Consider the following 72,089-nt stretch of genomic DNA (forward strand, 5'->3'; position numbering starts at 1 on the left):
GGAAGTAGTCACTGATCACAGGAGGGAGAGGCCCACTTTATACAAGGGAGATGGGCGGGAACAGTTGAGAATGAAGGCTTTCCATTGGCTTCTCATGTAAATGATGTGTAAATGACCCTGCATTGTTCTTGCTGATTTGCATATAAACAGGTTTTCTAGAGAATAGGTGATAGGATTAAAACATGCTGAAACCCAAATACTTTAAAAACTTTTACTGAGTTTTAAAACTCTCTCATATTAACTATAAAATTGAAATATTTTTGTTTTCTAATATGTTTTACCTGATTGTAGAGTGAATAACTAATATAAGGGGGAGAAATAAGATTAATAAAACCAACAGCAACTCAGAAAATGTTTAGGGACCTAAATACCAAAGAAATAAATAAATTAATAAAAAAGACCGCTGCCACCCAAGCTTTGATAGAACATTAAATAAAATACTGTTAAAAAAATAAAACATTGAGCAGCGCTGGTCTGTTTTTCTGGTGTCCCATCTCAACCTCCTTGGGGTTATCCTTAAAGTGGAACTTTAGGTAGAGAATCATGTCCTGCTAGATCACTTCAGGTTGGTCCCTTTTGCAGGTATAGCTATGTAAAACATTAAAAATAAGTGTCTATACTGTTTAAAAAACAGTAATACACTGTCTTATCCTGCTCTGCACATGCTCAGTTGCTCTCCATTTTTAGGCATTGCTGAGTTTGTAGAGGCCGACCGGCTGACCACCTTAAAGCAGAATTAAACCCTCCTATCCTTTACATTCAAGAAAGTGCTTCTGTTTCAAATGCAACTGCCATAGTGCTGAACATGTGACGAGTTATGACTCCAGATATTTGATGGTTTGACAGTTTGGTTGAGGACACAATCAAATATGACAGTTTGCATTTCCAGCATTCCAGGAATGTAGCTTTATTTTTTAAACCGGTAAATTGATGGGTTTAGTTCTGTTTTATGATTTTCTGCTGGGGCTTTGAGCTTCAGAAAAATGGCAGCCTCCAGCAAGAAGTAACAGGAGCAATGCTGGAAGCAATTTACTTTATATATTAATGTGGAATGTGTGTTCCTTGCTAAAGAACATTTTTTTTTATCAAGTTGTTATGGGTAAAGTTCCACTTTAATATATAAATTCCGGAGTTTTCACATCTCACCAAATCTTACATTTGTTTTTCCATTAGATGTTTCAACTGGTTTCTAAGTCTATCCCAGTTTTTCCTTGGTGGAACTGAAAACTTCTTCTAAATCTACCATCCTTTTCTCCATATACCCAAAATACATACATGGCAGCTAGATATCGTAACCCAAAAAGATTATCAAAATTTTAAAAAGATGAATAAAACCAACCGGGCCACAGAAAAAACATGTTTAGGGACTTAAACCCCCTCCCCCCACCAAAAAAAAAACCTCTGTCACCCTAACTTTGATAGAGCATCAAATAAAAAACTTTTTAAAAAGAAGCACATAAAAAAAAATCTAAAATGTAGTGGAAAAATATGCAATAGTAACTATTTAACAATTTAAGTAAATATGATAATACGCCTGAGATTGTGTTATTTACTAAAAGTACACTTTGTTTTTTCTTGAACAATGACCATTTAGCTACAGAATATAGAGAGCTGTTACATCCAATAAAGAATTGATAATCTCAATGGTGATGGGCTTGTGAATTGATATGTTAAAGAGGAGGTAAAATACCTGGCTGGGGTGTGACCGCAGATACTGTTTTCATCAAAATGACCATGTTTATGGAAGCCAACCTCCATTGTTGGGAAGAGTGGTGTCCTATTGTGGTCCTCATTGAATACCTGATTTGCATGATTGTCTCAGTATTAGAACACACACAGGGAAGAGTGGTGTCCAGCTGTGGCCCTCATTGAATGTCACAGTTGCATGATTATCTCTGTATTGTAACACATACAGATAGTAACATAAGTAACCTGTACAAGAGTTGCCAAACAAAATAAAAAAAACACTAACACCTGATCCTCGCAAATCATGAATAATTTCCAATGATAGGAACTTTTATGACCTCTCCATGTGTTGAAAACAAGAGTCACAGGTCTTCTTTTTGCTTTATATTAATAAATGTTTTACCTGATTGTAGACTGAATATCTCATACAAGTGGAGTATGGACCAGATAATCAATTGAGAATAAAAAAAAAATATCCATGTAATATGGGTTGTAGGTTCTTGCTGGTTGTTATTCATTGTTCAATAACATTGTTGTCAATAATGTTTTGCTAAATTAAATCCATTGAGGTGTAAAAAGATTTAAATGAACATGAAATGTAATCAACATAAACATATTTGTACAAGAATTAAAAGGACCTGTCAGGACAGGAATATCGGAGCTGCCATGTCTGGGCTTATATCTAGAGATTCATCTCCGGGGTGTGACCGGATGCAGGTGTTGGTGAGAGCGAGTGAGGAGGGAGTTTGGCATCCTCTCGCCCCCCTCTCTCCCACCCCTGGTGAATTGATGATGCCGTGACCCATTCGGCTGCTTGCTTAGCGGTCTCGCTGTGTGTGCGAGGGGAGCCGCGCTGTAGACGGGGCTGCGGGTGAGCCGACGGACGGGCGGTACACAAGAACTGTTCTGGTGCACACAGCACAGCAAGAGCGGAGGACGAGGGATGAGGACCAGACATCGGTCGGGTGTGAGGTAGTAGAGGGGGTAGCGAGAGAAGTTATAGACTGCCTCCCCTCCCTCCCCACTGATGGCTGCTGAGCTGGCCGCTAGGGAAAGCAGCCAGTACTAGAGCAACTCAGCCTCTGATCAGTGCGATTAATCAGAGGGAGATTCGTGAGAGGGTTCCCCTATCCTTATCAGCGGTGATACAGAGGTGCCACAAGTCGAATCACGAGGGGCTGTCTTTTAAATGAAAGAGTCTCAGCGCAAGAGACAGCACTTGACAAGCAACACAACACAGGACATCTGAAGCTGATTGCAGCAACCTATTGAAAAATTCAGCACTTGGATTGGTGAGAAATACCCATAACTTTTGTTGTTTGCTTTTTCTTTTTTTTTGTTCTTTTTTTTTCTCATATTATTTGAGAAAGCAGAAGGGATAAGGACTGTGTTTGGTTGTTCGGGGACATTTCAAGAGGTGGGTTTCACGGCCTGTATTGCTACTTGAACTGATATCTGAACTACCCCCCTCTTTTTCCTCCCTAAGAATCTTTGTGCAGCGGAATCAATTTACACATCAACATTCCCCTTATTAGGGGCAGTCAAATAACGAAAGGACTGTAAGTAGTTGTACATTTGGTACCTGGTATTTAGCCTTGTTAAAAGGCTAAATAGCTCCACAAAGTCTAGTCAAGCAAGTCAAGCAGCAGCAAAGCTTGAAGACCGGGCCACCACTAGTAAAACAGCTAAATTAAGAAAGCGGAGGCCCGTCAAGAAGAATCGAAGAGGGGGACAGGGCCCCCGAAGTCGGAAGAAGACCCCCGGGCGGCGACGAAGAAGAAAGCCGGACTCCTCTGCTATTAAAAGAGCTAGCAGAAGATAGCAGAGGAGTCCGGTGAGAAGACCCCCCCAAGACGGATGAAGACCCCCAGAGCTGTGCAATAAATTATTTTAAACTCTTGTGTGGTGTTTTTTTTTTCCACCAGGTGAATGGGTAGGGGTACATTGTGGGGAGCCAGTATCAGGGGGCTCCCGGATTCCAATAAGCCCCCCGCCCGCAGATCCTGACAATCAATGGCCAGGGTTGTCGGGAAGAGGCCCTTGTCCTCATCAACATGGGGACAAGGTGCCCCCCATCCCCAAAGCACCCCCCATTTTGAGGGCACGCAGCCTGGTATGGCTCAGGGAGGGCACTCGCTCGTCCCCACCCCCTGTTATGACCGGCCGGGCTGTGTGCTCAGATAAGGGTCTGATATGGACCTTGGGGGACCCCCACGCTGTTTTTTTTTCGCCGTAGGGCTTCCCCTTTAAGTCCATACCAGGTGACGGAGTAGCGACGTGTCAATATCGCTGCCAAAGGTTATTACATTGAATTCCTTCGCTAGTCCCGGCTACCTGGAGCCGCATTCAAAATGAACGGACTTTCCTCCATGTGTGGGAAAGTCCGTTAATTTCAAAAGTCCGGCAGACTAACACACAGACGGCCGAATTATCCGCCGGACTCATAGTCCGGCGGACAATTTTTGAGTCAAATCTACTTTCTTAGTCCGCCGGACTTTTGGGGAAAAAAAGTCAGCCGGAGCCCACACACGGGTGGATTGTCCGGTGGACTCTGGTCGGTCGGACCAAATCCGCCGGATAATCTGATCGTGTGTACACAGCATATGATAGCACAAGTTATTACTAGCAATAAAGAAAGTAATAAAGAAAGGAAAGAAGATGCACTAATGAGTAAAGGTATTGCACACTAAAGTCACAGAAGCAATCAAAATTTAGAACTATTATGAACAGAGAAAGACTGGTTAACAAAAAGAGTATTTTTATATGTTCCTGGAACACTAGGGGATTGGGAGACCCAGGGAAAAAAGCTGCAGTATTGTCAATGGCTAAAATTTATGGGGCCACAATTTTATGTTTACAGGAGACTCATCTTACTAGGGTGTCCATCCCTCAATTGGGATGGGGAGAGTTTCCTTAGCAGTTCCATTCGACTCATACGTCTTTCTCTAGAGGAGTGAGTATTCTTGTTAGATCAGGGATTACGTTTAACTGTATTCAAAGCAAGATCGACGACCAGGGGCAGTATGTCTTTTTAGATTGTAAGATATAAAATAAAACATTTTTACTGGCAAACATGTATATTCCCCCCACCCTTTGGCATAGAGATATTTTTTGATCTATTAGAGTTTGTGCTGGACCAGCTGGGACTCCCTGTTTTGGTAGTGGTAGATTTCAACGCAGTTGTTGACCAATCATTAGATAAGCTCCCACAGGGGAGCCATCAGAGAGGGATAACGGAAGGTCGATTACCCCAGTTTATGGGCAAGATGGGACTGAAAGTCATTTGGCGATTAAGAAATCCGGGATCTCTGAGTTATTCCTGCTTTCCCAGTACCCATTCTACATTATCAAGGATCGATATGATGCTTGGTAACGACAAGGTCACCCCCATGATAAATAATCTTAGATATATGCCAAGAGGACTTTTGGACCACTCACCATTAATAGCTTCATTAGAGGTTGGGGCATGTAGTAACTATAGGGAATAGAGAATTAGGCCTGCCTGGCTGGAACTCATGGGTGAACCCCAAGAAGGTATTAAGGGCCTTAAAAGAATGTATCAACTTGAATACGGGCTCAGCCCCCCAGGGGGTAGTGAGGGACACAATTAAGGCCTTTCTCCGTGGACTATTGATCCAGCAAATCTCAAAAATTAAAAAACACTCAAGGGAAAGAGAGGAAATGGCAGCAGGTAAAGTTGCACTCCTAGAAGAAAAATACATAAGTGATCTGACACCTGGGAACTTTAAAGTATGGACGGAGGCACAACAAAATTATTGTTTAATAGTACTAGGTAAAGTGGAGAACAAACAACTTTTCCAGTAGCAAATTGTTTTTGGGAAGGGGAAAGTGTAGGTAGGATGTTGGCTCACCTAGTTAGATCTAATGCACCATCATCAGTTGTACCGACAATCACTATTAGTGAGGGTAGGACATCCTCATATACACCGGAGATAGTGGATAGATTTAAAATATATTATGAAGATCTTTATCGGTCTAACCAGGATGAAAACGAGGAAGAAATGAACACGTTTTTCCATAATTTGGAGGTCCCCTGCCTCTCAGAGGAGGACAGGGCTGCTCTTGACAGCCATGTCACCCTTGAAGAGCTACAGCGGACCATACGTGAGATGGCGGGCTCAAAGTCCCCGGGCCCGGACAGTCTCCCTATCGATATCTACCGTCATTATGGTGAGGTGCTCCTCCCCGAACTGCTAAAGGTGTTTAACTCCTCGGCGGTGAAGGGGGGGGCTCCCCCCATCTATGATGGAGTCTACTATAATAGTTAATAAAGATCCACTTAACCATGCCTCATATAGACCTATCTCTCTACTTAATTCAGATGTTAAGGTATTATCAAAGGTCCTGGCGGCTAGATTAAATGGAGTCATACATAAGTTGGTTCATCGGGTTTTATTCCCGGTAGGTCTACCAGTAACAATATTCAACGGCTGTTTTTGAATCTTGTGAAAAAAGATGTGAAAAAGAGAGTGAAGGGCAAGATACGAAGACTCTCTCTAGTAAATTGATGCATAAATCTTTGACCAAAGTATTGGAGGCAGAAACATTCTTGAGGGGGGCCCCCTACCCTCGAATTGATGGCAAGAGTTTGGGAAGTGGGAAAGAAAACCCTGGGCTATAGAGGATTGTCTGAGTACTCCCCCTTGTGGGATAATAATAAGCTGGGTGAGGTGCAGAAATTGGGTCCAATTAGAGAATGGGAAAGACAAGGTTTAAAGTTTCTTTCACAGATTTTTCCATGAGGGAAAGTAGAGATCTTTTCAAGATCTGTGAGACCAATTCGCACTCCCTAAGCAGTAATTTTTCAGGTATTTACAGGTGAGGCATGCTTTGAGCAGTTTAAATGGAGGGCAATGGAATGGAGCACTATACCTATATTACAGAAGATTATTAAGGCTAACACACGAAAGGGCCTAATATTCAAAATATATCCAAGCATCTACAAAGGGGATCAGGAAGGGCTGCAGTTAAGACCCTATAGGAGGAAATGGGAGAAAGATATTGGAGACATATCGGAATTGCAATGGGAAAGGTTTCTTGAATTAGCTCCATGGGTATCACTCTCCCCACCCCTGAAAATGTCACACCTTTTCTTGCTGTATAGGGTTTACTATACACCACAAAAACTCTTTTGGTTTGGTCGGAGGAAAAACGACACTTGCCCAAGATGCGGAAGAACAGGGGGGATCTTATCCATATGTTTTGAAGATGTCCAAAACGATTTCGATATTGGACGGAGGTAGGGGATACTATTGCTCGAGTTTTTAAAACCCGAATAGATATGGATCCCATACTGTGTGTATTGGGGTGGATAGAGGGAAAGGGTAAACCGAGAGATACACAGCTAGCTGTGTTGAGATGCCTTATCCAGGCTAGTAGACTCATTGCCCAGAGGTGGCAGTCTCCCGCCCCCCCATCATGTAGGGATTGGGAACAAAGTATGGACATGGCAATTCTTGAGGAAAGGAAAGGATGATAAGGAACAACTAAGGAAGTGTCAACATATACGATAAGATCTGGAAATTGTGGAAAGAGAAATGGTCATTTGGAGGAAAAGCGTACTGTGGGTGAGACTAGATATTTGGGATTAAGGACAAGTACCTTGCTGAGGGATGGAGGGACCGCCGTTCTCGCATGCGCACTCGCACCACTAGTCAGCCTGGGCATCGGCGCGGGTGCACACTAACACACCTTCCAGGATCCGCTACTGCCTTCCAGGTTCATCGGGTTGCCAGCCTTGCCTTCACTGCCAGTTCTGCCAAGCCGTCTCCTGCTTCCACCAGCTCCTGTGGTTCCAGCATCTGGAGGTTCGCCGCTTCGCCTGCATCTGCTGCTGCATCCGGCCAGACTCTCCTACCCCGCTGTGCTCTCGTATCACTGTTCTCACTCCAGTGGGACTTGTACCAGAGCCGTAAGAGAGGTCTTCTTCCGTCAAGTCAGGCTCACCACCCAGGTACCTAACAGTACAAACGGTAAAAAGAAAAGGTTGGGACTTTGACAAAGCATGCGATTTTGGAAGCAAAAAACAGAAGAGCAACAAAAATCAATAGTATAAATTTATTAACTATAGATTAAATGTATAGCATAGGGCACAAAGATACACATTGTATAATCCATGATCCATCATAAATAGTAAATATATTGAAGTATTGCACATCAAAAACATCAATCCCACAGTTCATACATCAAAAGCATTGACCTTGTATATAGGCATATTGCACACAGTAAAAATCAATAGAATTAAGTAAAAACATTCCAGAGTCTAGTAAAACTGCATGTTTAAATGTAATTTGTAGTATTTGAAGCTCTACGCGTTTCGTGGCTACATTGCCACTCATCAGGAGATGATAATATGATGAATATCTGTGGGACAAGAAATGGTGTGCCGACAGTTAGTCAGGTTTGTATAATAAATGAGAAAAAAATGGAGGGAACAGAAACAATGTATCCAAAACGAGTACCCATACTCACGGGTCATGGAATGGCAAGAGGCGCAGCCACAGACAACGGAGGTAGCCGGGAGTGTCAACCGATACGGGAGCTGAGGCAGACAGAGCGTGCGGTATCGCGATGAGGCTGTGTACCATAGATATAAACCAAAAGTGATCATCACCCTACGATGAATACTTGAATATGTGAGTGTAAGTTAATAGAATGGGGTGTCTGGAGTGACTGGGACGTGAAGTGAATGGACTTAACAAAAGTGCAGCCCAAGTTTAGGGAATGTGAGATGGTGGAAACATGTTAAGAGCAATGGAAATGCTCCAACAATGGTGAACTCCATCGTGTAAAGATGAATAGGATAATTAATTAAATATAGATATAAACTGGGTCAACAAACAAAAACAAAACAAGTGAGTGTTGAAAACAAAAACCACAAAAAAAGTGTGCTAAAAAACAATACCTGGAAGTGTTGAGCATAATGCTCATTCCATCTAAGTGTCTAGGGCTGTCAGAAACAACAGTCACCATACTAGTGGTGTCCAATGATCTTGTGCCAGAAGTTAGTTAGTGCCTCACCGCGGCCACACGATGCTGCCAACGTCACGCTGACAATCCAGGTAGGGAGGGGGGGACAACCCTGTCCCCGGGGGAGTCAGCCCCCCAGCGAGCGACGCCAAACGCCAGCTCCCTCCCAGGAAGGCGTCAGATAAATACACGGCGCCCACGTGATGACATCAGCCAAGTGACGCCGGATGCGTGACGTCGATGCGCAGCGGGGGAACCGCCCACTCCCCCAGCAGGGAGGAGGGGCGGGAGCCCCGGTGCGCATCGCAGCTCCCATAATCAGAAGAAAAACACCAGCCACGGAAGCAAAGCCGTAGAGCCCGCGCCCCACACCACAGCAGACCCAAATTAAGCAGAGTATAGTAAAAAAGATATAATGTTGCACCCGCATTTATCATAAGAAGAATTTAATCTAGACCATACCCTGCAATATTGCAGTAGAAGGAGCTAGGTCTGGCACGAAGGTATCATGCCAAAGTGCTCCAATGGCCTATCCCAAGTCCCATTCCACAGTTTTACGGGGGCAGGGAGAAAGAGGGAGAAAAAAGCCTAGTACATTAAATTATATGTGTTTGGCTAAAGGGCTGCACCAAAAATCGCATGCTTCCATCCCTGGGTCATATGGACTGCAAGAAAAATGTTGGGACTTTAAATGAGGCTGAAAAGCCTCCATCCCTATTGGCACAGTAAAAAGAAAAGGTTGGGACTTTGACAAAGCATGCGATTTTGGAAGCAAAAAACAGAAGAGCAACAAAAATCAATAGTATAAATTTATTAACTATAGATTAAATGTATAGCATAGGGCACAAAGATACACATTGTATAATCCATGATCCATCATAAATAGTAAATATATTGAAGTATTGCACATCAAAAACATCAATCCCACAGTTCATACATCAAAAGCATTGACCTTGTATATAGGCATATTGCACACAGTAAAAATCAATAGAATTAAGTAAAAACATTCCAGAGTCTAGTAAAACTGCATGTTTAAATGTAATTTGTAGTATTTGAAGCTCTACGCGTTTCGTCGCTACATTGCCACTCATCAGGAGCTGATAATATGATGAATATCTGTGGGACAAGAAATGGTTCCTTCCAGGATCCGCTACTGCCTTCCAGGTTCATCGGGTTGCCAGCCTTGCCTTCACTGCCAGTTCTGCCAAGCCATCTCCGGCTTCCACCAGCTCCTGTGGTTCCAGCATCTGGAGGTTCGCCCCTTCGCCTGCATCTGCTGCTGCATCCGGCCAGACTCTCCTACCCCGCTGTGCTCTCGTATCACTGTTCTCACTCCAGTGGGACTTGAACCAGAGCCGTAAGAGAGGTCTTCTTCCGTCAAGTCAGGCTCACCACCCAGGTACCTAACAGTACAAACAGCCATGACTGAGCCTGCGGAAGGAGCCTCTGCTATGAAGGAGATCTGTTCACGCCTTGCGGCTCTCACCCAGGCCGTGAAGTCTCTTCAGGAGGGGTATACCAGATTGGAGGAACGAGTTCAGCATCTGTCCAGTTCCGGTCCCACGGTCACTGTACCTCCGTCTCCTCCTGCTCAACCCATCTCCCAGCCCGCTGTTATGATGCCTCCACCTGAACCAAGGGTGCCTATTCCTGAGAGGTTCTCAGGGGACCGTTCCAAGTTCTGGGCCTTCCGCAATGCCTGCCAGTTGTACATCGCCCTTCAGCCCAGAACTTTTTCCCTGGAAGCAACCAAGGTGGGATTCGTCATCTCTCTATTACAAGGAGAGCCTCAAACCTGGGCCCATCACCTCCTGGAGAATGACAATACATTAACTCAGACTCTCTCTTCTTTCTTTGAGGGGATGGCCCAGCTATACAATGACCCTCAACGGACTGCCACTGCTGAATCTGCCCTATCTGCGCTCCAGCAAGGCCGCAGAATGGCCGAGGACTATGTTACGGACTTCAGACACCCAGTGGAACGAGTCAGCCCTGAAGCATCAGTTCCGCATGGGCCTTTCTGGAAGTCTCAAAGATGAACTGGCCCGTTTCAGCACCCCGGGCTCTCTGGAGGGCCTAATCGCACTTGCCATCCAGATCGACCGACGGCTTCGAGAACGAAGGGCCGAATGCTCCTCACAACCCAACCAGCCTGCTTGGATGACTGCGAGAGTTCCAACCCCTGCGCCCTTTTTCTCACCTCCCCCACAAGGGGGTCCTGCCAGCTCTGCCCCAGTTGCTGATTAACCAATGCAGCTCGGACTGTTGCGACCCTCCTTGTCACCAGAAGAGCGAGCCCGGCGCCGGCAGTTGAACTTATGCCTTTACTGTGGTGGATCTGGACATTATGTAATTAACTGCCCTGCAAATACACGTAAGTGCCTCTCTTCTGTGTCTGCCAGTCCTGTACCCTTGCCAACCAACACCACCCACATTGCTCTTCCTCTCTCATTGTAGCTTCAGGAAAATACGGTCTCCATCAACGCCATCATTGATTCCGGGGCCTGCAGCTGCTTTATCGATTCCACTTTCACCAGCCTGCATACCATACCTCTTCGGAGGAAGACCCATGGACTATCCATTTTTCTGGCAGATGGTTCTCACATCAAGTCAGGCCAAGTAACCCAGGAGACACTTTTCCTACCAGCTATCTCCCCTTGCCAGCATAAGGAACTATTAACCTTCGATGGGATCTCATCACCCCTGTTTCCGGTGATCCTGGGCATACCTTGGCTACAGGCCCATAATCCCACCATTAACTGGTCCACTGGAGAGGTGAAGTTCCTGTCCCCCTATTGCTTAGACCACTGTTTCCCTGAGGCATCTGACCGGCCTGGAACACTTCTCTGCTTGGACTCTGATCAGAACTTATGTCAATCTGTGCCCGAACCGTATCATGAGTTCCTGGACGTTTTCAGTAAACGGGGGGCAGACTCCCTTCCTCCACACCGTCCGTATGATTGTCCCATCGAGCTCCTTCCAGGGGCTGAGATCCCGTTCGGACGCATCTTGTCCAAAAAGGAACAGGAGGCCCTGAAGGTCTACATTACAGAGAACCTCAAGAAGGCGTTCATTCGCTATTCCACCTCTCCCGCAGGCGCCGGAATATTCTTTGTCACCAAGAAGGATCAGTCACTTTGGCCCTGCGTGGATTACCGTGAGTTGAACAAGATTACGGTCAAGAACCGCTACCCTCTGCCCTTGATACCAGAACTTTTCCAGAAGTTGAGATCGGCCACAATCTTTACTAAATTGGACTTAAGGGGGGCATACAATCTGGTCCGCATACGAGCCGGTGAGGAATGGAAGACAGCTTTCCAAACTCGTTTTGGGCACTACGAATATCTTGTGATCCCTTTTGGGCTCTGCAATGCCCCTGCCACCTTTCATCATCTTATAAACGAAGTGTTCCGGGACTTTTTGGACATCTGTTATAGTTTACTTGGACGACATCTTGATTTTCTCCGGGTCCCTGGAGCAACATCGAGGGCACGTTGGCAGGGTGCTGCTCCGGCTCCAACATGGATTATACGCCAAGGCCGAGAAATGCAGGTTTGAGCAGCGGAACATTCAATTTCTCGGTCTCGAGATTTCCCCAGCAGGCATCAGGATGGATCCACAGAAAGTATCTGCTGTACTCGAATGGCTGGCACCCACAGACAAGAAGGGGATATAGCGCTTTGTGGGTTTTGCGAACTTTTATAGGAAGTTCATTAAGGGGTTTTCTGCCATCATCACCCCCATCACTCAACTCACTAAGCAGAATGTATGCTTCCATTGGGGCTCTGAGGCACAGGAGGCCTTCGAGAGGCTCAAAAGCCTGTTCACTTCTGCCCCTATTCTCAGCCATCCTGACCCATCTCGGCCCTTCATCCTTGAAGTCGATGCTTCCGAAGTGGCTGTGGGGGCGGTGGTATCTCAACGTCAAGGCAGTAATGACCTGATGCACCCCGTAGGGTTCTTTTCCCGGAAACTTTCTCCTGCTGAAAGGAACTACGACGTGGGAGACCGAGAGCTGCTGGCCATCAAGTCAGCATTAGAGGAATGGAGGTATTTGCTTAAAGGTGCTGTCCATCCTGTATTGATTTACACCGATCACAAAAACCTTGAATACCTCCCGAACCGCCAAGCGTCTGAAGCCGCGGCAGGCCCGCTGGGCCCTATTCTTTTCTCGGTTCTGCTTCCACATTACATACCGCCCTGGTTCAAAGAATGTGAAACCGGACGCGCTCTCGCGCATGTATGACGGTTCTAAGGATGCTGCGCCTCCAGACACTATTCTTCCTGCTAGCACCTTTTTGCTCGTTCAGCCTGATCTGCTGTACCAGATAAGAGAAGCATCTCTTAATTCTCCTTGTTCTCTCCTTGTCGGGGACTACATTGACAACCAGAGAAGGTCTGCTGTGGAAGGACAGTCAAATCTTTGTCCCTGAGAACGTCCGGATAAGGGTCCTTACCCTTCTTCATGATCATCCCCTAGCAGGGCACTTTGGGGCTCGTAAGACTCTGGAACTCGTGCTGCGTACTTTCTGGTGGCCCGGCATTAAGGAATTTTGCAAGAAATACATGAACTCCTGCCCCATGTGCTTCCGGGGTAAAGCTACTAGAGACCGGGCCTGGGGGGCTGCTGAAACCGCTCCCTGCACCTGATCGACCCTGGCGAATGATCACCATGGACTTTATAGTCAAACTTCCACCCTCCGAGAACTGTACAGCCATCTTTGTAGTTGCAGACCGTCTGTCCAAGATGGCCCATTTCCTACCTTTGAAAGGAACCCCTTCAGCATCTGAGACGGCCCGTATCTTCATTAAGGAGATCATTAGACTACATGGGGTACCCGCTAATATTGTGTCCGACAGGGGGGTCCAGTTTACTTCCCCGTTTTGGAGAGCTCTGTGTGAGAGTCTGAAGATAGAACTGGCTTTGTCTTCTGCTTACCACCCCCAAACCAACGGACAGACGGAACGTACAAATCAGACTCTTGAACAGTATATCAGGTGTTTCACGTCTTTTGTGCAGGACGATTGGGTATCCCTTTTGCCCTTGGCCTAGTTCGCCTACAATAATGCCAGTTATCATTTCTTCCTGATCTCCTTTCAGAATTCTCCATTCCGGCAGTCCAGGACACCGTGACCTTTCTCCACCGCAACAACCAGATCCTACAGGAAGCTATATCCAAGGCTCAGGCGGATAGTAAGAAGACCTTCGATCAGGGGAGAAGGGGAGATTTGGTTCTTCAAATCAGGGATCAGGTATGGCTTTCAACTTCTAATCTTAAGCTAGCCTGTCCTTCAAAGAAGCTGGCACCCAAGTTTTTGGGGCCTTTTCCGGTTAAAAGGAGGATTAATAAGGTATCTTATGAACTGTCTTTACCTGAATCCATGAAAATACACCCGGTTTTTCATGTGTCCCTGCTTAAACCTTCAGTACTTGACCCCTTTCCTAATAGAGGAACTAGACCGACTGAGCCTGTTCTTGTCGATGGGAATGAGGAATACGAGGTAGAGGCCATTCTGGACTTTAGAAGACGGCAGGGACAAGGTCAGTTCTTGATTAAATGGAAAGGCTATGGCCCAGAGAGTAACTCTTGGGAACCTGATGATAATCTGCACGCTGAGAGATTAATTCTGGCCTTTTTCTCCGCACACCCTGAAAAGAGAGACGTTAGGGGCACCCGGAGGTTGCCCCTTGAGGGATCGCAATGTCAGGGTCCCGCTCACAAACTGCTGTTCGCGCATGTGCACTCGCACCGCTAGTCAGCCTGGGCATCGGCGCGGGTGCGATTGCCGCCACTGGCCCTATTTAAAGGTACAGCTGCAGATGCTCTGTGCTGTTTGTCTGCAGCTAGTACCTGAAGAACCCCGTTTTCTGCCTGTTTGTTCCCGATTGCTTGACTCGGCTCCCGTCTGACTTCGCTGCTCTCTCCCACCCCGACCTCGGCTTGCCTGACCTTATTTCGGACTACTTACTGTTGCTGAATCTCTGCCTGTTTTGACGTTGCGCTATCTGCCACCTGTCTGCTGGTTCCTGCCTGCCTGACCTGTCTTGCCTATATCTCGTTCTGAGACCTTCCAGGATTGGCTACTGCCTTCCAGGTTCATCGGGTTGCCAGCCTTGCCTTCACTGCCAGTTCTGCCAAGCCGTCTCCTGCTTCCACTAGCTCCTGTGGTTCTAGCATCTGGAGGTTCGCCGCTTCGCCTGCATCTGCTGCGGCATCCGGCCAGACTCTCCTACCCCGCTGTGCTCTCGTACCACTGTTCTCACTCCAGTGGGACTTGAACCAGAGCCATAAGAGAGGTCTTCTTCTGTCAAGTCAGGCTCACCACCCAGTTACCTAACACTGAGGGATGGATGTAGTGGTGAGTGAGGGAGGTATTAGAAGCATGGTGGTGTGTGCGTTTTGTAGATTAGGGGTGATTAAATGATAGACTTATGAAGTTGTCTATGAAGGGGGAGTCTAGATGCCCCCCTTTAATATGTTGTTTGAGGAATGTAAAATGTTTGTGAATTTTGTATGTTTTGTATGTTTTGAAAATTGGAAAAGCAAATAAAGATATAAAGTAAAAAAAAAAAAAAAAGATTCATTTCCAAATATCCTTATCATTTTTTAACTACTTGGGGAGTGACTGACCTAGAACAATCCATGTGTATATCATATAATGGAAAATATCATACCAACATGATGTTCTGGGAAAATGATAAACCAAGTATTTGAGACAAGGATGCAAAACCTGTAGCTTGTGCCATCAAAATGTGCAAGCAAATACCTTTCAAAACTATTGCTTCTGAGCACTGTACAATACAACTAGGCTGACATTAATTAAGGAACTCATTAGATTTCGGGCAGGATCAGCAGGTATTTTTCTGTATGGAGAAATTTCAAGAGCCCCACCCAGTGCACAGGAGGCGTAACAACTCATATATGTACAAGTTACATCCACCATGTACTAGGCAGGGGGTCTTGTTCATCCACTGGGGATAGTCCAGACTTCTCATCAAAAAAATGTAAAGAGATATTATTAGAGAAAAACAAAATAAAATGTAAAGAAATATTGTTAGAACAAAACAGAGAAATCATTCATGAAATCAAAACATGAACATGGAATTTATATTAATGAGCTGCATTTAGTCAGTCCTGAAGGTCTATTTTTTGTTGAATATTGGGGTATCATGCAGTATTAAATTATATATTTATATATGAAATGATAAAAATTATAAGGTCAAAAGGTTACAAAAGGTTTGAAAAGGTTCCGTCAAGAGATTATATCACAGGATGTGTAAAATCACAAAATATCCACAGAATAGACAAATCTAGTTAATAAAACAAAATAGAAATGAATAGAGATCTTACCCAACCGGTAAGCAACCGTCCTTCAATGGTCTGACTGCTCTAAGTTGATAAAAACTGAACAACGCAGGTTCCTGTTACTGCTCTAAATATGTTATAATTGTTCTTGGCAATGCCATCATAAAATAGCAACTATGTAAAAATGTTTGACAGCAAACTGCTAATATCATACCCAGCAACAGTCCTGCTATTACCATTGTTTGCTAGAAGACCCTTTGTATCGGCCTCTTTGATTCAAGTTTCACTTTGATATTACTAACTACAAGGCTGAGCCCCACCTTTAAGAGTTCTATCATTGGCATATCTCCCAGCTTTCTGAGATGAAAGAGAAGGACACATAGCACAATGTTTTTACACCACATGCCATTCTTGCAATACATTCGAAGGTTGGATGAAAGGTTTAGTGCTTTACAACCTTTTTTGGGAGTTAAATACATTTTATAGAGATTTGTACATCTGAAGAGAAAGAAGGGGGACAGAGAGCTCCTAAAAATGAGTACCGTATATACTCGAGTATAGGCCGACCCGAATATAAGCCGAGGCCCCCAATTTACCCCCAAAAAAACTGGCAAACTTATTGACTCGTGTATAAGCCGAGGGTGAGACATGCCTGTCCATCCCTGTGTGTGTGTCCGTCCATCCCTGTGTGTCCGTCCATCCCTGTGTGTCCGTCCATCCCTGTGTGTCCGTCCATCCCTGTGTGTCCGTCCATCCATCCCTGTGTGTGTGTGTGTCCATCCATCCATCCATCCCTGTGTGTGTGTGTCTCCATCCATCCATCCATCCATCCCTGTGTGTGTGTGTCTCCATCCATCCATCCATCCATCCCTGTGTGTGTCTCCATCCGTGTGTGTGTGTGTGTGTGTGTGTGTGTGTGTGTGTGTGTGTGTGTGTGTGTGTGTGTGTCCAGCCTACCTTTGTCCCGAGCCTCCGTCCCGTGCCTTGCCTCCTTGCCTCCGTCCCGTGCCGGGCCTTGCCTCCTTGCATCCGTCCCGTGTCGTGCCTTGCCTTGCCCCCGTCCCGTCCCGTCCCGTGCCGTGCCGTCCCGTGCCCTCTTCGTCGGCGGCCATTGTAAGTTCAAAAGCTGCGCCGCCGCCTTCGCCTGTGATAGGCGGAACACTGAATTTCCCAGCAGCCTGTGTTCCGCCTATCACAGACGTCGTATCATCCTCGTCCGTAGTACGAGGATGATACGACGTCCGTGATAGGCGGAACACAGGCTGCTGGGAAATTCAGTGTTCCGCCTATCACAGGCGAAGGCGGAGCCGGAGGCGCGGCTTTTGAATAGAATGGCCGCTGTCTGTCTGCTCGACACGCTGATCGAGCGGGCAGACAGCGATGACTCGAGTATAAGCCGAGGGGGGCACTTTCAGCCTCAAAAAAGAGGCTGAAAATCTCGGCTTATACTCGAGTATATACGGTAATCCCTCTAAAAGGAGTAAACAGTGGCAGCTATGCATTGAACAAGACCACCAACAGATATTGTGGTGCAAAAATGAATGACTTTGTGAAAAGTTGCTAGAGTGACATGACCCTAAAAGATGGAATGTTGAATTGAGAAAGCCACATACCTGAGAAAGTTGGCTGTATGTGATGTTCTTTCAGATGCTCCATTACTCACCAATTCATGTTCATTCAATGTCTACCTCTGCACCAACATGTAAGGAGAATTCATCATCAAATATGATTACTGCCTCTTCCATGCTGCCCTTCTTTGGCTCTGGAACCATCTCAGACTGAGATCCAGAAGTTTCTGTGGTCAAAAGATAAGACAAGGATGTGATGGAAACATGACCCTGTGAGGTGTTCAAGTGGGAAGCCATGGATACCTCAAATTGTACAGAATGGCTTTCTTTGGGATCCTCATCTTCTTGTCCTGTGGCTGCATCTGGGGTTTCTTCCTTCCAGCTTTCACACACATATTTCAGGATTTCTGTAGCTTTACTTCTTTTAGTAAAGTCAATGGCCAAAAGATCGATGAACATCCTTTGTATTCCAGCCGGAATCTTTCTCCATGCTTCAGGAGGGGTGTCCATATAAAAAAAGTCTTGCCAGTCAACAAACCGTTCAAATGCTTCATCATCAAGGATGGCCACCTGCCATGGAAACTCCCCTGTGAGTAGGCAGTAGATCATGACCCCAAACGACCACACATCCAGGCTGCTTTCTACAACCAGTCCATTAGAGATGGTCACGTCACGCAATTCTGGGGCCATGTAAGTTTTACTGCCACACCTGGAGGTTATCACTGTCCCTCTGACCTTAGCAAGGCCAAAGTCTGTGATCTTGATGGAGTGGCAGTCCTTGTCGAAAACCAAAATGTTTTCTGGCTTCAAATCCATATGAACAAGTCCTTTTTCAGATATGAATTCGAGAGCATTGGAGATCTGTACAGCACACCTTTTAACAGCATCTTCTGGAATTCCCACCTAGGAAACAAAAAATTAAAATACAATAGATGTTAACTACAGTAGGGTAGAAGAGAAATTCAGAATCAGTTAAAGTATATGTATGGCCATAACATTTCTTTTTTTTTCCTTTTTTAAGTTTTAGACTAGGGATGGATTCTATTTCTGTATGTGTTCCCCCAAAAGATTCACTTTTCGCTAAATGTTCCGGCGATGGTAAAGTGATGGGGAATTCAAAATATTTGTAATAACATTTCTTTATCAAAACTTAAAAAAATGGGCATAATGAAACCTTAATGTACTTACATGTGGCAAAATCATGGAGCACAGATCACCAACAGGGGCCAGTTCTTGGACGAAGACGAAGTAGTCGATGGTGGTGAAGGCCATGCCATAACATCCGATGATGTTGGGATGAGAAGAAAGTAAGTATGAAACACTGAACTCCTGAAGGAAAGACCTTTGACTGGTTCTGTTTTTATCCATGATCTTCAATGCCATTTGTTGATCTGTGAAAAAAATAAATTTAACAAAATTAGACGTTTATAGCTCTAAATGTTTTATGTCCACTTGAAAATCACAATCTTGAAGCAACCGATCTTATTAAAATATTTGAGAATGTATTATGCTTCATCTAAAGCTACATTTCAGCCTTGCCAGCAGTCAGCTGTACAGGAACCTCTCCTGCACCGAAATGAGTGATGTCCATCATTATTAGCATCATATCCTCCCCAGCCTGACTGTTCCTGGCCCACCCCTTTCATTCATTGGATTTCTATTTGTTTAATCATTGAGGATCAGCATCACATGTAACCATTATCTAGGGCAGTCTGCATGCAAATACAGTCTACTACTCCAGACAGATATGTACTCATACCTAAATAATTCTACCAAAACAAATTCATACTTTAAACAGTTTATACTTACCAACATCAACTAACGGTTTAAACATTTAAATACTTATGGGGATGTAATATAAAGTCTACATTCTACAGATCAAATATATATATATATATATATATATATATATATATATATATATATATACATATATATATATATATTTGTAAATGATGATATTGAATTGTTAGTTATATTAAATTCACTGACCTGTTATCCTGTGGTTTGCCAATAATACTCTTCCATAGCCTCCTGCTCCAAGTTCTTTCACCATGAGGAAGTACTCCTGTAAGTCTACCTGCTGTAGACCTTGTGAAAAGGAGGAGACCATTCTGTCCAGAAGACCTTCCACATTATGAGAAACGGAGGCCATAGTGTCCTGGAGAGGAAAAGAAAAAGAAAATAAATATTTTAAGACAAATTTTAGAAAAGTGTCAGATATGAACACTGTTACCAGCATTTATATACCTATAAAAAAAAGGAAATGCTCAATAAAGCTCCACTTATTAATGAATGTGACTCAGGAATAAGTTTCAGTCATATAAGTGAGAGTTTGAACAAAACAATGGAAAATGATGGAGTACAGTTAAATGGACCTTAATGTGGAAATACAGCGATCCATGTACAATAATATTATCAAGCAAGTTCATAACTTGTTCATGTACAAAATCAAATGGAAAAGCCAAGCCTTATAGCAATAAATAGGTTCCAGGATATATCCAATAATTACCAGTTAAGTTGCGTGTGGGGCCATCTCGATTACTTGTGGTCAAAAAAATCATTTTACCCCCAAGTGTCCTTCGTGAAGAAAAGGTGTATCGGCTGCCAGAAGAATTTTGGTGAATCTTATATTTCTGGCAGACGCTGCCATGAAAAGACCTACCGTACCATAAGATGACCTACCAGAAATTCTCTGCTTTTTTTGCTAACCAACGTTTCAGTTTAGTTACATAAAGTCAGGAGGATGAAGACAGAGCTCAGCCAGGTACGAAGTGTAAATTGAATTAAAACTATCATGTCAATAATGGAAAATGGTTGTCTCTCTCTTTGTACCCAGTACAAGACAGCAGAGGCCATGCTAAAGGCCATGAGAAGATATTAGTGACTCTTCCCTAAAACATTCTCGCCAAATCTGTGAAGTCCCAGAATGACCCACAATGACCATGAGTGATGTCATAACATCCAAACACTCAATTGTCACTTTCCTTTTCAGGCACCTTAAAAAACATGTTCAAGACATTTTCCCGCTCAATGTCATCTTTATGTTCTCAGCAAAACCTCATATCATCAGACTGACAGACTTCATGAAATAAATTGAAGGGAATACTCAGTGAGATCATTATGTGAAATGTTGTACTCTGGTTTTGGTGAGAGGGAATCTTTCATAGCAAAGAATTCAACACTGTTCAGTCATTTGTTTTGCACAAATTGGAATATTCTTGTAATAGGATTTTTTAACAACTATATATTACTTAGCTACCCAAACATTTGTTTTGTTTTCTATTACATCACACAAATTACTATCTCAACTTTTATTGCATACAAATTTATTACTAACAACATTTTCATCAGACTGATCATGGCAAGCCTCCAATGGCTATCCTGTCTTCTATATACATTGTATTACATATTATCCTGTCCTGAACCTCCATTCATTACCCCTTTCATCAGTTTTTCATATTTATTACATATACTTCATAAACCTCTGCAAGATTATTATCAGAATGTTCATTAAATCATAAAGATCCATTGATTGGTTAGAGGAAAGTGACCTTACCTTAATGTGGAGAGGATTCAGCGGTGATGAAGTCAGATTAGTTTCACAAAGTATTAAGTTAAACTGCAGCTCAACACCGGACAACGTCACCAAATCTCCAGCTAGGCTGTAATAGATGAGTATACCGGGATCTCTGGAAGTAGTCACTGATCACAGGAGGGAGAGGCCCACTTTATACAAGGAAGATGGGCGGGAACAGTTGAGAATGAAGGCTTTCCATTGGCTTCTCATGTAAATGATGTGTAAATGACCCCGCATTGTTCTTGCAGATTTGCATATAAACAGGTTCTCTAGAGAATAGGTGATAGGATTAAAACATGCTGAAACCCAAATACTTTAAAAACTTTTACTGAGTTTTAAAACTCTCTCATATTAACTATAAAATTGAAATATTTTTGTTTTCTAATATGTTTTACCTGATTGTAGAGTGAATAACTAATATAAGGGGGAGAAATAAGATTAATAAAACCAACAGCAACTCAGAAAATGTTTAGGGACCTAAATACCAAAGAAATAAATAAATAAATAAAAAAGACCGCTGCCACCCAAGCTTTGATAGAACATTAAATAAAATACTGTTAAAAAAAAAACATTGAGCAGCGCTGGTCTGTTTTTCTGGTGTCCCATCTCAACCTCCTTGGGGTTATCCTTAAAGTGGAACTTTAGGTAGAGAATCAAGTCCTGCTAGATCACTTCAGGTTGGCCCCTTTTGCAGGTATAGCTATGTAAAACATTAAAAATACCGTATATACTCGAGTATAAGCCGAGATTTTCAGCCTCTTTTTTGAGGCTGAAAGTGCCCCCCTCGGGTTATACTCGAGTCATCGCTGTCTGCCCGCTCGATCAGCGTGTCGAGCAGACAGACAGCGGCCATTCTAGAATTCAAAAGCCGCGCCTCCGGCTCCGCCTTCGCCTGTGATAGGCGGAACACTGAATTTCCCAGCAGCCTGTGTTCCGCCTATCACGGGCATCGTCTCATCCTCGTACTACGGACGAGGATGAGACGATGCCCGTGATAGGCGGAACACAGGCTGCTGGGAAATTCAGTGTTCCGCCTATCACGGACATCCGATAGGCGGAACAGCAGTCAGTGGGAAATTGAGTGTTCCGCCTATCACCGACGGAGGCGCGGCTTTTGAATCCTAGAATGGCCGCCGACGAAGAGCTGAAGGACGGAGGCTCGGCTCGGGACGGGACGGGCCGGGCCGGGACGGGCCGGGACGGGACGGGCCGGGCCGGGACGGGACGCAGGCTGGACGGGACGCAGGCTGGACGGGACGCAGGCTGGACGGGACGCAGGCTGGACGGACACAGGCAGGCTGGACACAGGTAGGCTGCACGGACACACACACACACACACACACACACACACACACACACACACACACACACACACACACACACACACACACACACACACACACACACACACACACACACACACACACACACACACACACGGATGCATGGACACACACACAGGGATGGATGGACCCACAGGGATGGACGGACACACAGGGATGGACAGGCATGTCTCACCCTCGGCTTATACACGAGTCAATAATTTTTTCCAGTTTTTTGGGGGTAAATTGGGGGCCTCGGCTTATATTCGGGTCGGCCTATACTCGAGTATATACGGTAAGTGCCTATACTCTTTAAAAAACAGTAATACACTGTGTTATCCTGCACTGCACATGCTCAGTTTCTTTCCCTTTTTAGGCATTGCTGAGTTTGTAGAGGCCGACAGGCTGACCGCCTTCAAGCAGAATTAAACCCTCCTATCCTTTACATTCAAGAAAGCTGCTTCTGTTTCAAATGCAACTGCCATAGTGCTGAACATGTGATGAGTTATGACTCCAGATATTTGATGGTTTGACAGTTTGGTTGAGGACACAATCAAATATGATAGTTTGCATTTCCAGCATTTCAGGAACGTAGCTTTATTTTTGAAACCAGTAAATTAATGGGTTTAGTTCTGCTTTATGATTTTCTGCTGGGGCTTTGAGCTTCAGAAAAATGGCAGCCTCCAGGAAGAAGTAACAGGAGCAATGCTGGAGGCAATTTACTTTAATTATTAATGTGGAATGTATGTTCCTTGCTAAAGAACATTTTTTTATCAAGTTGTTATGGGTGAAGTTCCACTTTAATATATAAATTCCGGAGTATTCACATCTCACCAAATCTTACATTTGTTTTTCCATTAGATGTTTCAACTGTTTAAAATTGTTTTCTATGTCTATCCCAGTTTTTCCTTGGTGGAACTGAAAACTTCTTCTAAATCTACCACCCTTTTCTCCATATACCCAAATACATCCATGGCAGCTAGATATCGTAACCCAAAAAAATTATCAAAATTTTAAAAAGATGAATAAAACCAACCGGCGCCACAGAAAAAAATGTTTAGGGACTTAAACCCTCCCCCACCCCGCAAAAAAAACAACCTCTGCCATCCTACCTTTGATAGAGCATCAAATAAAAAACTGCTTAAAAAGAAGCACATAAAAAAATCTAAAATTTAGTGAAAAATATGCAATAGTAACTATTTAACAATGTAAATAAATGTAATAATACGCCTGAGATTGTGTTATTTACTAAAAGTACACTTTGGTTTTCTTGAACAATGACTATTTAGCTACAGAATATAGAGAGCTGTTACACCCAATACAGAATTGATTATCTTATTATTGATGGGTTTGTGAATTGATATATTAAGGAGGTAGAATGCCTGACTGAGGTGTGACTACTGATACTGTTTCCATCACAATGACCATGTTTATGGAAGCCAACCTCCATTGTTGGGAAGAGTGGTGTCCTATTGTGGTCCTCATTGAATACCTGATTTGCACGATTGTCTCAGTATTGGAACACACACAGGGAAGAGTGGTGTCCAGCTGTGGCCCTCATTGAATATCACAGTTGCATGATTATCTCAGTATTGGAACACACACAGATAGTAACATAAGTAACCTGTACAAGAGTGGCCAAACAAAATAAAAAAATAACACTAACACCTGATCCTCTCAAATCAAGAATAATTTCCAACGATAAGAACTTTTATGACTTCTCCATGTGGTAAAAACAAAAATCACAGGCCTTCTTTTTGCTTTATATTAATAAATGTTTTACCTGATTGTAGACTGAATATCTCATACAAGTGGAGTATGGACCAAATAATCAATTGAGAATAAAAAAATATATCCATGTAATATGGGTTGTAGGTTCTTGCTGGTTATTAATCATTATTCAATAACATTGTTGTCAATAATGTTTTGTTAAATTAAATCTATTGAGGTGTAAAAAGATTTAAATGAGCATAAAATGTAATCAACATAAACATATTTGTACAAGAATTAAAAGGACCTGTCAGGACAGGAATATCAGAGCTGCCATGTCTGGGCTTATATCTAGAGATTCATCTCCGGGGTGTGACCGGATGCATGTGTTTGTGAGAGCGAGCGAGGAGTGAGTTTGGCGTCCTCTCGCCCCCCCCCCTCCCACTCCTGGTGAATTGATGATACCCGTGACCCATTCGGCTGCCTGCTTAGTGGTCTCTCTGTGTGTGCGAGGGGAGCCACGATGTAGACGGGGCTGCGAGTGAGCCGACGGACGGGCAGGACACAAGCACTGTTCTGGTGCACACAGCACAGCGAGAGCGGAGGACGAGGGGCGAGGACCAGTCATCGGTCGGGTGTGAGGTAGTAGTGCGGGTAGCGAGAGAAGTGAGAGGCTGCCTCCCCTCCCTTCCCCCCCTGATGGCAGCTGAGCTGGCCGCTAGGGAAAGAAGCCAGCACTAAAGCAACATCCAAACACTCAATTGTCACTTTCCTTTTCAGGCACCTTAAAAAACATGTTCAAGACATGTTCCCGCTCAATGTCATCTTTATGTTCTTAGCAAAACCTCATATCATCAGACTGACAGACTTCATGAAATAAATTGAAGGGAATACTCAGTGAGATCATTATGTGAAATGTTGTACTCTGGTTTTGGTGAGAGGGAATCTTTCATAGCAAAGAATCCAACACTGTTCAGTCATTTGTTTTGCACAAATTGGAATATTCTTGTAATAGGATTTTTTAACAACTATATATTACTTAGCTACCTAAACATTTGTTTTGTTTTCTATTACATCACACAAATTACTATCTCAACTTTTATTGCATACAAATTTATTACTAACAACATTTCGTCAGACTGATCATGGCAAGCCTCCGATGTCTATCCTGTCTTCTGTATACATTGTATTACATATTATCCTGTCCTGAACCTCCATTCATTACCCCTTTCATCAGTTTTTCATATTTATTACATATACTTCATAAACCTCTGCAAGATTATTATCAGAATGTTCATTAAATCATAAAGATCCATTGATTAGTTAGAGGAAAGTGACCTTACCTTAATGTGGAGAGGATTCAGCGGTGATGAAGTCAGATTAGTTTCACAAAGTATTAAGTTAAACTGCAGATCAACACCGGACAACGTCACCAAATCTCCAGCTAGGCTGTAATAGATGAGTATATCGGGATCTCTGGAAGTAGTCACTGATCACAGGAGGGAGAGGCCCACTTTATACAAGGGAGATGGGCGGGAACAGTTGAGAATGAAGGCTTTCCATTGGCTTCTCATGTAAATGATGTGTAAATGACCCTGCATTGTTCTTGCTGATTTGCATATAAACAGGTTTTCTAGAGAATAGGTGATAGGATTAAAACATGCTGAAACCCAAATACTTTAAAAACTTTTACTGAGTTTTAAAACTCTCTCATATTAACTATAAAATTGAAATATTTTTGTTTTCTAATATGTTTTACCTGATTGTAGAGTGAATAACTAATATAAGGGGGAGAAATAAGATTAATAAAACCAACAGCAACTCAGAAAATGTTTAGGGACCTAAATACCAAAGAAATAAATAAATTAATAAAAAAGACCGCTGCCACCCAAGCTTTGATAGAACATTAAATAAAATACTGTTAAAAAAATAAAACATTGAGCAGCGCTGGTCTGTTTTTCTGGTGTCCCATCTCAACCTCCTTGGGGTTATCCTTAAAGTGGAACTTTAGGTAGAGAATCATGTCCTGCTAGATCACTTCAGGTTGGTCCCTTTTGCAGGTATAGCTATGTAAAACATTAAAAATAAGTGTCTATACTGTTTAAAAAACAGTAATACACTGTCTTATCCTGCTCTGCACATGCTCAGTTGCTCTCCATTTTTAGGCATTGCTGAGTTTGTAGAGGCCGACCGGCTGACCACCTTAAAGCAGAATTAAACCCTCCTATCCTTTACATTCAAGAAAGCTGCTTCTGTTTCAAATGCAACTGCCATAGTGCTGAACATGTGACGAGTTATGACTCCAGATATTTGATGGTTTGACAGTTTGGTTGAGGACACAATCAAATATGACAGTTTGCATTTCCAGCATTCCAGGAATGTAGCTTTATTTTTTAAACCGGTAAATTGATGGGTTTAGTTCTGTTTTATGATTTTCTGCTGGGGCTTTGAGCTTCAGAAAAATGGCAGCCTCCAGCAAGAAGTAACAGGAGCAATGCTGGAAGCAATTTACTTTATATATTAATGTGGAATGTGTGTTCCTTGCTAAAGAACATTTTTTTTTATCAAGTTGTTATGGGTAAAGTTCCACTTTAATATATAAATTCCGGAGTTTTCACATCTCACCAAATCTTACATTTGTTTTTCCATTAGATGTTTCAACTGGTTTCTAAGTCTATCCCAGTTTTTCCTTGGTGGAACTGAAAACTTCTTCTAAATCTACCACCCTTTTCTCCATATACCCAAAATACATACATGGCAGCTAGTTATCGTAACCCAAAAAGATTATCAAAATTTTAAAAAGAAGAATAAAACCAACCGGGCCACAGAAAAAACATGTTTAGGGACTTAAACCCCCTCCCCCCACCAAAAAAAAAAACCTCTGTCACCCTAACTTTGATAGAGCATCAAATAAAAAACTTTTTAAAAAGAAGCACATAAAAAAAAATCTAAAATGTAGTGGAAAAATATGCAATAGTAACTATTTAACAATTTAAGTAAATATGATAATACGCCTGAGATTGTGTTATTTACTAAAAGTACACTTTGTTTTTTCTTGAACAATGACCATTTAGCTACAGAATATAGAGAGCTGTTACATCCAATAAAGAATTGATAATCTCAATGGTGATGGGCTTGTGAATTGATATGTTAAAGAGGAGGTAAAATACCTGGCTGGGGTGTGACTGCTGATACTGTTTTCATCAAAATGACCATGTTTATGGAAGCCAACCTCCATTGTTGGGAAGAGTGGTGTCCTATTGTGGTCCTCATTGAATACCTGATTTGCATGATTGTCTCAGTATTAGAACACACACAGGGAAGAGTGGTGTCCAGCTGTGGCCCTCATTGAATGTCACAGTTGCATGATTATCTCTGTATTGTAACACATACAGATAGTAACATAAGTAACCTGTACAAGAGTTGCCAAACAAAATAAAAAAAACACTAACACCTGATCCTCGCAAATCATGAATAATTTCCAATGATAGGAACTTTTATGACCTCTCCATGTGTTGAAAACAAGAGTCACAGGTCTTCTTTTTGCTTTATATTAATAAATGTTTTACCTGATTGTAGACTGAATATCTCATACAAGTGGAGTATGGACCAGATAATCAATTGAGAATAAAAAAAAAATATCCATGTAATATGGGTTGTAGGTTCTTGCTGGTTGTTATTCATTGTTCAATAACATTGTTGTCAATAATGTTTTGCTAAATTAAATCCATTGAGGTGTAAAAAGATTTAAATGAACATGAAATGTAATCAACATAAACATATTTGTACAAGAATTAAAAGGACCTGTCAGGACAGGAATATCGGAGCTGCCATGTCTGGGCTTATATCTAGAGATTCATCTCCGGGGTGTGACCGGATGTAGGTGTTGGTGAGAGCGAGTGAGGAGGGAGTTTGGCATCCTCTCGCCCCCCTCTCTCCCACCCCTGGTGAATTGATGATGCCGTGACCCATTCGGCTGCTTGCTTAGCGGTCTCGCTGTGTGTGCGAGGGGAGCCGCGCTGTAGACGGGGCTGCGGGTGAGCCGACGGACGGGCGGTACACAAGAACTGTTCTGGTGCACACAGCACAGCAAGAGCGGAGGACGAGGGATGAGGACCAGACATCGGTCGGGTGTGAGGTAGTAGAGGGGGTAGCGAGAGAAGTTATAGACTGCCTCCCCTCCCTCCCCACTGATGGCTGCTGAGCTGGCCGCTAGGGAAAGCAGCCAGTACTAGAGCAACTCAGCCTCTGATCAGTGCGATTAATCAGAGGGAGATTCGTGAGAGGGTTCCCCTATCCTTATCAGCGGTGATACAGAGGTGCCACAAGTCGAATCACGAGGGGCTGTCTTTTAAATGAAAGAGTCTCAGCGCAAGAGACAGCACTTGACAAGCAACACAACACAGGACATCTGAAGCTGATTGCAGCAACCTATTGAAAAATTCAGCACTTGGATTGGTGAGAAATACCCATAACTTTTGTTGTTTGCTTTTTCTTTTTTTTTGTTCTTTTTTTTTCTCATATTATTTGAGAAAGCAGAAGGGATAAGGACTGTGTTTGGTTGTTCGGGGACATTTCAAGAGGTGGGTTTCACGGTCTGTGTTGCTACTTGAACTGATATCTGAACTACCCCCTCTTTTTCCTCCCTAAGAATCTTTGTGCAGCGGAATCAATTTACACATCAACATTCCCCTTATTAGGGGCAGTCAAATAACGAAAGGACTGTAAGTAGTTGTACATTTGGTACCTGGTATTTAGCCTTGTTAAAAGGCTAAATAGCTCCACAAAGTCTAGTCAAGCAAGTCAAGCAGCAGCAAAGCTTGAAGACCGGGCCACCACTAGTAAAACAGCTAAATTAAGAAAGCGGAGGCCCGTCAAGAAGAATCGAAGAGGGGGACAGGGCCCCCGAAGTCGGAAGAAGACCCCCGGGCGGCGACGAAGAAGAAAGCCGGACTCCTCTGCTATTAAAAGAGCTAGCAGAAGATAGCAGAGGAGTCCGGTGAGAAGACCCCCCCAAGACGGATGAAGACCCCCAGAGCTGTGCAATAAATTATTTTAAACTCTTGTGTGGTGTTTTTTTTTTCCACCAGGTGAATGGGTAGGGGTACATTGTGGGGAGCCAGTATCAGGGGGCTCCCGGATTCCAATAAGCCCCCCGCCCGCAGATCCTGACAATCAATGGCCAGGGTTGTCGGGAAGAGGCCCTTGTCCTCATCAACATGGGGACAAGGTGCCCCCCATCCCCACACCCCCCCCCTCATTTTGAGGGCACGCAGCCTGGTATGGCTCAGGGAGGGCACTCGCTCGTCCCCACCCCCTGTTATGACCGGCCGGGCTGCGTGCTCAGATAAGGGTCTGATATGGACCTTGGGGGACCCCCACGCTGTTTTTTTTTCGCCGTAGGGCTTCCCCTTTAAGTCCATACCAGGTGACGGAGCAGCGACGTGTCAATATCGCTGCCAAAGGTGATTACATTGAATTCCTTCGCTAGTCCCGGCTACCTGGAGCCGCATTTAAAATGAACGGACTTTCCTCCATGTGTGGGAAAGTCTGTTAATTTCAAAAGTCCGGCAGACTAACACACAGACGGCCGAATTGTCCACCAGACTCGTAGTCCGGCGGACAATTTTTGAGTCAAATCTACTTTCTTAATCCGCCGGACTTTTGGGGAAAAAAAGTCAGCCGGAGCCCACACACGGGTGGATTGTGCGGTGGACTCTGGTCGGTCGGACCAAATCCGCCGGATAATCTGATCGTGTGTACACAGCATATGATAGCACAAGTTATTACTAGCAATAAAGAAAGTAATAAAGAAAGGAAAGAAGATGCACTAATGAGTAAAGGTATTGCACACTAAAGTCACAGAAGCAATCAAAATTTAGAACTATTATGAATAGAGAAAGACTGGTTAACAAAAAGAGTATTTTTATATGTTCCTGGAACACTAGGGTATTGGGAGTCCCAGGGAAAAAAGCTGCAGTATTGTCAATGGCTAAAATGTATGGGGCCACAATTTTATGTTTACAGGAGACTCATCTTACTAGGGTGTCCATCCCTCAATTGGGATGGGGAGAGTTTCCTCAGCAGTTCCATTCGACTCATACGTCTTTCTCTAGAGGAGTGAGTATTCTTGTTAGATCAGGGATTACGTTTAACTGTATTCAAAGCAAGATCGATGACCAGGGGCAGTATGTCTTTTTAGATTGTAAGATAGAAAATAAAACATTTTTACTGGCAAACATGTATATTCCCCCCACCCTTTGGCATAGACATATTTTTTGATCTATTAGAGTTTGTGCTGGACCAGCTGGGACTCCCTGTTTTGGTAGTGGGAGATTTCAACGCAGTTGTTGACCAATCATTAGATAAGCTCCCACAGGGGAGCCATCAGAGAGGGATAACTGAAGGTCGATTACCCCAGTTTATGGGCAAAATGGGACTGAAAGTCATTTGGCGATTAAGAAATCCGGGATCTCTGAGTTATTCCTGCTTTTCCAGTACCCATTCTACATTATCAAGGATCGATATGATGCTTGGTAATGACAAGGTCACCCCATGATAAATAATCTTAGATATATGCCAAGAGGACTTTCGGACCACTCACCATTAATAGCTTCATTGGAGGTTGGGGAATGTAGTAACTATAGGGAATAGAGATTTAGTCCTGCCTGGCTGGAACTCATGGGTGAACCCCAAGAAGGTATTAAGGGCCTTAAAAGAATGTATAGACTTGAATACGGGCTCAGCCCCCCGGGGGGTAGTGAGGGACACAATTAAGGCCTTTCTCCGTGGACTATTGATCCAGCAAATCTCAAAAATTAAAAAACACTAAAGGGAAAGAGAGATAATGGCAGCAGGTAAAGTTGCACTCCTAGAAGAAAAATACATAAGTGATCCGACACCTGGGAACTTTAAAGTATGGACGGAGGCACAACAAAATTATTGTTTAATAGTACTAGGTAAAGTGGAGAACAAACAACTTTTCCAGTAGCAAATTGTTTTTGGGAAGGGGAAAGTGTAGGTAGGATGTTGGCTCACCTAGTTAGATCTAATGCACCATCATCAGTTGTACCGACAATCCCTATTAGTGAGGGTAGGACATCCTCATATACACCGGAGATAGTGGATAGATTTAAAATATATTATGAAGATCTTTATCGGTCTAACCAGGATGAAAACGAGGAAGAAGTAAACACGTTTTTTCCATAATTTGGAGGTCCCCTGCCTCTCAGAGGAGGACAGGGCTGCTCTTGACAGCCATGTCACCCTTGAAGAGCTACAGCGGACCATACGTGAGATGGCAGGCTCAAAGTCCCGGACCCGGACGGTCTCCCTATCGAAATCTACCGTCATTATGAGGTGCTCCTCCCCGAACTGCTAAAGGTGTTTAACTCCTCGGCGGTGAAGGGGGGGGGCTCCCCCCATCTATGGTGGAGTCTACTATAATAGTTATCCCTAAAGAGAATAAAGATCCACTTAACCATGCCTCATATAGACCTATCTCTCTACTTAATTCACATATTAAGGTATTATCAAAGGTCCTGGCGGCTAGATTAAATGGAGTCATAGATAAGTTGGTTCATCAGGTTTTATTCCCGGCAGGTCTACCAGTAACAATATTAGACGGCTGTTTTTGAATCTTGTGAAAAAAGATGTGAAAAAGAGAGTGAAGGGCAAGATACGAAGACTCTCTCTAGTAAATTGATGCATGAATCTTTGACCGAAGTATTGGAGGCGGAAACATTCTTGAGGGGGCCCCCTACCCTCGAATTGATGGCAAGAGTTTGGGAAGTGGGAAAGAAAACCCTGGGCTATAGAGGATTGTCTGAGTACTCCCCCTTGTGGGATAATAATAAGCTGGGTGAGGTGCAGAAATTGGGTCCAATTAGAGAATGGGAAAGACAAGGTTTAAAGTTTCTTTCACAGATTTTTCCATGAGGGAAAGTAGAGATCTTTTCAAGATCTGTGAGACCAATTTGCACTCTCTAAGCAGTAATTTTTCAGGTATTTACAGGTGAGGCATGCTTTGAGCAGTTTAAAGGGAGGGCGATGGAATGGAGCACTATACCTATATTACAGAAGATTATTAAGGCTAACACACGAAAGGGTCTAATATTCAAAATATATCCAAGCATCTACAAAGGAAATTGGGAAGGGCTGCAGTTAAGACCCTATAGGAGGAAATGGGAGAAAGATATTGGAGACATATCGAAATTGCAATGGGAAAGGTTTCTTGAATTAGCTCCATGGGTATCGCTCTCCCCACCCCAGAAAATGTCACACCTTTTCTTGCTGTATAGGGTTTACTATACACCACAAAAACTCTTTTGGTTTGGTCGGAGAAAAAACGACACTTGCCCAAGATGCGGAAGAACGGGGGGGATCTTATGTTTTGAAGATGTCCAAAACTATTTCGATATTGGACGGAGGTAGTGGATACTATTGCTCGAGTGTTTAAAACCCGAATAGATATGGATCCCATACTGTGTGTATTGGGGTGGATAGAGGGAAAGGGTAAACCAAGAGATACACAGCTAGCAGTGTTGAGATGCCTTATCCAGGCTAGTAGACTCATTGCCCAGAGGTGGCAGTCTCCCGCCCCCCCCATCATGTAGGGATTGGGAACAAAGTATGGACATGGTAATTCTTGAGGAAAGGAAAGGATGATATATAACAAATAAGGAAGTGTCAACATATACGATAAGATCTGGAAATTGTGGAAAGAGAAATAGTAATTTGGAGGAAAAGCGTAGTGTGGGTGAGACTAGATATTTGGGATTAAGGACAAGTACCTTGCTGAGGGATGGAGGGACCACCGTTCTCGCATGCGCACTCGCACCACTAGTCAGCCTGGGCATCGGCGCGGGTGCACACTAACGCACCTTCCAGGATCCGCTACTGCCTTCCAGGTTCATCGGGTTGTCAGCCTTGCCTTCACTGCCAGTTCTGCCAAGCCGTCTCCTGCTTCCACCAGCTTCTGTCAAGTCAGGCTCACCACCCAGGTACCTAACAGTACAAACAGCCATGACTGAGCCTGTGGAAGGAGCCTCTGCTATGAAGGAGATCTCTTCACACCTTGCGGCTCTCACCCAGGCCGTGAAGTCTCTTCAGGAGGGGTATACCAGATTGGAGGAACGAGTTCAGCATCTGTCCAGTTCCGGTCCCATGGTCACTGTACCTCCGTCTCCTCCTGCTCAACCCATCTCCCAGCCTGCTACTATGATGCCTCCACCTGAACCAAGGGTGCCTATTCCTGAGAGGTTCTCAGGGGACCGTTCCAAGTTCCGGGCCTTCCGCAATGCCTGCCAGTTGTACTTCGCCCTTCAGCCCAGAACTTTTTCCCTGGAAGCAACCAAGGTCGGATTCGTCATCTCTCTATTACAAGGAGAGCCTCAAACCTGGGCCCATCACCTCCTGGAGAATGACAATACATTGACTCAGACTCTCTCTTCTTTCTTTGAGGGGATGGCCCAGCTATACAATGACCCTCAACGGACTGCCACTGCTGAATCTGCCCTATCTGCGCTCCAGCAAGGCCGCAGAATGGCCGAGGACTATGTTACAGACTTCAGACACCCAGTGTAAAGAGTCAGCCCTGAAGCATCAGTTCCGCATGGGCCTTTCTGAAAGTCTCAAAGATGAACTGGCCCATGTCGGCACCCCGGACTCTCTGGAGGGCCTAATCGCACTTGCCATCCAGATCGACTGACGGCTTCGAGAACGAAGGACCGAATGCTCCTCACAACCCAACCGGCCTGCTTGGATGACTGTGAGAGTTCCAACCCCTGCGCCCTTTTTCTCACCTCCCCCACAAGGGGGTCCTGCCAGCTCTGCCCCAGTTGCTGATTAACCAATGCAGCTCGGACTGTTGCGACTCTCCTTGTCACCAGAAGAGCGAGCCCGGCGCCGGCAGTTGAACTTATGCCTTTACTGTGGTGGATCTGGACATTATGTAATTAACTGACCTGCAAAGACACGTAAGTGCCTCTCTTCTGTGTCTGCCAGTCCTGTACCCTTGCCAACCAACGCCACCCACATTGCTCTTCCTCTCTTATTGCAGCTTCAGGAAAATACGGTCTCCATCAATACCATCATTGATTCCGGGGCCTGCAGCTGCTTTATCGATTTCGCCTTCACCAGCCTGCATACCATACCTCTTCGGAGGAAGACCCATGGACTATCCATTTTTCTGGCAGACGGTTCTCGCATCAAGTCAGGCCAAGTAACCCAGGAGACACTTTTCCTACCAGCTATCTCCCCTTGCCAGCATAAGGAACTATTAACCTTCGATGGGATCTCATCACCCCTGTTTCCGGTGATCCTGGGCATACCTTGGCTACAGGCCCATAATTCCACCATTAACTGGTCCACTGGAGAGGTGAAGTTCCTGTCCCCCTATTGCTTAGACCACTGTTTCCCTGAGGCATCTGACCGGCCTGGAACACTTCTCTGCTTGGACTCTGATCAGAACTTATGTCAATCTGTGCCCGAACCGTATCATGAGTTCCTGGACGTTTTCAGTAAACGGGGGGCAGACTCCCTTCCTTCACACCGTCCGTATGATTGTCCCATCGAGCTCCTTCCAGGGGCTGAAATCCCGTTCGGACGCATCTTGTCCGAAAAGGAACAGGAGGCCCTGAAGGTCTACATTACAGAGAACCTCAAGAAGGGGTTCATTCGCCATTCCACCTCTCCCGCAGGCGCCAGAATATTCTTCGTCACCAAGAAGGATCAGTCACTTCGGCCCTGCGTGGATTACCGTGAGTTGAACAAGATTACGGTCAAGAACCGCTACCCTCTGCCCTTGATACCAGAACTTTTCCAGAAGTTGAGATCGGCCACAATCTTTACTAAATTGGACTTAAGGGGGGCATACAATCTGGTCTGCATAGGGGCCGGTGAGGAATGGAAGACAGCTTTCCAAACTCGTTTTGGGCACTACGAATATCTTGTGAGGCCTTTTGGGCTCTGCAATGCCCCTGCCACCTTTCATCATCTTATAAACGATGTGTTCCGGGACTTTTTGGACGTCTGTTATAGTTTACTTGGACGACATCTTGATTTTCTCCGGGTCCCTGGAGCAACATCGAGGGCACGTTGGCAGGGTGCTGCTCCAGCTCCAACATGGATTATACGCCAAGGCCGAGAAATGCAGGTTTGAGCAGCGGAACATTCAATTTCTCGGTCTCGAGATTTCCCCAGCAGGCATCAGGATGGATCCACAGAAAGTATCTGCTGTACTCGACTGGCTGGCACCCACAGACAAGAAGGGGATATAGCGCTTTGTGGGTTTTGCAAACTTTTATAGGAAGTTCATTAAAGGGTTTTCTGCCATCATCACCCCCATCACTCAACTCACTAAGCAGAATGTATGCTTCCATTGGGGCTCTGAGGCACAGAAGGCCTTCGAGAGGCTCAAAAGCCTGTTCACTTCTGCCCCCATTCTCAGCCATCCTGACCCATCTCGGCCCTTCATCCTTGAAGTCGATGCTTCCGAAGTGGCTGTGGGGGCGGTGGTATCGCAACGTCAAGGCAGTAATGACCTGATGCACCCCGTAGGGTTCTTTTCCCGGAAACTTTCTCCTGCTGAAAGGAACTATGACGTGGGAGACCGAGAGCTGCTGGCCATCAAGTCAGCATTAGAGGAATGGAGGTATTTGCTTAAAGGTGCTGTCCATTCTCTATTGATTTACACCGATCACAAAAACCTTGAATACCTCCCGAAACGCCAAGCGTCTGAAGCCCCGGCAGGCCCGCCTTAGCCCTATTCTTATCTCGGTTCTGCTTCCACATTACATACAGCCCTGGTTCAAAGAATGTGAAACCGGACGCGCTCTCGCGCATGTATGACGGTTCTAAAGAATGCTGCGCCTCCAGACACTACTCTTCCTGCTAGCACCTTTTTGCTCGTTCAGCCTGATCTGCTGTCCCAGATAAGAGAAGCATCTCTTAATTCTCCTTGTCCTCTCCTTGTCGGGGACTACATTGACAACCAGAGAAGGTCTGCTGTGGAAGGACAGTCAAATCTTTGTCCCTGAGAATGTCCGGATATGGGTCCTTACTCTTCTTCATGATCATCCCCTAGCAGGGCACTTTGGGGCTCGTAAGACTCTGGAACTCGTGCTGCGTACTTTCTGGTGGCCCAGCATTAAGGAATTTTGCAAGAAATACATTAACTCCTGCCCCATGTGCTTCCGGGGTAAAGCTACCAGGAACCGGGCCTGGGGGGCTGCTGAAACCACTCCCTGCACCTGATCGACCCTGGCGAATGATCACCATGGACTTTATAGTCGAACTTCTACCCTCCGAGAACTGTACAGCCATCTTTGTAGTTGTAGACCGTCTGTCCAAGATGGCCCATTTCCTACCTTTGAAAGGAACCCCTTCAGCATCTGAGACGGCCCATATCTTCATTAAGGAGATCATTAGACTACATGGGGTACCCGCTAATATTGTGTCCGACAGGGGGGTCCAGTTTACTTCCCGGTTTTGGAGAGCTCTGTGTGAGAGTCTGAAGATAGAACTGGCTTTGTCTTCTGCTTACCACCCCCAAACCAACGGACAGACGGAACGTACAAATCAGACTCTTGAACAGTATATCAGGTGTTTCACGTCTTTTGTGCAGGACGATTGGGTATCCCTTTTGCCCTTAGCCTAGTTCGCCTACAACAATGCCAGTTATCATTTCTTCCTGATCTCCTTTCAGAATCCTCCATTCCGGCAGTCCAGGACACCGTGACCTTTCTCCACCGCAACAACCAGATCCTACAGGAAGCTATATCCAAGGCTCAGGCGGATAGTAAGAAGACCTTCGATCAGAGGAGAAGGGGAGAATTGGTTCTTCAAATCAGGGATCAGGTATGGCTTTCAACTTCTAATCTTAAACTAGCCTGTCCTTCCAAGAAGCTGGCACCCAAGTTTTTGGGGCCTTTTCCGGTTAAAAGGAGGATTAATAAGGTATCTTATAAACTGTCTTTACCTGAATCCATGAAAATACACCCGGTTTTTCATGTGTCCCTGCTTAAACTTTCAGTACCTGACCCCTTTCCTAATAGAGGAACGAGACCGCCTGAGCCTGTTCTTGTCGATGGGAATGAGGAATACGAGGTAGAGGCCATTCTGGACTTTAGAAGACGGCAGGGACAAGGTCAGTTCTTGATTAAATGGAAAGGCTATGGCCCAGAGAGTAACTCTTGGGAACCTGATGATAATCTGCACGCTGAGAGATTAATTCGGGCCTTTTTCTCCGCAAACCCTGAAAAGAGAGACGTTAGGGGCACCCGGAGGTTGCCCCTTGAGGGAGGGCAACGTCAGGGTCCCGCTCGCAAACTGCTGTTCGCGCATGTGCACTCGCACCGCTAGTCAGCCTGGGCATCGGCGCGGGTGCGCACGCCGCCGTGCACCCCAGGCGTGTGCGCGCTAATGCGATTGGCGCCAGTGGCCCTATTTAAAGGTACAGCTGCAGATGCTCTGTGCTGTTTGTCTGCAGCTAGTACCTGAAGAACCCCGTTTTCTGCCTGTTTGTTCCCGATTGCTTGACTCGGCTCCCGTCTGACTTCGCTGCTCTCTCCCACCCCGACCTCGGCTTGCCTGACCTTATTTCGGACTACTTACTGTTGCTGAATCTCTGCCTGTTTTGACGTTGCGCTATCTGCCACCTGTCTGCTGGTTCCTGCCTGCCTGACCTGTCTTGCCTATATCTCGTTCTGAGACCTTCCAGGATTGGCTACTGCCTTCCAGGTTCATCGGGTTGCCAGCCATGCCTTCACTGCCAGTTCTGCCAAGCCGTCTCCTGCTTCCACTTGCTCCTGTGGTTCTAGAATCTGGAGGTTCGCCACTTCGCCTGCATCTGCTGCTGCATCCGGCCAGACTCTCCTACCCCGCTGTGCTCTCGTACCACTGTTCTCACTCCAGTGAGACTTGAACCAGAGCCATAAGAGAGGTCTTCTTCTGTCAAGTCAGGCTCAACACCCAGTTACCTAACACTGAGGGATGGATGTAGTGGTGAGTGAGGGAGGTATTAGAAGCATGGTGGTGTGTGCGTTTTGTAGATTATGGGTGATTAAATGATAGACTTATGAAGTTGTCTATGAAGGGGGAGTCTAGATGCCCCCCTTTAATATGTTGTTTGAGGAATGTAAAATGTTTGTGAATTTTGTATGTTTTGAAAATTGGAAAAGCAAATAAAGATATAAAGTAAAAAAAAAAAAAAAAAAGAGAGATTCATTTCCAAATATCCTTATCATTTTTTAACTACTTGGGGAGTGACTGACCTAGAACAATCCATGTGTATATCATATAATGGAAAATATCATACCAACATGATGTTCTGGGAAAATGATAAACCAAGTATTTGAGACAAGAATGCAAAACCTGTAGCTTGTGCCATCAAAATGTGCAAGCAAATACCTTTCAAAACTATTGCTTCTGAGCAATGTACAATACAACTAGGCTGACATTACTTAAGGAACTCATTAGATTTTGGGCAGGATCAGCAGGTATTTTTCTGTATGGAGAAATTTCAAGAGCCCCACCCAGTGCACAGGAGGCGTAACGACTCATATATGTACAAGTTACATCCACCATGTACTAGGCAAGGGGTCTTGTTCATCCACTGGGGATAGTCCAGACTTCTCATCAAAAAAATGTAAAGAGATATTATTAGAGAAAAACAAAATAAAATGTAAAGAAATATTGTTAGAACAAAACAGAGAAATCATTCATGAAATCAAAACATGAACATGGAATTTATATTAATAAGCTGCATTTAGTCAGTCCTGAAGGTCTATTTTTTGTTGAATATTGGAGTATCATGCAGTATTAAATATATATTTATATATGAAATGATAAAAATTATAAGGTCAAAAGGTTACAAAAGGTTTGAAAAGGTTCCGTCAAGCGATTATATCACAGGATGTGTAAAATCACAAAATATCCACAGAATAGACAAATCTAGTTAATAAAACAAAATAGAAATGAATAGAGATCTAAACCAACCGGTAAGCAACCGTCCTTCAATGGTCTGACTGCTCTAAGTTGATAAAAACTGAACAATGCAGGTTCCTGTTACTGCTCTAAATGTGTTATAATTGGTCTTGGCAATGCCATCATAAAATAGCAACCATGTAAAAATGTTTGGCAGCAAACTGCTAATATCATACCCAACAAGAGTCCTGCTATTGCCATTGTTTGCTAGAAGACCCTTTGTATCGGCCTCTTTGATTCAAGTTTCACTTTAATATTCATAACTACAAGGCTGAGCCACACCTTTAAGAGTTCTATCATTGGCATATCTCCCAGCTTTCTGCGATGAAAGAGAAGGACACATAGCACAATGTTTTTACACCACATGCCATTCTTGCAATACATTCGAAGGTTGGATGAAAGGTTTAGTGCTTTACAACCTTTTTTGAGAGTTAAATACATTTTATAGAGATTTGTACATCTGAAGAGAAAGAAGGGGGACAGAGAGCTCCTAAAAATTAGTAATCCCTCTAAAAGGAGTAAACAGTGGCAGCTATGCATTGAACAAGACCACCGACAGATATTGTGGTGCAATGAATGACTTTGTGAAGAGTTGCTAGAGTGACATGACCCTAAAAGATTGAATAGTGAATTGAGAAAGCCACATACCTGAGAAAGTTGGCTGTATGTGATGTTCTTTCAGATGCTCCATTACTCACCAATTCATGTTCATTCAATGTCTACCTCGGCACCAACATGTAAGGAGAATTCATCATCAAATATGATTACTGCCTCTTCCATGCTGCCCTTCTTTGGCTCTGGAACCATCTCAGACTGAGATCCAGAAGTTTCTGTGGTCAAAAGGTAAGACAAGGATGTGATGGAAACATGACCCTGTGATGTGTTCAGGTGGGAAGCCATGGATACCTCAAATTGTACAGAATGGCTTTCTATGGGATCCTCATCTTCTTGTCCTGTGGCTGCATCTAGGGTTTCTTCCTTCCAGCTTTCACACACATATTTCAGGATTTCTGTAGCTTTACTTCTTTTAGTAAAGTCAATGGCCAAAAGATCGATGAACATCCTTTGTATTCCAGTCGGAATCTTTCTCCATGCTTCGGGAGGGGTGTCCATATAAAAAAAGTCTTGCCAGTCAACAAACCGTTCAAATGCTTCATCATCAAGGATGGCCACCTGCCATGGAAACTCCCCTGTGAGTAGGCTGTAGATGATGACCCCAAACGACCACACATCCAGGCTGCTTTCTACAACCAGTCCATTAGAGATGGTCACGTCACGCAATTCTGGGGCCATGTAAGTTTTACTGCCACACCTGGAGGTTATCACTGTCCCTCTGACCTTAGCAAGGCCAAAGTCTGTGATCTTGATGGAGTGGCAGTCCTTGTCGAACACCAAAATGTTTTCTGGCTTCAAATCCATATGAACAAGTCCTTTTTCAGATATGAATTCGAGAGCATTGGAGATCTGTACAGCACACCTTTTAACAGCATCTTCTGGAATTCCCACCTAGGAAACAAAAAATCAAAATACAATAGATGTTAACTACAGTAGGGTAGAAGAGAAATTCAGAATCAGTTAAAGTATATGTATGGCCATAACATTTCTTTTTTTTTCCTTTTTTAAGTTTTAGACTAGGGATGGATTCTATTTCTGTATGTGTTCCCCCAAAAGATTCACTTTTCGCTAAATGTCTCCGCGATATTAAAATGATGGGGAATTCAAAATATTTGTAATAACATTTCTTTATCAAAACTTAAAAAAATGGGCATAATGAAACCTTAATGTACTTACATGTGGCAAAATCATGGAGCACAGATCACCAACAGGGGCCAGTTCTTGGACGAAGACGAAGTAGTCGATGGTGGTGAAGGCCATGCCATAACATCCGATGATGTTGGGATGAGAAGAAAGTAAGTATGAGACACTGAACTCCTGAAGGAAAGACCGCTGGCTGGTTCTGTTTTTATCCATGATCTTCAATGCCATTTGTTGATCTGTGAAAAAAAAAATTTAACAAAATTAGACGTTTATAGCTCTAAATTTTTTATGTCCACTTGAAAATCACAATCTTGAAGCAACCGATCTTATTAAAATATTTGAGAATGTATTATGCTTCATCTAAAGCTACATTTCAGCCTTGCCAGCAGTCAGCTGTACAGGAACCTCTCCTGCACCGAAATGAGTGATGTCCATCATTATTAGCATCATATCCTCCCCAGCCTGACTGTTCCTGGCCCACCCCTTTCATTCGATGGATTTCTATTTGTTTAATCATTGAGGATCAGCATCACATGTAACCATTATCTAGGGCAGTCTGCATGCAAATATAGTCTACTACTCCAGACAGATATGTACTCATACCTAAATAATTCTACCAAAACAAATTCATACTTTAAACAGTTTATACTTACCAACATCAACTAACGGTTTAAACGTTTAAATACTTATGGGGATGTAATATAAAGTCTACATTCTACAGATCAAATATATATATATATATATATATATATATATATATATATATATATATATATTTGTAAATGATGATATTGAATTGTTAGTTATATTAAATTCACTGACCTGTTATCCTGTGGTTTGCCAATAATACTCTTCCATAGCCTCCTTCTCCAAGTTCTTTCACCATGAGGAAGTACTCCTGTAAGTCTACCTGCTGTAGACCTTGTGAAAAGGAGGAGACCATTCTGTCCAGAAGGCCTTCCACATTATGAGAAACGGAGGCCATAGTGTCCTGGAGAGGAAAAGAAAAAGAAAATAAATATTTTAAGACAAATTTTAGAAAAGTGTCAGATATGAACACTGTTACCAGCATTTATATACCTATAAAAAAAAGGAAATGCTCAATAAAGCTCCACTTATTAATGAATGTGACTCAGGAATAAGTTTCAGTCATATAAGTGAGAGTTTGAACAAAACAATGGAAAATGATGGAGTACAGTTAAATGGACCTTAATGTGGAAATACAGCGATCCATGTACAATAATATTATCAAGCAAGTTCATAACTTGTTCATGTACAAAATCAAATGGAAAAGCCAAGCCTTATAGCAATAAATAGGTTCCAGGATATATCCAATAATTACCAGTTAGGTTGCGTGTGGGGCCATCTCGATTACTTGTGGTCAAAAAAATCATTTTACCCCCAAGTGTCCTTCGTGAAGAAAAGGTGTATCGGCTGCCAGAAGAATTTTGGTGTATATTATGTTTCTGGCAGACGCTGCCATGAAAAGGCCAACCATACCATAAGATGACCTACCAGAAATTCTCTGCTTTTTTTGCTAACCAACGTTTCAGTTTAGTTACATGAAGTCAGGAGGATGAAGACAGAGCTCAGCCAGGTACGAAGTGTAAATTGAATTAAAACTATCATGTCAATAATGGAAAATGGTTGTCTCTCTCTTTGTACCCAGTACAAGACAGCAGAGGCCATGCTAAAGGCCATGAGAAGATATTAGTGACTCTTCCCTAAAACATTCTCGCCAAATCTGTGAAGTCCCAGAATGACCTACAATGACCATGAGTGATATCATAACATCCAAGCACTCAATTGTCCCTTTCCTTTTCAGGCATCTTAAAAAACATGTTCAAGACATTTTCCCGCTCAATGTCATCTTTATGTTCTCAGCAAAACCTCATATCATCAGACTGACAGACTTCATGAAATAAATTGAAGGGAATACTCAGTGAGATCATTATGTGAAATGTTGTACTCTGGTTTTGGTGAGAGGGAATCTTTCATAGCAAAGAATCCAACACTGTTCAGTCATTTGTTTTGCACAAATTGGAATATTCTTGTAATAGGATTTTTTAACAACTATATATTACTTAGCTACCCAAACATTTGTTTTGTTTTCTATTACATCACACAAATTACTATCTCAACTTTTATTGCATACAAATTTATTACTAACAACATTTTCATCAGACTGATCATGGCAAGCCTCCAATGGCCATCCGTCTTCTATATACATTGTATTACATATTATCCTGTCCTGAACCTCCATTCATTACCCCTTTCATCAGTTTTTCATATTTATTACATATACCTCATAAACCTCTGCAAGATTATTATCAGAATGTTCATTAAATCATAAAGATCCATTGATTGGTTAGAGGAAAGTGACCTTACCTTAATGTGGAGAGGATTCAACGGTGATGAAGTCAGATTAGTTTCACAAAGTATTAAGTTAAACTGCAGATCAACACCGGACAACGTCACCAAATCTCCAGCTAGGCTGTAATAGATGAGTATACCGGGATCTCTGGAAGTAGTCACTGATCACAGGAGGGAGAGGCCCACTTTATACAAGGGAGATGGGCGGGAACAGTTAAGAATGAAGGCTTTCCATTGGCTTCTCATGTAAATGATGTGTAAATGACCCCGCATTGTTCTTGCAGATTTGCATATAAACAGGTTTTCTAGAGAATAGGTGATAGGATTAAAACATGCTGAAACCCAAATACTTTAAAAACTTTTACTGAGTTTTAAAACTCTCTCATATTAACTATAAAATTGAAATATTTTTGTTTTCTAATATGTTTTACCTGATTGTAGAGTGAATAACTAATATAAGGGGGAGAAATAAGATTAATAAAACCAACAGCAACTCAGAAAATGTTTAGGGACCTAAATACCAAAGAAATAAATAAATAAATAAAAAAGACCGCTGCCACCCAAGCTTTGATAGAACATTAAATAAAATACTGTTAAAAAAAAAACATTGAGCAGCGCTGCTCTGTTTTTCTGGTGTCCCATCTCAACCTCCTTGGGGTTATCCTTAAAGTGGAACTTTAGGTAGAGAATCAAGTCCTGCTAGATCACTTCAGGTTGGCCCCTTTTGCAGCTATAGCTATGTAAAACATTAAAAGTAAGTGCCTATACTCTTTAAAAAACAGTAATACACTGTGTTATCCTGCACTGCACATGCTCAGTTTCTTTCCCTTTTTAGGCATTGCTGAGTTTGTAGAGGCCGACAGGCTGACCGCCTTCAAGCAGAATTAAACCCTCCTATCCTTTACATTCAAGAAAGCTGCTTCTGTTTCAAATGCAACTGCCATAGTGCTGAACATGTGACGAGTTATGACTCAAGATATTTGATGGTTTGACAGTTTGGTTGAGGACACAATCAAATATGATAGTTTGCATTTCCAGCATTTCAGGAACGTAGCTTTATTTTTGAAACCAGTAAATTAATGGGTTTAGTTCTGCTTTATGATTTTCTGCTGGGGCTTTGAGCTTCAGAAAAATGGCAGCCTCCAGGAAGAAGTAACAGGAGCAATGCTGGAGGCAATTTACTTTAATTATTAATGTGGAATGTATGTTCCTTGCTAAAGCACATTTTTTTATCAAGTTGTTATGGGTGAAGTTCCACTTTAATATATAAATTCCGGAGTATTCACATCTCACCAAATCTTACATTTGTTTTTCCATTAGATGTTTCAACTGTTTAAAATTGTTTTCTATGTCTATCCCAGTTTTTCCTTGGTGGAACTGAAAACTTCTTCTAAATCTACCACCCTTTTCTCCATATACCCAAATACATCCATGGCAGCTAGATATCGTAACCCAAAAAAATTATCAAAATTTTAAAAAGATGAATAAAACCAACCGGCGCCACAGAAAAAAATGTTTAGGGACTTAAACCCTCCCCCACCCCGCAAAAAAAACAACCTCTGCCATCCTAACTTTGATAGAGCATCAAATAAAAAACTGCTTAAAAAGAAGCACATAAAAAAATCTAAAATTTAGTGAAAAATATGCAATAGTAACTATTTAACAATGTAAATAAATGTAATAATACGCCTGAGATTGTGTTATTTACTAAAAGTACACTTTGGTTTTCTTGAACAATGACTATTTAGCTACAGAATATAGAGAGCTACACCCAATACAGAATTGATTATCTTATTATTGATGGGTTTGTGAATTGATATATTAAGGAGGTAGAATGCCTGACTGAGGTGTGACTACTGATACTGTTTCCATCACAATGACCATGTTTATGGAAGCCAACCTCCATTGTTGGGAAGAGTGGTGTCCTATTGTGGTCCTCATTGAATACCTGATTTGCACGATTGTCTCAGTATTGGAACACACACAGATAGTAACATAAGTAACCTGTACAAGAGTGGCCAAACAAAATAAAAAAATAACACTAACACCTGATCCTCTCAAATCAAGAATAATTTCCAATGATAAGAACTTTTATGACCTCTCCATGTGGTAAAAACAAAAATCACAGGTCTTCTTTTTGCTTTATATTAATACATGTTTTACCTGATTGTAGACTGAATATCTCATACAAGTGGAGTATGGACCAAATAATCAATTGAGAATAAAAATTGAGAATAAAAAAATATATCCATGTAATATGGGTTGTAGGTTCTTGCTGGTTATTAATCATTATTCAATAACATTGTTGTCAATAATGTTTTGTTAAATTAAATCTATTGAGGTGTAAAAAGATTTAAATGAGCATAAAATGTAATCAACATAAACATATTTGTACAAGAATTAAAAGGACCTGTCAGGACAGGAATATCGGAGCTGCCATGTCTGGGCTTATATCTAGAGATTCATCTCCGGGGCGTGACCGGATGCAGGTGTTGGTGAGAGCGAGTGAGGAGTGAGTTTGGAGTCCTCTCGCCACCCTCCCTCCCACTCCCGGTGAATTGATGATGCCCGTGACCCATTCGGCTGCCTGCTTAGCGGTCTCTCTGTGTGTGCGAGGGGAGCCACGATGTAGACGGGGCTGCGAGTGAGCCGACGGACGGGCAGGACACAAGCACTGTTCTGGTGCACACAGCACAGCGAGAGCGGAGGACAAGGGGCGAGGACCAGTCATCAGTCGGGTGTGGGGTAGTAGTGCGGGTAGCGAGAGAAGTGAGAGGCTGCCTCCCCTCCCTTCCCCCCCTGATGGCAGCTGAGCTGGCCGCTAGGGAAAGAAGCCAGCACTAAAGCAACATCCAAACACTCAATTGTCACTTTCCTTTTCAGGCACCTTAAAAAACATGTTCAAGACATTTTCCCACTCAATGTCATCTTTATGTTCTTAGCAAAACCTCATATCATCAGACTGACAGACTTCATGAAATAAATTGAAGGGAATACTCAGTGAGATCATTATGTGAAATGTTGTACTCTGGTTTTGGTGAGAGGGAATCTTTCATAGCAAAGAATCCAACACTGTTCAGTCATTTGTTTTGCACAAATTGGAATATTCTTGTAATAGGATTTTTTAACAACTATATATTACTTAGCTACCCAAACATTTGTTTTGTTTTCTATTACATCACACAAATTACTATCTCAACTTTTATTGCATACAAATTTATTACTAACAACATTTTCGTCAGACTGATCATGGCAAGCCTCCAATGGTTATCCTGTCTTCTATATACATTGTATTACATATTATCCTGTCCTGAACCTCCATTCATTACCCCTTTCATCAGTTTTTCATATTTATTACATATACTTCATAAACCTCTGCAAGATTATTATCAGAATGTTCATTAAATCATAAAGATCCATTGATTGGTTAGAGGAAAGTGACCTTACCTTAATTTGAGGAGGATTCAGCGGTGATGAAGTCAGATTAGTTTCACAAAGTATTAAGTTAAACTGCAGATCAACACCGGACAACGTCACCAAATCTCCAGCTAGGCTGTAATAGATGAGTATATCGGGATCTCTGGAAGTAGTCACTGATCACAGGAGGGAGAGGCCCACTTTATACAAGGGAGATGGGCGGGAACAGTTGAGAATGAAGGCTTTCCATTGGCTTCTCATGTAAATGATGTGTAAATGACCCCGCATTGTTCTTGCTGATTTGCATATAAACAGGTTTTCTAGAGAATAGGTGATAGGATTAAAACATGCTGAAACCCAAATACTTTAAAAACTTTACTGAGTTTTAAAACTTTCTCTCATATTAACTATAAAATTGAAATATTTTTGTTTTCTAATATGTTTTACCTGATTGTAGAGTGAATAACTAATATAAGAGGGAGAAATAAGATTAATAAAACCAACAGCAACTCAGAAAATGTTTAGGGACCTAAATACCAAAAAATTTAATAAAAAAGGTCACTGCCACCCAAGCTTTGATAGAACATTAAATAAAATACTGTTAAAAAAAAAACATTGAGCAGCGCTGGTCTGTTTTTCTGGTGTCCCATCTCAACCTCCTTGGGGTTATCCTTAAAGTGGAACTTTAGGTAGACAATCAAGTCCTGCTAGATCACTTCAGGTTGGCCCATTTTGAAGGTATAGCTATGTAAAACATTAAAAATAAGTGTCTATATTGTTTAAAAAACAGTAATACAGTGTCTTATCCTGCTCTGCAAATGCTCAGTTGCTCTCCATTTTTAGGCATTGCTGAGTTTGTAGAGGCCGACCTGCTGACCACCTTAAAGCAGAATTAAACCCTCCTATCCTTTACATTCAAGAAAGCTGCTTCTGTTTCAAATGCAACTGCCATAGTGCTGAACATGTGACGAGTTATGACTCAAGATATTTGATGGTTTGACAGTTTGGTTGAGGACACAATCAAATATGACAGTTTGCATTTCCAGCATTCCAGGAATGTAGCTTTATTTTTTAAACCAGTAAATTGATGGGTTTAGTTCTGTTTTATGATTTTCTGCTGGGGCTTTGAGCTTCAGAAAAATGGCAGCCTCCAGCAAGAAGTAACAGGAGCAATGCTGGAAGCAATTTACTTTAATTATTAATGTGGAATGTATGTTCCTTGCTAAAGAACATTTTTTTTATCAAGTTGTTATGGGTAAAGTTCCACTTTAATATATAAATTCCGGAGTATTCACATCTCACCAAATCTTACATTTGTTTTTCCATTAGATGTTTCAACTGGTTTCTAAGTCTATCCCAGTTTTTCCTTGGTGGAACTGAAAACTTCTTCTAAATCTACCACCCTTTTCTCCATATACCCAAATACATACATGGCAGCTAGTTATCGTAACCCAAAAAGATTATCAAAATTTTAAAAAGATGAATAAAACCAACCGGCGCCACAGAAAAAAAATGTTTAGGGACTTAAACCCCCTCCCCCCCAGCAAAAAAAAAAAACCTCTGTCACCCTAACTTTGATAGAGCATCAAATAAAAAACTTTTTAAAGAGAAGCACATAAAAAAAAAAATCTAAAATGTAGTGAAAAATATGCAATAGTAACTATTTAACAATTTAAGTAAATATAATAATACGCCTGAGATTGTGTTATTTACTAAAAGTACACTTTGTTTTTTCTTGAACAATGACCATTTAGCTACAGAATATAGAGAGCTGTTACATCCAATAAAGAATTTATCATCTCATTGATTATTGGCTTGTGAATTGATATGTTAAAGAGGAGGTAAAATACCTGGCTGGGGTGTGACTGCTGATACTGTTTTCATCACAATGACCATGTTTATGGAAGCCAACCTCCATTGTTGGGAAGAGTGGTGTCCTATTGTGGTCCTCATTGAATACCTGATTTGCATGATTGTCTCAGTATTGGAACACACACAGGGAAGAGTGGTGTCCAGCTGAGGCCCTCATTGAATGTCACAGTTGCATGATTATCTCAGTATTGGAACACACACAGATAGTAACATAAGTAACGTGTACAAGAGTTGCCAAACAAAATAAAAAAAACACTAACACCTGATCCTCGCAAATCATGAATAATTTCCAATGATGGGAACTTTTATGACCTCTCCATGTGGTGAAAACAAGAGTCACAGGTCTTCTTTTTGCTTTATATTAATAAATGTTTTACCTGATTGTAGACTGAATATCTCATACAAGCAGAGTATGGACCAGATAATCAATTGAGAATAAAAAAAAACTATCCATGCTTTTTTTTCCCCAGTTCTCCAGCGCCCTTACGTGAGCGCTGTGACTCTCCGGTCCTAGCCTCGACGGGACAAAATCCGGAAAAATGGGGTTCGTAAAAGTTGTGAAGAACAAGGCTTATTTCAAGAGGTACCAGGTTAAGTTTCGCAGAAGGAGAGAGGGCAAAACTGACTACTATGCCCGCAAGAGACTGGTCATCCAGGACAAAAACAAGTACAACACCCCAAAATACAGGATGATTGTTCGTATCACTAACAGAGACATCATCTGCCAGATTGCCTATGCCAGGATTGAAGGTGACATGATCGTCTGTGCTGCCTATGGCCATGAACTTCCCAAATTCGGTGTCAAGGCTGGGCTGACGAACTACGCTGCCGCCTATTGTACGGGTCTGCTGCTGGCTCGCAGGCTGCTGAACAAATTTGGTCTTGACAAAGTGTATGAAGGCCAGGTGGAAGTAACTGGAGATGAGTACAATGTGGAGAGCATTGATGGTGAACCTGGTGCCTTCACCTGCTACCTGGATGCTGGTCTCACCAGGACCACCACTGGAAACAAAGTCTTCGGTGCACTCAAGGGAGCCGTTGATGGAGGCCTGTCCATTCCTCACAGCACCAAACGCTTCCCTGGCTATGACTCAGAGAGCAAAGAGTTCAACGCAGAAGTCCACCGCAAACACATCCTTGGCCAGAATGTGGCGGACTACATGCGTCTTCTAATAGAGGAAGATGAGGATGCATACAAGAAGCAATTCTCCCGGTATATAAAGCATGGCATCACAGCTGACCAAATGGAAGACATATACAAAAAGGCCCATGCTTCAATCAGGGAGAACCCAGTACACGAAAAGAAGCCCAAGAGAGAAGTCAAAAAGAAGAGGTGGAATCGTGCCAAGTTGTCCCTGGCACCAAAGAAAGACCGCATTGCTCAGAAAAAAGCCAGCTTTCTCAGAGCTCAGGAGAAGATTGTCGAAAGCAGCTAAACTGGGCCTCCTGCAATTTTCTACAAGAATCTCATAAAATAAATCTATTGATGCTAAAAAAAAAAAAAAAAAAAACTATCCATGTAATATGGGTTGTAGGTTCTTGCTGGTTATTAATCATTATTCAATAACATTGTTGTCAATAATGTTTTGTTAAATTAAATCCATTGAGGTGTAAAAAGATTTAAATGAACATGAAATGTAATCAACATAAACATATTTGTACAAGAATTAAAAGGACATATCAGGACAGGAATATCGGAGCTGCCATGTCTGGGCTTATATCTAGAGATTCATCTCCAGGGCGTGACCGGATGCAGGTGTTGGTGAGAGCGAGTTAGGAGGGAGTTTGGCATCCTCTCGCCCCCCTCTCTCCCACTCCTGGTGAATTGATGATGCCGTGACCCATTCGGCTGCTTGCTTAGCGGTCTCGCTGTGTGAACGAGGGGAGCCGCGCTGTAGACGGGGCGGTACACAAGCACTGTTCTGGTGCATACAGTGGGAGCGGAGGATGAGGGATGAGGACCAGACATCGGTCGGGTGTGAGGTAGTAGAGGGGGTAGCGAGAGAAGTGAGAGGCTGCCTCCCCTCCCTCCCCCCTGATGGCTGCTGAGCTGGCCGCTAGGGAAAGCAGCCAGTACTAGAGCAACTCAGCCTCTGATCAGTGCGATTAATCAGAGGGAGATTCGTAAGAGGGTTCCCCTATCTTTATCAGCGGTGATACAGGGGTGCCACAAGTCGAATCACGAGGGGCTGTCTTTTAAATGAAAGAGTCTCAGCGCAAGAGACAGCACTTGACAAGCAACACAACACAGGACATCTGAAGCTGATTGCAGCAACCTATTGAAAAATTCAGCACTTGGATTGGTGAGAAATACCCATAACTTTTGTTGCTTGCTTTTTCTTTTTTTTTGTTCTTTTTTTCTCATATTATATGAGAAAGCAGAAGGGATAAGGACTGTGTTTGGTTGTTCGGGGACATTTCAAGAGGTGGGTTTCACGGTCTGTGTTGCTACTTAAACTGATATCTGAACTACCCCCCTCTTTTTCCTCCCTAAGAATCTTTGTGCCGCGGAATCAATTTACACATCAACATTCCCCTTATTCGGGGCAGTCAAATAACGAAAGGACTGTAAGCAGTTGTACATTTGGTACCTGGTATTTAGCCTTGCTAAAAGGCTAAATAGCTCCACAAAGTCTAGTCAAGCAAGTCAAGCAGCAGCAATGACCAGGCCACCACTAGTAAAACAGCTAAATTAAGAAAGCGGAGGCCCGTCAAGAAGAATCGAAGAGGGGGACAGGACCCCCGAAGTTGGAAGAAGACCACCGGGCGGCGACGAAGAAGAAAGCCGGACTCCTCTGCTATTAAAAGAGGTAGCAGAAGATAGCAGAGGAGTCCGGCGAGAAGACCCCCCAAGACGGATGAAGACCCCCAGAGCTGTGCAATAAATTATTTTAAACTCTTGTGTGATGTTTTCTTTTTCCACCAGGTGAATGGGTAGGGGTACATTGTGGGGAGCCAGTATCAGGGGGCTCCCGGATTCCAATAAGCCCCCCGCCCGCAGACCCTGACAATCAACGGCCAGGGTTGTCGGGAAGAGGCCCTTGTCCTCATCAACATGGGGACAAGGTGCCCCCCATCCCCAAAGCACCCCCCATTTTGAGGGCACGCAGCCTGGTATGGCTCAGGAGGGAGGGCACTCGCTCGTCCCCACCCCCTGTTATGACCGGCCGGGCTGCGTGCTCAGATAAGGGTCTGATATGGACCTTGGGGGACCCCCACGCTGTTTTTTTTTCGCCGTAGGGCTTCCCCTTTAAGTCCATACCAGGTGACGGAGCAGCGACGTGTCAATATCGCTGCCAAAGGTGATTACATTGAATTCCTTCGCTAGTCCCGGCTACCTGGAGCCGCATTCAAAATGAACGGACTTTCCTCCATGTGTGGGAAAGTCCGTTAATTTCAAAAGTCCGGCAGACTAACACACAGACGGCCGAATTGTCCACCGGACTCGTAGTCCGGCGGACAATTTTTGAGTCAAATCTACTTTCTTAATCCGCCGGACTTTTGGGGAAAAAAAGTCAGCCGGAGCCCACACATGGGTGGATTGTGCGGTGGACTCTGGTCGGTCGGACCAAATCCGCCGGATAATCTGATCGTGTGTACACAGCATATGATAGCACAAGTTATTACTAGCAATAAAGAAAGTAATAAAGAAAGGAAAGAAGATGCACTAATGAGTAAAGGTATTGCACACTAAAGTCACAGAAGCAATCAAAATTTAGAACTATTATGAATAGAGAAAGACTGGTTAACAAAAAGAGTATTTTTATATGTTCCTGGAACACTAGGGTATTGGGAGTCCCAGGGAAAAAAGCTGCAGTATTGTCAATGGCTAAAATGTATGGGGCCACAATTTTATGTTTACAGGAGACTCATCTTACTAGGGTGTCCATCCCTCAATTGGGATGGGGAGAGTTTCCTCAGCAGTTCCATTCGACTCATACGTCTTTCTCTAGAGGAGTGAGTATTCTTGTTAGATCAGGGATTACGTTTAACTGTATTCAAAGCAAGATCGACGACCAGGGGCAGTATGTCTTTTTAGATTGTAAGATAGAAAATAAAACATTTTTACTGGCAAACATGTATATTCCCCCCACCCTTTGGTATAGAGATATTTTTTGATCTATTAGAGTTTGTGCTGGACCAGCTGGGACTCCCTGTTTTGGTAGTGGGAGATTTCAACGCAGTTGTTGACCAATCATTAGATAAGCTCCCACAAGATGGGACTGAAAGTCATTTGGCGATTAAGAAATCCGGGATCTCTGAGTTATTCCTGCTTTTCCAGTACCCATTCTACATTATCAAGGATCGATATGATGCTTGGTAACGACAAGGTCACCCCCATGATAAATAATCTTAGATATTTGCCAAGAGGACTTTCGGACCACTCACCATTAATAGCTTCATTGAAGGTTGGGGCATGTAGTAACTATAGGGAATAGAGAATTAGTCCTGCCTGGCTGGAACTCATGGGTGAACCCCAAGAAGGTATTAAGGGCCTTAAAAGAATGTATCAACTTGAATACGGGCTCAGCCCCACAGGGGGTAGTGAGGGACACAATTAAGGCCTTTCTCCGTGGACTATTGATCCAGCAAATCTCAAAAATTAAAAAACACTAAAGGGAAAGAGAGATAATGGCAGCAGGTAAAGTTGCACTCCTAGAAGAAAAATACATAAGTGATCCGACACCTGGGAACTTTAAAGTATGGACGGAGGCACAACAAAATTATTGTTTAATAGTACTAGGTAAAGTGGAGAACAAACAACTTTTCCAGTAGCAAATTGTTTTTGGGAAGGGGAAAGTGTAGGTAGGATGTTGGCTCACCTAGTTAGATCTAATGCACCATCATCAGTTGTACCGACAATCCCTATTAGTGAGGGTAGGACATCCTCATATACACCAGAGATAGTGGATAGATTTAAAATATATTATGAAGATCTTTATCGGTCTAACCAGGATGAAAACGAGGAAGAAGTAAACACGTTTTTTACATAATTTGGAGGTCCCCTGCCTCTCAGAGGAGGACAGGGCTGCTCTTGACAGCCATGTCACCCTTGAAGAGCTACAGCGGACCATACGGGAGATGGCGGGCTCGAAGTCCCCGGGCCCGGACGGTCTCCCTATCGAAATCTACCGTCATTATGGTGAGGTGCTCCTCCCCGAACTGCTAAAGGTGTTTAACTCCTCGGCGGTGAAGGGGGGGGGGCTCCCCCCATCTATGATGGAGTCTACTATAATAGTTATCCCTAAAGAGAATAAAGATCCACTTAACCATGCCTCATATAGACCTATCTCTCTACTTAATTCAGATATTAAGGTATTATCAAAGGTCCTGGCGGCTAGATTAAATGGAGTCATACATAAGTTGGTTCATCAGGTTTTATTCCCGGCAGGTCTACCAGTAACAATATTAGACGGCTGTTTTTGAATCTTGTGAAAAAAGATGTGAAAAAGAGAGTGAAGGGCAAGATACGAAGACTCTCTCTAGTAAATTGATGCATAAATCTTTGACCGAAGTATTGGAGGCGGAAACATTCTTGAGGGGGCCCCCTACCCTCGAATTGATGGCAAGAGTTTGGGAAGTGGGAAAGAAAACCCTGGGCTATAGAGGATTGTCTGAGTATTCCCCCTTGTGGGATAATAATAAGCTGGGTGAGGTGCAGAAATTGGGTCCAATTAGAGAATGGGAAAGACAAGGTTTAAAGTTTCTTTCACAGATTTTTCCATGAGGGAAAGTAGAGATCTTTTCAAGATCTGCGAGACCAATTTGCACTCTCTAAGCAGTAATTTTTCAGGTATTTACAGGTGAGGCATGCTTTGAGCAGTTTAAAGGGAGGGCGATGGAATGGAGCACTATACCTATATTACAGAAGATTATTAAGGCTAACACACGAAAGGGTCTAATATTCAAAATAAATCCAAGCATCTACAAAGGAAATTGGGAAGGGCTGCAGTTAAGACCCTATAGGAGGAAATGGGAGAAAGATATTGGAGACATATCGAAATTGCAATGGGAAAGGTTTCTTGAATTAGCTCCATGGGTATCGCTCTCCCCACCCCAGAAAATGTCACACCTTTTCTTGCTGTATAGGGTTTACTATACACCACAAAAACTCTTTTGGTTTGGTCGGAGAAAAAACGACACTTGCCCAAGATGCGGAAGAACGGGGGGGATCTTATGTTTTGAAGATGTCCAAAACTATTTCGATATTGGAGGGAGGTAGTGGATACTATTGCTCGAGTGTTTAAAACCCGAATAGATATGGATCCCATACTGTGTGTATTGGGGTGGATAGAGGGAAAGGGTAAACCAAGAGATACACAGCTAGCAGTGTTGAGATGCCTTATCCAGGCTAGTAGACTCATTGCCCAGAGGTGGCAGTCTCCTGTCCCCCCCATCATGTAGGGATTGGGAACAAAGTATGGACATGGTAATTCTTGAGGAAAGGAAAGGATGATATATAACAAATAAGGAAGTGTCAACATATACGATAAGATCTGGAAATTGTGGAAAGAGAAATAGTAATTTGGAGGAAAAGAGTAGTGTGGGTGAGACTAGATATTTGGGATTAAGGACAAGTACCTTGCTGAGGGATGGAGGGACCACCGTTCTCGCATGCGCACTCGCACCACTAGTCAGCCTGGGCATCGGCGCGGGTGCACACTAACGCACCTTCCAGGATCCGCTACTGCCTTCCAGGTTCATCGGGTTGTCAGCCTTGCCTTCACTGCCAGTTCTGCCAAGCCGTCTCCTGCTTCCACCAGCTCATGTGGTTCCAGCATCTGGAGGTTCGCCGCTTCGACTGCATCTGCTGCTGCATCCGGCCAGACTCTCCTACCCTGCTGTGCTCTCGTATCACTGTTCTCACTCCAGTGGGACTTGAACCAGAGCCGTAAGAGAGGTCTTCTTCCGTCAAGTCAGGCTCACCACCCAGGTACCTAACAGTACAAACAGCCATGACTGAGCCTGCGGAAGGAGCCTCTGCTATGAAGGAGATCTCTTCACACCTTGCGGCTCTCACCCAGGCCGTGAAGTCTCTTCAGGAGGGGTATACCAGATTGGAGGAACGAGTTCAGCATCTGTCCAGTTCCGGTCCCATGGTCACTGTACCTCCGTCTCCTCCTGCTCAACCCATCTCCCAGCCTGCTACTATGATGCCTCCACCTGAACCAAGGGTGCCTATTCCTGAGAGGTTCTCAGGGGACCGTTCCAAGTTCCGGGCCTTCCGCAATGCCTGCCAGTTGTACTTCGCCCTTCAGCCCAGAACTTTTTCCCTGGAAGCAACCAAGGTCGGATTCGTCATCTCTCTATTACAAGGAGAGCCTCAAACCTGGGCCCATCACCTCCTGGAGAATGACAATACATTGACTCAGACTCTCTCTTCTTTCTTTGAGGGGATGGCCCAGCTATACAATGACCCTCAACGGACTGCCACTGCTGAATCTGCCCTATCTGCGCTCCAGCAAGGCCGCAGAATGGCCGAGGACTATGTTACGGACTTCAGACACCCAGTGTAACGAGTCAGCCCTGAAGCATCAGTTCCGCATGGGACTTTCTGAAAGTCTCAAAGATGAACTGGCCCGTGTCGGCACCCCGGACTCTCTGGAGGGCCTAATCGCACTTGCCATCCAGATCGACCGACGGCTTCGAGAACGAAGGACCGAATGCTCCTCACAACCCAACCGGCCTGCTTGGATGACTGCGAGAGTTCCAACCCATGCGCCCTTTTTCTCACCTCCCCCACAAGGGGGTCCTGCCAGCTCTGCCCCAGTTGCTGATTAACCAATGCAGCTCGGACTGTTGCAACTCTCCTTGTCACCAGAAGAGCGAGCCCGGCGCCGGCAGTTGAACTTATGCCTTTACTGTGGTGGATCTGGACATTATGTAATTAACTGCCCTACTAAGACACATAAGTGCCTCTCTTCTGTGTCTGCCAGTCCTGTACCCTTGCCAACCAACGCCACCCACATTGCTCTTCCTCTCTTATTGCAGCTTCAGGAAAATACGGTCTCCATCAATGCCATCATTGATTCCGGGGCCTGCAGCTGCTTTATCGATTTCGCCTTCACCAGCCTGCATACCATACCTCTTCGGAGGAAGACCCATGGACTATCCATTTTTCTGGCAGACGGTTCTCGCATCAAGTCAGGCCAAGTAACCCAGGAGACACTTTTCCTACCAGCTATCTCCCCTTGCCAGCATAAGGAACTATTAACCTTCGATGGGATCTCATCACCCCTGTTTCCGGTGATCCTGGGCATACCTTGGCTACAGGCCCATAATCCCACCATTAACTGGTCCACTGGAGAGGTGAAGTTCCTGTCCCCCTATTGCTTAGACCACTGTTTCCCTGAGGCATCTGACCGGCCTGGAACACTTCTCTGCTTGGACTCTGATCAGAACTTATGTCAATCTGTGCCCGAACCGTATCATGAGTTCCTGGACGTTTTCAGTAAACGGGGGGCAGACTCCCTTCCTCCACACCGTCCGTATGATTGTCCCATCGAGCTCCTTCCAGGGGCTGAAATCCCGTTCGGACGCATCTTGTCCGAAAAGGAACAGGAGGCCCTGAAGGTCTACATTACAGAGAACCTCAAGAAGGGGTTCATTCGCCATTCCACCTCTCCCGCAGGCGCCAGAATATTCTTCGTCACCAAGAAGGATCAGTCACTTCGGCCCTGCGTGGATTACCGTGAGTTGAACAAGATTACGGTCAAGAACCGCTACCCTCTGCCCTTGATACCAGAACTTTTCCAGAAGTTGAGATCGGCCACAATCTTTACTAAATTGGACTTGAGGGGGGCATACAATCTGGTCCGCATAGGGGCCGGTGAGGAATGGAAGACAGCTTTCCAAACTCGTTTTGGGCACTACGAATATCTTGTGAGGCCTTTTGGGCTCTGCAATGCCCCTGCCACCTTTCATCATCTTATAAACGATGTGTTCTGGGACTTTTTGGACGTCTGTTATAGTTTACTTGGACGACATCTTGATTTTCTCCGGGTCCCTGGAGCAACATCGAGGGCACGTTGGCAGGGTGCTGCTCCGGCTCCAACACGGATTATACGCCAAGGCCGAGAAATGCAGGTTTGAGCAGCGGAACATTCAATTTCTCGGTCTCGAGATTTCCCCAGCAGGCATCAGGATGGATCCACAGAAAGTATCTGCTGTACTCGACTGGCTGGCACCCACAGACAAGAAGGGGATATAGCGCTTTGTGGGTTTTGCGAACTTTTATAGGAAGTTCATTAAAGGGTTTTCTGCCATCATCACCCCCATCACTCAACTCACTAAGCAGAATGTATGCTTCCATTGGGGCTCTGAGGCACAGAAGGCCTTTGAGAGGCTCAAAAGCCTGTTCACTTCTGCCCCCATTCTCAGCCATCCTGACCCATCTCGGCCCTTCATCCTTGAAGTCGATGCTTCCGAAGTGGCTGTGGGGGCGGTGGTATCACAACGTCAAGGCAGTAATGACCTGATGCACCCCGTAGGGTTCTTTTCCCGGAAACTTTCTCCTGCTGAAAGGAACTACGATGTGGGAGACCGAGAGCTGCTGGCCATCAAGTCAGCATTAGAGGAATGGAGGTATTTGCTTAAAGGTGCTGTCCATTCTGTATTGATTTACACCGATCACAAAAACCTTGAATACCTCCCGAACCGCCAAGCGTCTGAAGCCCCGGCAGGCCCGCTGGGCCCTATTCTTTTCTCGGTTCTGCTTCCACATTACATACCGCCCTGGTTCAAAGAATGTGAAACCGGACGCGCTCTCGCGCATGTATGACGGTTCTAAGGATGCTGCGCCTCCAGACACAACTCTTCCTGCTAGCACCTTTTTGCTCGTTCAGCCTGATCTGCTGTCCCAGATAAGAGAAGCATCTCTTAATTCTCCTTGTCCTCTCCTTGTCGGGGACTACATTGACAACCAGAGAAGGTCTGCTGTGGAAGGACAGTCAAATCTTTGTCCCTGAGAACGTCCGGATATGGGTCCTTACCCTTCTTCATGATCATCCCCTAGCAGGGCACTTTGGGGCTCGTAAGACTCTGGAACTCGTGCTGCGTACTTTCTGGTGGCCCAGCATTAAGGAATTTTGCAAGAAATACATTAACTCCTGCCCCATGTGCTTCCGGGGTAATACTACCAGGAACCGGGCCTGGGGGGCTGCTGAAACCGCTCCCTGCACCTGATCGACCCTGGCGAATGATCACCATGGACTTTATAGTCGAACTTCTACCCTCCAAGAACTGTACAGCCATCTTTGTAGTTGTAGACCGTCTGTCCAAGATGGCCCATTTCCTACCTTTGAAAGGAACCCCTTCAGCATCTGAGATGGCCCGTATCTTCATTAAGGAGATCATTAGACTACATGGGGTACCCGCTAATATTGTGTCCGACAGGGGGGTCCAGTTTACTTCCCGGTTTTGGAGAGCTCTGTGTGAGAGTCTGAAGATAGAACTGGCTTTGTCTTCTGCTTACCACCCCCAAACCAACGGACAGACGGAACGTACAAATCAGACTCTTGAACAGTATATCAGGTGTTTCACGTCTTTTGTGCAGGACGATTGGGTATCCCTTTTGCCCTTAGCCTAGTTCGCCTACAATAATGCCAGTTATCATTTCTTCCTGATCTCCTTTCAGAATCCTCCATTCCGGCAGTCCAGGACACCGTGACCTTTCTCCACCGCAACAACCAGATCCTACAGGAAGCTATATCCAAGGCTCAGGCGGATAGTAAGAAGACCTTCGATCAGAGGAAAAGGGGAGAATTGGTTCTTCAAATCAGGGATCAGGTATGGCTTTCAACTTCTAATCTTAAGCTAGCCTGTCCTTCCAAGAAGCTGGCACCCAAGTTTTTGGGGCCTTTTTCCGGTTAAAAGGAGGATTAATAAGGTATCTTATAAACTGTCTTTACCTGAATCCATGAAAATACACCTGGTTTTTCATGTGTCCCTGCTTAAACCTTCAGTACCTGACCCCTTTCCTAATAGAGGAACGAGACCGCCTGAGCCTGTTCTTGTCGATGGGAATGAGGAATACGAGGTAGAGGCCATTCTGGACTTTAGAAGACGGCAGGGACAAGGTCAGTTCTTGATTAAATGGAAAGGCTATGGCCCAGAGAGTAACTCTTGGGAACCTGATGATAATCTGCACGCTGAGAGATTAATTCGGGCCTTTTTCTCCGCACACCCTGAAAAGAGAGACGTTAGGGGCACCCGGAGGTTGCCCCTTGAGGGAGGGCAATGTCAGGGTCCCGCTCGCAAACTGCTGTTTGCGCATGTGCACTCGCACCGCTAGTCAGCCCGGCATCGGCGCGGGTGCGCACGCCGCCGTGCCCCCCAGGCGTGTGCGCGCTAACACGATTGGCACCAGTGGCTTTATTTAAAGGTACAGCTGCAGATGCTCTGTGCTGTTTGTCTGCAGCTAGTACCTGAAGAACCCCGTTTTCTGCCTGTTTGTTCCCGATTGCTTGACTCGGCTCCTGTCTGACTTCGCTGCTCTCTCCCACCCCGACCTTGGCTTGCCTGACCTTATTTCGGACTACTTACTGTTGCTGAATCTCTGCCTGTTTTGATGTTGCGCTATCTGCCACCTGTCTGCTGGTTCCTGCCTGCCTGACCTGTCTTGCCTACATCTCGTTCTGAGACCTTCCAGGATTGGCTACTACCTTCCAGGTTCATCGGGTTGCCAGCCTTGCCTTCACTGCCAGTTCTGCCAAGCCGTCTCCTGCTTCCACCAGCTCCTGTGGTTCTAGCATCTGGAGGTTCGCCGCTTCGCCTGCATCTGCTGCGGCATCCGGCTAGACTCTCCTACCCCGCTGTGCTCTCGTACCACTGTTCTCACTCCAGTGGGACTTGAACCAGAGCCATAAGAGAGCTCTTCTTCTGTCAAGTCAGGCTCACCACCCAGTTACCTAACACTGAGGGATGGATGTAGTGGTGAGTGAGGGAGGTATTAGAAGCATGGTGGTGTGTGCGTTTTGCCGATTAGGGGTGATTAAATGATAGATTTATGAAGTTGTCTATGAAGGGGGAGTCTAGATACCCCCCTTTAATATGTTGTTTGAGGAATGTAAAATGTTTGTGAATTTTGTATGTTTTGAAAATAGGAAAAGCAAATAAAGATATAAAGTAAAAAAAAAAAAAAGAGAGAGATTAATTTCCAAATATCCTTATCATTTTTTAACTACTTGGGGAGTGACTGACCTAGAACAATCCATGTGTATATCATATAATGGAAAATATCATACCAACATGATGTTCTGGGAAAATGATAAACCAAGTATTTGAGACAAGGATGCAAAACCTGTAGCTTGTGCCATCAAATTGTGCAAGCAAATACCTTTCAAAACTATTGCTTCTGAGCACTGTACAATACAACTAGGCTGACATTAATTAAGGAACTCATTAGATTTCGGGTAGGATCAGCAGGTATTTTTCTGTATGAAGAAATTTCAAGAGCCCCACCCAGTGCACAGGAGGCGTAACAACTCATATATGTACAAGTTACATCCACCATGTACTAGGCAAGGGGTCTTGTTCATCCACTGGGGATAGTCCAGACTTCTCATCAAAAAAATGTAAAGAGATATTTTTAGAGAAAAACAAAATAAAATGTAAAGAAATATTGTTAGAACAAAACAGAGAAATCATTCATGAAATCAAAACATGAACATGGAATTTATATTAATGAGCTGCATTTAGTCAGTCCTGAAGGTCTATTTTTTGTTGAATATTGGAGTATCATGCAGTATTAAATTATATATTTATATATGAAATTATAGAAATTATAAGGTCAAAAGGTTACAAAAGGTTTGAAAAGGTTCCGTCAAGAGATTATATCACAGGATGTGTAAAATCACAAAATATCCACAGAATAGACAAATCTAGTTAATAAAACAAAATAGAAATGAATAGAGATCTTAACCAAACGGTAAGCAACCGTCCTTCAATGGTCTGACTGCTCTAAGTTGATAAAAACTGAACAGTGCAGGTTCCTGTTACTGCTCTAAACGTGTTATAATTGGTCTTGACAATGCCATCATAAATAGCAACCATGTAAAAATGTTTGACAGCAAACTGCTAATATCATACCCAACAAGAGTCCTGCTATTGCCATTGTTTGCTAGAAGACCCTTTGTATCGGCCTCTTTGATTCAAGTTTCACTTTAATATTCATAACTACAAGGCTGAGCCCCACCTTCAAGAGTTCTATCATTGGCATATCTCCCAGCTTTCTGAGATGAAAGAGAAGGACACATAGCACAATGTATTTACACCACATGCCATTCTTGCAATACATTCGAAGGTTGGATGAAAGGTTTAGTGCTTTACAACCTTTTTTGGGAGTTAAATACATTTTATAGAGATTTGTACATCTGAAGAGAAAGAAGAGGGACAGAGAGCTCCTAAAAATGATTAATCCCTCTAAAAGGAGTAAACAGTGGCAGCTATGCATTGAACAAGACCACCGACAGATATTGTGGTGCAAAAATGAATGACTTTGTGAAGAGTTGCTAGAGTGACATGACCCTAAAAGATGGAATGTTGAATTGAGAAAGCCACATACCTGAGAAAGTTGGCTGTATGTGATGTTCTTTCAGATGCTCCATTACTCACCAATTCATGTTCATTCAATGTCTACCTCGGCACCAACATGTAAGGAGAATTCATCATCAAATATGATTACTGCCTCTTCCATGCTGCCCTTCTTTGGCTCTGGAACCATCTCAGACTGAGATCCAGAAGTTTCTGTGGTCAAAAGGTAAGACAAGGATGTGATGGAAACATGACCCTGTGAGGTGTTCAGGTGGGAAGCCATGGATACCTCAAATTGTACAGAATGGCTTTCTATGGGATCCTCATCTTCTTGTCCTGTGGCTGCATCTGGGGTTTCTTCCTTCCAGCTTTCACACACATATTTCAGGATTTCTGTAGCTTTACTTCTTTTAGTAAAGTCAATGGCCAAAAGATCGATGAACATCCTTTGTATTCCAGTCGGAATCTTTCTCCATGCTTCGGGAGGGGTGTCCATATAAAAAAAGTCTTGCCAGTCAACAAACCGTTCAAATGCTTCATCATCAAGGATGGCCACCTGCCATGGAAACTCCCCTGTGAGTAGGCTGTAGATGATGACCCCAAACGACCACACATCCAGGCTGCTTTCTACAACCAGTCCATTAGAGATGGTCACGTCACGCAATTCTGGGGCCATGTAAGTTTTACTGCCACACCTGGAGGTTATCACTGTCCCTCTGACCTTAGCAAGGCCAAAGTCTGTGATCTTGATGGAGTGGCAGTCCTTGTCGAAAACCAAAATGTTTTCTGGCTTCAAATCCATATGAACAAGTCCTTTTTCAGATATGAATTCGAGAGCATTGGAGATCTGTACAGCACACCTTTTAACAGCATCTTCTGGAATTCCCACCTAGGAAACAAAAAATCAAAATAAAATAGATGTTATCTACAGTAGGGTAGAATAGAAATTCATAATCAGTTAAAGTATATGTATGGCCATAACATTTCTTTTTTTTTCCTTTTTTAAGTTTTAGACTAGGGATGGATTCTATTTCTGTATGTGTTCCCCCAAAAGATTCACTTTTCGCTAAATGTCTCTGCGATGGTAAAGTGATGGGGAATTCAAAATATTTGTAATAACATTTCTTTATGAAAACTTAAAAAAATGGGCATAATGAAACCTTAATGTACTTACATGTGGCAAAATCATGGAGCACAGATCACCAATAGGGGCCAGTTCTTGGACGAAGACGAAGTAGTCGATGGTGGTGAAGGCCATGCCATAACATCCGATGATGTTGGGATGAGAAGAAAGTAAGTATGAAACACTGAACTCCTGAAGGAAAGACCGCTGACTGGTTCTGTTTTTATCCATGATCTTCAATGCCATTTGTTGATCTGTGAAAAAAAAAATGTAACAAAATGAGACGTTTATAGCTCTAAATTTTTTATGTCCACTTGAAAATCACAATCTTGAAGCAACCGATCTTATTAAAATATTTGAGAATGTATTATGCTTCATCTAAAGCTACATTTCAGCCTTGCCAGCAGTCAGCTGTACAGGAACCTCTCCTGCACCGAAATGTGTGATGTCCATCATTATTAGCATCATATCCTCCCCAGCCTGACTGTTCCTGGCCCACCCCTTTCATTCATTGGATTTCTATTTGTTTAATCATGGAGGATCAGCATCACATGTAACCATTATCTAGGGCAGTCTGCATGCAAATACAGTCTACTACTCCAGACAGATATGTACCCATCAAAGTATTTTGATATTTGCATTACTCTTCCCAAGACTCATCCTATTGCTTAGTTACCTAAATAATTCTACCAAAATGAATTCATATTTTAAACAGTTTATACTTAGCAACATCAAATAACGGTTTAAACATTTAAATACTTATGGGGATGTAATATAAAGTCTACATTCTACAGATTATATATATATATATATATATATATATATATATATATATATATATATATATAAATAATTGTAGATGATATTGAATTGTTAGTTATATTAAATTTACTGACCTGTTATCCTGTGGTTTGCCAATAATACTCTTCCATAGCCTCCTTCTCCAAGTTCTTTCACCATGAGGAAGTACTCCTGTAAGTCTACCTGCTGTAGACCTTGTGAAAAGGAGGAGACCATTCTGTCCAGAAGACCTTCCACATTATGAGAAATGGAGGCCATAGTGTCCTGGAGAGGAAAAGAAAAAGAAAATAAATATTTTAAGACAAATTTTAGAAAAGTGTCAAATATGAATACTGTTACCAGCATTTATATACCTATAAAAAAAGAAATGCTCAATAAAGCTCCACTTATTAATGAATGTGACTCAGGAATAAGTTTCAGTTATATAAGTGAGAGTTTGAACAAAACAATGGAAAATGATGGAGTAAAGTTAAAGGGACCTTAATGTGGAAATACAGCGATCCATGTACAATAATATTATCAAGCAAGTTCATAACTTGTTCATGTACAAAATCAAATGTAAAAGCCAAGCCTTATAGCAATAAATAGGTGCCAGGATATATCCAATAGTTACCAGTTAGGTTGCGTGTGGGGCCATCTCGATTACTGGTGGTCAAAAAAATCATTTTACCCCCAAGTGTCCTTCGGGAAGAAAAGGTGTATCGGCTGCCAGAAGAATTTTGGCGAATCTTATATTTCTGGCAGACGCTGCCATGAAAAGGCCAACCATACCATAAGATGACCTACCAGAAATTCTCAGCTTTTTTTGCTAACCAACGTTTCAGTTTAGTTACATAAAGTCAGGAGGATGAAGACAGAGCTCAGCCAGGTAAGAAGTGTAAATTGAATTAAAACTATCATGTCAATAATGGAAAATGGTTGCCTCTCTCTTTGTACCCAGTACAAGACAGCAGAGGCCATGCCAAAGGTCATGAGAAGATATTTGTGACTCTTCCCTAAAACATTCTCGCCAAATCTGTGAAGTCCCAGAATGACCCACAATGACCATGAGTGATGTCATAACATCCAAACACTCAATTGTCACTTTCCTTTTCAGGCACCTTAAAAAACATGTTCAAGACATTTTCCCGCTCAATGTCATCTTTATATTCTCAGCAAAACCTCATATCATCAGACTGACAGACTTCATGAAATAAATGGAAGGGAATACTCAGTGAGATCATTATGTGAAATGTTGTACTCTGGTTTTGGTGAGAGGGAATCTTTCATAGCAAAGAATCCAACACTGTTCAGTCATTTGTTCTGCACAAATTGGAATATTGAATATTGTAATAGGATTTTTTTAACAGCTATATATTACTTAGCTACCCAAACATTTGTTTTGATTTCTATTACATCACACAAATTACTATCTCAACTTTTATTGCATATAAATTTATTACTAACAACTTTTTTGTCAGACTGATCATGGCAAGCCTCCAATGGCTATCCTGTCTTCTGTATACATTGTATTACATATTATCCTGTCCTGAGCCTCCATTCATTACCCCTTTCATCAGTTTTTCATATTGATTACATATACCTCATAAACCTCTGCAAGATTATCAGAATGTTCATTAAATCATAAAGATCCATTGATTGGTTAGAGGAAAGTGACCTTACCTTAATGTGGAGAGGATTCAGCGGTGATGAAGTCAGATTAGTTTCACAAAGTATTAAGTTAAACTGCAGAACAACACCGGACAACGTCACCAAATCTCCAGCTAGGCTGTAATAGATGAGTATACCGGAATCTCTGGAAGTAGTCACTGATCACAGGAGGGAGAGGCCCATTTTATACAAGGGAGATGGGCGGGAACTAGTGAGAATGAAGACTTTCCATTGGCTTCTCATGTAAATGATGTGTAAATGACCCCGCATTGTTCTGGCTGATTTGCATATAAACAGGTTTTCTAGAGAATAGGTGATAGGATTAAAACATGCTGAAACCCAAATACTTTAAAAACTTTATTGAGTTTTAAAACTTTCTCCCATCTTAACTATAAAATGGAAATGTTTTTGTTTGCTAATATTTATTTTTTACTTGATTTTAGTTTGTAGAGTAAAAAATACAGGAATGAAAAAGACCGCTGCAACCCAAGCATTGATAGAACATCTAATAAAATACTGTTAAAAAAACATTGAGCAGCGCTGCTCTGTTTTTCTGGTGTCCCATCTCAACCTCCTTGGGGTTATCCTTAAAGTGGAACTTTAGGTAGAGAATCAAGTCCTGCTAGATCACTTCAGGTTGGCCCCTTTTTAAGGTATAGCTATGTAAAACATTAAAAATAAGTGTCTATACTATTTAAAAAACAGTAATACAATGTGTTATCCTGCACTGCACATGCTCAGTTGCTTTCTATTTTTAGGTATTTTTAGGCATTGCTGAGTTTGTAGAGGCCGACCGGCTGACCGCCTTCAAGCAGAATTAAACCCTCCTATCCTTTACATTCAAGAAAGCTGCTTCTGTTTCAAATGCAACTGCTATAGTGCCGAACATGTGACGAGTTATGACTCCAGATATTTGATGGTTTGACAGTTTGGTTGAGGACACAATCAAATTTGACAGTTTGCATTTCCAGCATTTCAGGAATGTAGCTTAATTTTAGAAACCTATAAATTGATGGGTTTAGTTCTGTTTTATGATTTTCTGCTGGGGCTTTGAGCTTCAGAAAAATGGCAGCCTCCAGGAAGAAGTAACAGGAGCAATGCTGGAGGCAATTTACTTTAATTATTAATGTGGAATGTATGTTCCTTGCTAAAGAACATTTTTTATCAAGTTGTTATGGGTAAATTTCCACTTTAATATATAAATTCCAGAGTATTCACATCTCACCAAATCTTACATTTGTTTTTCCATTAGATGTTTCAACTGTTTAAAATTGTTTTCTATGTCTATCCCAGTTTTTCCTTGGTGGAACTGAAAACTTCTTCTAAATCTACCCTACCACCCTTTTCTCCATATACCTAAATACATCCATGGCAGCTAGTTATCGTAACCCAAAAAGATTATCAAAATTTTAAAAGGATGAATAAAACCAACCGGCGCCACAGAAAAAAATGTTTAGGGACTTAAACCCTCCCCCCCAAAAAAAACAACCTCTGCCACCCTAACTTTGATAGAGCATCAAATAAAAACTGTTTAAAAAGAAGCACATAAAAAAATCTAAAATTTAGTGAAAAATATACAATAGTAACTATTTAACAATGTAAATAAATGTAATAATACGCCTGAGATTGTGTTATTAAGTAAAAGTACACTTTGGTTTTCTTGAACAATGACTATTTAGCTACAGAATATAGAGAGCTGTTACACCCAATACAGAATTGATAATCTCATTGTTGATGGGTTTGTGAATTGATATGTTAAAGAGGAGGTAGAATACCTGGCTGAGGTGTGACCGCTGATACTGTTTCCATCACAATGACCATGTTTATGGAAGCCAACCTCCATTGTTGGGAAGAGTGGTGTCCTATTGTGGTCCTCATTGAATATCTGATTTGCATGATTATCTCAGTATTGGAACACACACAGATAATAACATAAGTAATCTGTACAAGAGTGGCCAAACAAAATAAAAAAATAACCCTAACACCTGATCCTCTCAAATCAAGAATAATTTCCAACGATAGGAACTTTTATGACCTCTCCATGTGGTGAAAACAAGAGTCACAGGCCTTCTTTTTGCTTTATATTAATAAATGTTTTACCTGATTGTAGACTGAATATCTCATACAAGTGGAGTACGGACCAGATAATCAATTGAGAATAAAAAAATATATCCATGTAATATGGGTTGTAGGTTCTTGCTGGTTCTTAATCATTATTCAATAACATTGTTGTCAATAATGTTTTGCTAAATTAAATACATTGAGGTGTAAAAAGATTTAAATGAGAATAAAAATGTAATCAACATAAACATATTTGTAAAAGAATTAAAGGACCTGTCAGGACAGGAATATCGGAGCTGCCATGTCTGGGCTTATATCTAGAGATTCATCTCCGGGGTGTGACCGGATGCAGGTGTTTGTGAGAGCGAGTGAGGAGTGAGTTTGCCATCCTCTCGCCCCCCTCCCTCCCACTCCGGGTGAATTGATGATACCCGTGACCCATTCGGCTGCCTGCTTAGCGGTCTCGCTGTGTGTGCGAGGGGAGCCGCGCTGTAGACGGGGCTGAGAGTGAGCCGACGGACAGGCGGTACACAAGCACTGTTCTGGTGCACACAGCACAGCGAGAGCGGAGGACGAGGGGCGAGGACCAGACATCGGTCAGGTGTGAGGTAGTAGTGCGGGTAGCGAGAGAAGTGAGAAGCTGCCTCCCCTCCCTCCCCCCTGATGGCAGCTGAGCTGGCCACTAGGGAAAGCAGCCAGTACTAAAGCAACATCCAAACACTCAATTGTCACTTTCCTTTTCAGGCACCTGAAAAAACATGTTCAAGACATTTTCCCGCTCAATGTCATCTTTATGTTCTCAGCAAAACCTCATATCATCAGACTGACAGACTTCATGAAATAAATTGAAGGGAATACTCAGTGAGATCTTTATGGAAAATGTTGTACTCTGGTTATGGTGAGAGGGAATCTTTCATAGCAAAGAATCCAACACTGTTCAGTCAATTGATTTGCACAAATTGGAATATTCTTGTAATAGGACTTTTTAACAACTATATATTACTTAGCTACCTAAACATTTGTTTTGTTTTCTATTACATCACACAAATTACTATCTCAACTTTTATTGCATACAAATTTATTACTAACAACATTTTCGTCAGACTGATCATGGCAAGCCTCCAATGGCTATCCTGTCTTCTATATACATTGTATTACATATTATCCTGTCCTGAACCTCCATTCATTACCCCTTTCATCAGTTTTTCATATTTATTACATATACTTCATAAACCTCTGCAAGATTATTATCAGAATGTTCATTAAATCATAAAGATCCATTGATTGCTTAGAGGAAAGTGACCTTACCTTAATGTGAGGAGGATTCAGTGGTGATGAAGTCAGATTAGTTTCACAAAATATTAAGTTAAACTGCAGATCAACACCGGACAACGTCACCAAATCTCCAGCTAGGCTGTAATAGATGAGTATACCGGGATCTCTGGAAGTAGTCACTGATCACAGGAGGGAGAGGCCCATTTTATACAAGGGAGATGGGCGGGAACTAGTGAGAATGAAGGCTTTCCATTGGCTTCTCATGTAAATGATGTGTAAATGACCCCGCATTGTTCTTGCTGATTTGCATATAAACAGGTTTTCTAGAGAATAGGTGATAGGATTAAAACATGCTGAAACCCAAATACTTTAAAAACTTTACTGAGTTTTAAAACTTTCTCTCATATTAACTATAAAATTGAAATATTTTTGTTTTCTAATATGTTTTACCTGATTGTAGAGTGAATAACTAATATAAGAGGGAGAAATAAGATTAATAAAACCAACAGCAACTCAGAAAATGTTTAGGGACCTAAATACCAAAGAAATAAATAAATAAAAAAGACCGCTGCCACCCAAGCATTGATAGAACATTAAATAAAATACTGTTAAAAAAAACATTGAGCAGCGCTGGTCTGTTTTTCTGGTGTCTCATCTCAACCTCCTTGGGGTTATCCTTAAAGTGGAACTTTACGTAGAGAACCAAGTCCTGCCAGATCACTTCAGGTTGGCCCCTTTTGCAGTTACAGCTATGTAAAACATTACAAATAAGTGCCTATACTCTTTAAAAAACAGTAATACACTGTCTTATCCTGCACTGCACATGCTCAGTTTCTTTCCATTTTTAGGCATTGCTGAGTTTGTAGAGGCCGACCGGCTGACCGCCTTCAAGCAGAATTAAACCCTCCTATCCTTTACATTCAAGAAAGCTGCTTCTGTTTCAAATGCAACTGCCATAGTGCTGAACATGTGACGAGTTATGACTCCAGATATTTGATGGTTTGACAGTTTGGTTGAGGACACAATCAAATATGACAGTTTGCATTTCCAGCATTTCAGGAACGTAGCTTTATTTTTGAAACCGGTAAATTGATGGGTTTAGTTCTGTTTTATGATTTTCTGCTGGGGCTTTGAGCTTCAGAAAAATGGCAGCCTCCAGCAAGAAGTAACAGGAGCAATGCTGGAGGCAATTTACTTTAATTATTAATGTGGAATGTATGTTCCTTGCTTTTGTTATCAAGTTGTTATGGGTAAAGTTCCACTTTAACATATAAATTCCAGAGTATTCACATCTCACCAAATCTTACATTTGTTTTTCCATTAGATGTTTCAACTGTTTAAAATTGGTTTCTATGTCTATCCCAGTTTTTCCTTGGTGGAACTGAAAACTTTTTCTAAATCTACCACCCGTTTCTCCATATACATCCATGGCAGCTAGTTATCGTAACCCAAATAGGTTATCAAAACTTTAAAAAAAAAATGTTTAGGAACTTAAACCCTCCCACCCCCCCCACCCCCCCAAAAAAAAAACACGAAAACAACCTCTGCAACCCTAGCTTTGATAGAGCATCAAATAAAAAAAAACAGTTTAAAAAGAAGCACCTAAAAAATTAGAAATTCAGTGAAAAATATACAATAGCAACTATTTAATAATATAAGTAAATGTAATAATATGCCTGAGATTGTGTAAGGCCGCGTACACACGGGCGGACTGTTCGCCCAACTTTGTTCGTCAAAGGCCGCGTACACACGCGCGGACTGTTCGCCCAACCTTGTTCGGCAAACAGTTTCGGCAAACAGTCCGCTCAAAATTTGCATGAGCGGACTTGCCCACACACGAGCGGACTGTTTCAGCGAACTGTTTGCCAAACAGTTCACTCAACTTTTGAAATGAACGGACTCGCCCACGTAAGGAGGAGGCAAATCCGCCCATTTCAAGCGCGTGTACAGGTAGGCGGGGCCCGCGAAGGAGACGTCGTGGGCTCCGCCGCCTGGAATGGGCTTAAAGGGGAACCCCCAACGCCGAAAAAAATCGGCGTGGGGGTTCCCCCAAAGTCCACACCAGACCCTTGTCCGAGCACGCTACCCGGCCGGCCAGGAAAGGGGGGCGAGCGAGCGCGCCCCCCCTCCTGAGCCGTACCAGGCCGCGTGCCCTCAACATGGGGGGGTGCCTTGGGGAAGGGGGGGCCGCGCGGCCCCCCCACCCCAAAGCACCTTGTCCCCATGTTGATGAGGACAAGGGCCTCTTCCCGACAACCCTGGCCGTTGGTTGTCGGGGTCTGCGGGCGGGGGGCTTATCGGAATCCGGGAGCCCCCTTTAAGAAGGGGGCCCCCGGATACCGGCCCCCCACCCTATGTGAATGAGTATGGGGTACAATGTACCCCTACCCATTCACCTGTGAAATAAAGTACAAAAAAAAACACAACACAGGGGAAAAAATATTTTATTGCACAGCTCCGGGGGTCTTCCGTCTTCGGGGGTCTTCTCGCCGGACTCCTCCGCTATCTGTGTGTAGCTCTTTTGCTAGCGGAGGAGTCCGGCTTTCTTCCTCCCCGCCGCCGGCCTCTTCTCCCGACTTCGGGGGTCTTGTCCCCCTCTTCGGTTCTTCTGCCGGGCCACCGCGCCTTCTTGTAGCTCTTTTGCAGGCGGTGGCCCGGTCTTCTGTCGCCGCTGCCTTCCGTTCTTCTGTCGCCGCCTTCGGTTCTTCTGCCGGGCCACCGCGCCTTCTTGTAGCTCTTTTACAGGCGGTGGCCCGGTCTTCTGTCGCCGCTGTCGCCGCCGACTTCCGTTCGTGTTCTTCTTCTTGTTCTTCTTGTTCTTCTCCAGGAGATGTTGACACGTCGCTCCCTCCGGCCGGAATGCCAGAGCCGCGCTGTGCGGTCACTTATATAGTGACAATGGGGCGGGGTCACATGGTATATGTCACATGGGTTGGTCACATGGGTTGATGTCACATGGGGACTATGACATCGTAAGGGGGCGGGGTCACCATGTGACCAACCCATGTGACATATACCATGTGACCCCGCCCCATTGTCACTATATAAGTGACCGCACAGCGCGGCTCTGGCATTCCG

At 43.3% G+C, this 72,089-nt stretch overlaps 2 protein-coding genes and 1 pseudogene across 2 annotated transcripts; 1 reads left to right on the forward strand and 2 right to left on the reverse strand.

Annotated features, from left to right (window-relative positions):
- Positions 1 to 17,656: 17,656 nt before the first annotated feature.
- Positions 17,657 to 19,706, reverse strand: LOC143997994 (serine/threonine-protein kinase SBK1-like). The gene is made up of 3 exons (XM_077493792.1): positions 19,544 to 19,706; positions 18,740 to 18,942; positions 17,657 to 18,454 (listed from the first exon to the last, which is right to left on the reverse strand). Exons 1-3 carry the CDS (start codon positions 19,704 to 19,706, stop codon positions 17,657 to 17,659), a joined length of 1,164 nt encoding a protein of 387 aa, XP_077349918.1.
- Positions 19,707 to 39,856: 20,150 nt separating this feature from the next.
- On the reverse strand, positions 39,857 to 48,614 carry LOC143997995 (serine/threonine-protein kinase SBK1-like). The gene is made up of 5 exons (XM_077493793.1): positions 48,547 to 48,614; positions 47,144 to 47,162; positions 41,729 to 41,897; positions 40,940 to 41,142; positions 39,857 to 40,654 (listed from the first exon to the last, which is right to left on the reverse strand). Exons 1-5 carry the CDS (start codon positions 48,612 to 48,614, stop codon positions 39,857 to 39,859), a joined length of 1,257 nt encoding a protein of 418 aa, XP_077349919.1.
- A 415-nt stretch (positions 48,615 to 49,029) lies between these two features.
- LOC143995868 (large ribosomal subunit protein uL18A pseudogene) lies at positions 49,030 to 50,073 on the forward strand (annotated as a pseudogene).
- The last annotated feature ends 22,016 nt before the right edge of the window (positions 50,074 to 72,089 follow it).

The sequence above is a fragment of the Lithobates pipiens genome, unplaced genomic scaffold (genome assembly GCF_037356315.1).
Source record: "Lithobates pipiens isolate NorthernLeopardFrog02 unplaced genomic scaffold, aLitPip1_a1.2 Scaffold_19, whole genome shotgun sequence".
Taxonomy (NCBI): Eukaryota; Metazoa; Chordata; class Amphibia; order Anura; family Ranidae; genus Lithobates; species Lithobates pipiens.

Coding starts and splice junctions, on each gene's coding strand:
- LOC143997994 (XM_077493792.1), bottom strand. CDS start 19,706: ATGGCCTCCGTTTCTCATAATGTGGAAGGTCTTCTGGACAGAATGGTC. Junction 18,943..19,543: donor GGCAAACCACAGGATAACAG/GTCAGTGAATTT, acceptor TTTTTTTCACAG/ATCAACAAATGGCATTGAAG. Junction 18,455..18,739: donor GCTCCATGATTTTGCCACAT/GTAAGTACATTA, acceptor TTTGTTTCCTAG/GTGGGAATTCCAGAAGATGC.
- LOC143997995 (XM_077493793.1), bottom strand. CDS start 48,614: ATGGAGGTTGGCTTCCATAAACATGGTCATTGTGATGAAAACAGTATC. Junction 41,143..41,728: donor GGCAAACCACAGGATAACAG/GTCAGTGAATTT, acceptor TTTTTTTCACAG/ATCAACAAATGGCATTGAAG. Junction 40,655..40,939: donor GCTCCATGATTTTGCCACAT/GTAAGTACATTA, acceptor TTTGTTTCCTAG/GTGGGAATTCCAGAAGATGC.